Source organism: Ixodes scapularis, unplaced genomic scaffold (genome assembly GCF_016920785.2).
Source record: "Ixodes scapularis isolate PalLabHiFi unplaced genomic scaffold, ASM1692078v2 PGA_scaffold4__175_contigs__length_147842914, whole genome shotgun sequence".
Classification (NCBI taxonomy): domain Eukaryota; kingdom Metazoa; phylum Arthropoda; class Arachnida; order Ixodida; family Ixodidae; genus Ixodes; species Ixodes scapularis.
In genome coordinates, this window is record NW_024609879.1 from 21,848,144 (window position 1) to 21,920,232 (window position 72,089).

Genomic DNA, 72,089 nt, shown 5'->3' on the forward strand with positions numbered 1-72,089 from the left:
GCGTCTTGTGGATGGCTGCGTTCCGTCGGGAAGAACTTCGTAGTTGAGATCTCCGAGGCGTCGAATGGTCTTGTAGGGTTCGAAGTATCGCTTGAGCAGTTTCTCGCTGAGGCTGCGGCTACGAATTAATGTCCACATCCACACTCTGTCTCTGGGCGTGAAATGGACGTTGCGTGCTGAAGGTTTTTGACCAGCGAGTGTTGACACGCACTAGTGTTCGGGTCGACAAAGTGCAGATCTGGTTGACGGTGAAGGGCGTGAAGCGAGCATCATCTGCAAGCTTGTGATAGCCAGCTCACCAGTCTGTGATAATTCTTGTTCCAGGGGGGTCCACCTGACCATTAGCCCTTGCAGGGTTTTAGTGTCATGGGTCTCCCCAAGTACAAAAAGTTGTGCCGCTGCCACGCTCCACAAAATCCACTGCGCAGGCTTTTTTCAGAGGCTTTGTCAGGCACCACCCTTTTTCTCTGCCCACCGTGCAACAAACCTGCGAAACAAATAAAGAAAAAAAAACTTGCTATAGTACTTAATGTTGCCCGAACACACACTCGTCTAGTTCTACAGTCACACCTCCACCGCCAATCATATCTGAATGCATTAAGGCGGCATTTACCACAACCTCCCGACAAAGGCTCGTCCACTCAGTTATTGTCTTGCTTGTGACATCAGTCTCCCACTGAATGATGACGCACGGCAGGTTCTTGAACCAGAGGTGGATGATTTTCATGAGTTGGGGAAGCGTCAAATGTGATCCTTGAAAACGGAACCTCTCCATACCGAGACCTCGCCCCTGCACTGAACCTTCAACGGCTACCTCTTGGGCACCTCACTAGTCATAGATACACTGCACCTCCATGCATAGCCATCGACAGATCTAGCCCGAACTTGCAGAGTCATCGCAGCTTTGCACTCTGAACACTCACAAGAACCCAGGAGAAGGTCCATATCCTGAAGCAAATTAATCGCTTCAAGAGGGTCTTTTACGCATCATGTAGACGGCACAGGTTAGTCGCCATGGCACTGCGATGCTGGCCACTGGAAGAATAAAGTGGCAAGGAGGTGAGCGAGCAAAGCTGCATGCTCCTTTGTATTTATTTTTTATTTGATCCGCTGTTTTATACCTTGTGAGTTGATTCTAACAAACTCATCGGTTAATTGGTTGGACCACACCATCGCGAGACAAAACAAACGCCAATCGTATGACCACAACAGTTGCAACGGCATCGTTACAAAGAAGAGCGCAATCAAACCCAACAACAAAATAAAGTAACAAAGTGAAAAAAAAAAAAAAAGAACAAAGAAGGGAGCTGTTGAATGCTCCGACAGCGTGTTCGTTGCTAAGAGGAGCGGCCGAGGCGCTTGCAATGTTACTTGTTTGTTTTCTTTTTTGGTTTTTACCCTAGAGGATGCCACAACGTCTTCAACCCTTATTTGAAGTTGATTTGCTAATTTAATAACAAACAACACATTGGAATGGAGGAGGGAGGGAGTCTTGGCTTCAGAATTTAGCGTGGTTGAAAAAATAAAAAAAAAGATTGAATGCAAAATGTATACGGCAGAAGACACGGGGAATTGTACCCCCTTGTCCTTCGAGGTGCTCGATTAGTGCGAGGAGCTCAGGATTCTCATCTCTTTGGCACAGTGCCATGTCGTTTGTGTTCACTGCGCCTAGGAAGCACTCGTCATTTTCGTTGCTGCCTGGAGGTGTCTCGACAGAAGCTTTGGACTGGAAGTCGACATCGCTCTGCTTTTGGCCTGACTTGTAGACCACAGTCATGTTGAACTCCTGCAGTCGAAGACTATAGAGCGAGGTGACCTGAAGGGTCCTTGAGGTTCGCAAGCCAGGAGAGTGAGTGGTGGTCCGTGACTGCGGAAATGGCTCCCTTACAAGTACGGACGAAACTTCGTAATTGCTCAGACGGCCACAAGACATTCTTTTTCAGTCGTGGAGTAATTTCTTTCTGCTTTGGACAGTGTCCGACTTGCGTAGGCGATGACTCGCTCGGTGCCTTCTTGCGCTTGAACCACTATTGCTCCAAGTCCTGCGTTACTAGCGTCCGTGTGAATCTTAGTTTCCGCATCCTGATCGAAGTGTCCAAAAACAGGAGGAGTCTGGAGTCTTCGATTCATCTTGTTGAATACCTGCTGCTGCACCTCAGCCCATTTGAACTCCTCGGCGTCCTTTGTGAGGTTTGTGAGCGCTGCAGAAATCCTTGCGAAATCCCACTCTTCAGGTCTATCAACGAAAAGTATCGAGAGTGGCGCAGCCGGTCTAGCGTGTTGTCTATGCGGGGGAGTGGGTAGACGTTTTCCTTTGTCACCGCGTTGTGTCCTTCTTAACCAGTATGACTGGAGAGGCCCACGGACTGCTTGAAGGCTGGATTATGTCTTGTCCAGCATCTTTTGAACTTACTACACAATTACTTTCCTATTTTTATGGAGACTCGGTATGGCAATCGATGCACAAAGAGCTCTCGCACCTTCGATGACTTCGCAAAGCACTCGCTGTATTTGGCGACGAGGTTAATCAGCTGCCGTCGTTTCAGGCCCGGAAGCTTAGGGTCAGTGGCGGGCTGCGCTGGCGACGTACTGTATTGCTGAGGTGGCGAAGATTCTTCAGTAATCGCGGTGATTTTAGCGGAGTTAGTTCCTTGACATGGCCCAGAGCTGCACCTTTTGTGAGGTGTTGTGTTTCTTGTCGAAATTTCGTCACGAGGACCGCAGTGCACCCATTCTGAAGTTTAGCTATTCCTCTTTTAATGGCAATTCCTCTTCCGAGGTGCAGTTGACGGTTGCCTTCTAAAACAACTTTGCCGCAGGTAGCTGCATTGGTCACGACGGTTACGACAACACTTGATTGCAGTGGCACGTTGTGAGTCGCTACCCAATCGGCGTCCGATCGGGACGTGCTTTGCTCGCTCCCTGAGAAGTCAATCACACAGTGTGCAATTCTCAAAACAGTTTAGTGAAACTCACAAGGTTTCTGCCGAAAGTCCTTTGTCCCCCACGCACCATGCACTAACGCTTGTTTGTCCGGGAGATCGGGGAATGGGGGCCAGGAAGAACGGCCGAGGGGGCGAGGGGGAGCCGGGAAGACGGGGACCAAGGTTGCGGCTGCGGGAAGGGACCTCACGCCTCCCCTTCCTCAAAGCTCGGACTTCGGGGGGTTTGAGTTGGGGGAGGGCGGAAGGTCCCCAGCGAGGAACTCCTCCAGCTCCACCATCACTGTGTCCTCAGCAGGCAGAGGCGGCAGTGGGGTGGCAAGGGGCTCGGCCGGGCAGGGGAACGGCATCAGCGGGGGCGGCAGCAGGTCCGTGATGGTCCTAGCGTTCGAGGCCGCAGCGGCTGCGGGGTTGGCCCACTAGTCAGGAAGCTTCTAAGCTGCCTGGACAAGAAGGTCGGGCCGGTCTTTTTGGAGCAGCCGCAGTGCCACCTCGACGCAGGTAGGAAGCTCACCGCCCTGAGCATTTCCTGGTGGCACAGGCTCGCCTTGCGCGTCTCCCGGTGTACCACCGGCACCTGGCACAGCCAGCATGTCTGGGGTAAGCCCGAAGGGGGCAGCGTATGACCCCGGAAGGGCGGCGGGACTTCGACACAGGGCGCATCGTGGGCTGGTCTCGGCTGGTCCCGCCAATATTGGTGGGACGGGAAATGGAAGTCCCGTTGCCTGTCCCACGTCGTCCAGGTCGCTACTGTGTGGCACGGCTGCCAGCTCCAGGCCTGTCCCTTCTGCAAGAAGGATCCTTCCCCGTTCTTTTGGTCATTCGGCTTTTGGGCATTCGGCGCTGCTTGGGAAGGGGGCCTGCTTGCAGCTGGTCCCCCCTGCGCATACGGTCCTGAACCGTTTTGCGGCGAATGTACACGAGCGCTCGTGCTCACGGGGTTCGGGGAACCCGCTGAGCCCGTCTGGCGCTGCCTGGCTTTGCCGTCCGGTGTTCGATCCTGGGGCTGCCTGCAGGGTTGCCGACCCCGGAAGTCGGGCTGCCTCAACCCAGAATGCCCACCCCGGGTACTAGGGGGATCGTTAGCGCCCCGTTCTGCCCGGTCAAGCCCCCTGGAAGGACACTCGCATCCTTACCTCTTAGGGCCCATTCCACTTCGAAGGCAGCGATGCTGCAAAACCGCAAGCTGCATTACTCGGTGGGCGCATTCTCCCCAGAACCAGGTCTCTGACATTGTATTCTAGGTGGCGATGGCACTTATCGTACTGCGCCGTTTGCTCGATCCTTGCGGCATCAGGGTTTCCTCTAGCATCGTGCAATGCGCCCGTCAAGCGACTTTTGAGCCCGGCCGCATACTTCGTCGCTTTTTCTTAACCCATTCTCCAGTGGAGACTGCAGCTCTTTACCCAGGTTCAGGAACGCTGGTGTGAACACGGTTGATCGGTTCAGTGTCGTTCAAATGGCAAAACCCATCTCAACGATGTGTTTGTCCCAGTCCCGATGTCTCTCCGTGAGCGCAATTGGCATGCTCTTCAGGTTGCGATTTATTCTCAGTGATATTGGCCTGAGGATAATACGGTGTTGTCCTTTTGTGTTTGATATTGAGGGCGAAGCGGGAGTCCACGAAGACATTACTAGTGAAATAACTAGCATTATCGCTGATGAGACACTTGGGCATGCTGAAACGCAGGAAAGTGCCCAACAACTTTTTCAGATTTGCTCCGAGGCCACTTTTCTTGAGGGGTTGTGGTCGGTTTGCCTTGCTGCATACCTGATTCGGAGGTATCACACGGAGCCAACGGTTTCAACAACAAGAAACTATATTTAATGGGACATGGACGAGACGATTAACATCGTTACCACTGGTGCCTGAGTCCGGGCAGCGACTCTCCGTGCGCTGCCTCTGATGCACCTTATCAAGGCGGCGCACGCGATGTGCGCGTGGCTGGCGTGACGTCACCGCCACGCGGGAAAAGTTTGGCACCTTTGCCTCGCAGTCGGGCAACTGGGCTGGGAAGCCGCCAGGGTGCCCACACTTCCCCCCGCAAGCTTCGTCCGGCAGTCGATGACGGAGACGTTGTGGGCGTCGAGGTGGATGGCGCTGTTGGGCAAATTGACGTTGTCAGTCCGTCCGGCACCTGCTGGACGAGCGCGGCGGCTGCTGACGAGCGCGGCGGCTCGGTGAGCTCCAGCTTGTCGCTTGAGCTTGCTCTGGATCAGGGCTCCACCTTGTTGCTCTGGACAGCCTCCAGCAGGTGGCTGCTCTGCACGTGGTCCTTGATCCGAGCCAGCTGCAGCTCCATCCTGTGGAAGGTGGCGGCGGTCCATGGTTCCCTGGGCCGCCCCTGGCGCGCCGACGTCCTTTGTGGCCCGGTCCACCATGAGACCGGCTGCCTTGTCGTTCCGATGGCCGCTGTGGTGACGGCGTTGTCCATGAGCCAGCTTCGTAAAAAAACAAGGAAGCAGACGACATGGGGCTCAGTTGAGGGTTGAGCCTGACATTATCTTCGCATGCACCCCTTCCAGAAAGTTTGAAATAACGGATCTGAGGTGGGTATACAATCTTCACCCCCCCTCTTGAAAAGGGGGCAGATCCGTGGAAGTAGAAAACTACCCCCAAAATGCGAGAGAGGCAAAGCCAAGGAGACAAAAAAAAAAAAAAAAAGTTCCTCTCTTTGGTGTCACCGATGTCGCAGGTTATACCGCCGTCTTGGTGGAGACAAGGGGGTTTCCGGAACGGGACTGCCGTCAGTGTCGTTCCGGTCCTGCAAAGAATCTTTGTCTTCTGCTTGAAAAAATCGTTTAAGGTCGGTAACATGAACAGGTTCGGTTTCCTCACTAGACTCACAGTGAACTAGTTTGTAAGTGAGCGGTCAGCACTTTTGATGCATGCGAAACGGACCTTCCCACCTGTTGGCGAGGGAGGCTGCGAAGCCTCGAGCGGCGTCACTCAGTGGGTGAGTATGCCGGAGTACAAAATCTCCCACCTTGAACTGCAAGTCACGTCGCCCCTGGTTGTACTGTTCTGCCTGCTGTACTCGGGCGACGTCGAGATTTTCTCGGGCCTCTCGAAGGTTATCGGAGAGCGCTTTCGCAGGTCCGCTGCGAACTTCACGTAGGGGCGAAGCCTTCCCCCCGACTCTGTAGAAAGGAGACTGTTAAAAAGCGGGAACGCTAGCTGGGGTGCCCGAGAGAGTGCGTCCGCAACCTTGTTGTTGAGCACTTTCGGTACTCTAGTGGGTGAAACAAGGAGACGGTAGGCTCTTTAAATCGACCGGAAAATTCGGTTTCTTAACCTATCGCGCTACGACTTTGTGCAGCGTTGCCCACAGATGGTGCATTTTTTTTGTAAAATTTGCAAAGATCGAACTTACCTAAGGAAAAAGTAAAGAAAGAAAAAGGCTTAGCTCCTATGGAAACTCAGCGACGCCACCGGTTTTCAAACAACACGGCGCCATTTCGCACGGGGCATAAGAGATGGCGCAACGAACGCCGCCAACGAACGAGCATACGGCGCTGAGAGCCGGCGTATTTAGCAGACAAGGAACTGCAGTTTCTCGTTGTTACCGCGCCTGTTTTTGTTTCTGCGACTGTCGCCGCCTGCGGAACGCGCGTCGCTTTTGAGTCGAAAAGATTGTGCTCTGCCGAACTCGCCGCTTCAGCTGCCGGCAGTATTTGTAGGAGACGATGCCTTTCCACTGGCTGAGCACCTTATGAAGCCTCATTCAAAAAGCAACCTAACGGACGAAGAGGCCACCTTCAATGAACGCCTCTTAAAGGGCAACTCCGCTCAATTTTGAAAATTTGGAGTTAGTGGATGATGTTACCTTGCAAAGCACTCATAAACGACCCTGCATACTCTTTTCCCCGACAAGTAAATTAATTTCCGAGTAATCTCGAAAGAAGCAAAATCGCAAAACGAAACCGAAACTTTGACAAGGATGGGCAACACTATCGTCAGCGTCTACGGTCGACGTCGAGAGCATGCACACACCACGTAGAATGCAAAGGGTCACGTGGCCTTCCGCACGGACACGCGCTGCACACACGTCGTCTGCATCGCATCGGCTGCACAGGATGGCTCCCGCTTCATTTCCGTTCTGAACCGAAACACACGAGGTAAGTTCTTGCCAAGGTATATTTTGTACGCAATTGTAGTAGATGCAAGCTGGGCCTGTAGCCGCCGTCATATCTTATTTTATGCGGGGAAGCAAGTGCAATCACAAGCTTGTCAACGCTATGTTCTCGTGCACGCTGCACGTGCTTGCAGGCTGGGAGAGCTGTATTTCTAACCCGAACGGGTCTGACGAAGGACTGTTGCAACGTGGTCAGCATGTGTGGCTTCTGTTCGTTGTTCTAATAACTTGTGTGGTGCGACCGTTCGTTGTTCTAAATTACGATAACGTAGTTCCAATAGCCCTCGTGTATATGAACCCATGCAACCCTCCGATAGAAACGACTGCGTTGTTGCGTATGAGCGACTGCCAGTCTGTCAGGAGACAGTGAACGTACGCATCGTGCATCGTGTTAACATTGCCCCGCGAGAAAGATACTGTCACGATCTTTCTCGAACGTGGACGAAGGGGGCCGAAGCACCCGCCGAGGAGAGACGACACGCAGCCTGGTTGAGGGTGGACGATGTCTGACCGGAGCACGTGCGCTCAACGGCGTTTATTGTGTCGTGAACAATGTTGCCCGCCGAGCCTGGCGGCCGCAGACGGGCGGACTGGAGGGGGGCGCTACATACTTGTCACATCCCTCCCCCCCAGTTTGTTTTTTCTGAAACAAAATAAATGAAATAACGCACACAACCGACACCACATGGCGTCTGTGGCGTCTGGTCGTGCCAAGTCCTGGCCGGTCGATGGCGAAGATCACCCCGGCGAGTACCGGTCAGGTGGCCTTCGCTGCCGCGTACTCCGCCTGGGCCCTGGAGTCGACGGGCCAGGTGTGGCAACGCCGGGCGCTGCCTGTACAGGTCGCGCTCCCCCCAGTGGAGCCGCAGGGACTGGATTTGGGTGTGGCACCGGTCCAGCTGGTGCCACAGGACTGGCGACACTTGTCGCCTCCGGGGTGGATGGCGCTCCGCCGGCCGCTACTGGTGCTGTTGTTGGGCCCCCTGCAGGCTGGTCCTCTGAAGCGACGGCCGAGGGTGGAAGCCAGGTCCCAAGGCGAGGCCTGACATGGTCGGCGTGCCGGTGCCAGGTGGTCCCGTCGGGCATGCGGACGAGCAGCGACGAGGCACTCGCTGGTGAAACCACACGCCCGGCAGACCAGGGTGGGCCAGGACGGAAGTTCCTGGCGTACACCGACGCTCTCGGCTCCGGCAAAGGCCCGGGACGGCACCCTCGGTCAGCAGCCAGCTTCTGCTTCAGCTGCTTCAGGAGCGCCGTGGACCGGAGGTCTGGATGCAAGACGTCCAGGGGGGTCTTGACCATCCGGCCCAGCAGAAGCTCGCAGGGGGCACGGCCAGTGACCTCATGCGGTGTGGTCCGGTACTGAAACAGTACCCGGGCCACCTGCGTCCGGAAATCCCCGGGCTGGCTCCTCTTCAGCTTGTTCTTGAGGGTCTGTACCACCCGCTCTGCTGCACCATTGGAAGCGGGGTGGTACGGCTGAACCAGCATCCGGCGGATCCCATTCCTCTGCAGCCAGTCCAGGTACTCGGCGCTGGCGAAAGCGGGACCATTATCAGACACGATAATGTCCGGCAATCCCTGCGCCGCGAAGACCTGCCGCAGAGCCGCAATGGTCGCGCTTGCCGAGGGACTGGTGACTGGCAGTGCCTCCACCCACTTGGAGAAGGCGTCCACTACCACCAGGAAGTAGTGGCCCTTGAAGGGTCCCGCATAGTCCACATGCAAGCGGGACCACGGCCTCTGTGGGAACGGCCAGGGGATGATTTCCACGTGGCGCGAGGCTCGCTGGTTCTCCTGGCAGACTTGGCAGCCTTGCACCTGGTGCACGATGTCCTGGTCCAAGCCAGGCCACCAAACGTGCGACCGTGCCACCATTTTGGTCTTTTCTATGCCAGGATGCCCCGCGTGCAGCAGCTGCAGCACCTTGGCCCGCAGACTTTGTGGAATCACCACCCTGGAACCCCACAGGAGGCAGCCTTGCTCCAAGCTCAGCTCGGCGGTCTTGTGGCTGTATGCCTGGTGACGCAGCTCCTCCCCTCGGGAAACCGCCTTGACCACCTGAGACAGGACCGGGTCCCGGCTGGTCGCCTGCGCCACCGCAGTCCTGGTGAGCACCCCCGGGTAGGCCCGCTCCAGCAGGAACACGTCAGCTGGCTCTAGAACGGCAGCAGGCACCTCCGGCAGGGGCAGGCGGCTCAGGGCGTCTGCAGGTCCCAGGTCCTTCCCAGGGCGGTAGACCAGCTTGTACCTGTAGGCTGCCAGCGTCAAGGCCCAGCGTACCACACGAGGCGATGCTTGCACTGGGACCGCCTTGTCAGGTCCCAGCAGCCCCAGCAGCGGCTTGTGGTCCGTGACTGCCTCGAACTGCCGGCCCCACAGGTACTGATGGAAGCGCTGGACCCCGAAGAGGAGGGCCAAGCCTTCCTTGTCGAGCTGGCTGTAGCGTTGCTCCGCCGCATGTAGTCGACGAGAAGCAAACGCCACAGGGCGTTCCTGACCATCCTGACCCCGGTGCGACAGGACGGCTCTTACCCCGTACGGCGACGCATCCACAGTGAGGACTACAGGCTTGGCCGGATCGAAGTGCGCCAGCACTGGAGCCTTAACAACGAGCTCCTTGCTGCGCTGGAAGGCCAAGTCCTGCTCCTTCTTCCAGGCCCACTGCTGCCCGTCACGAAGCAGGCGATGCAGCGGCTCCAGATGCGTCGACAGGTTGGGCAGGAACCTCCTGTAGAAGTTGATGAGGCCGAGGTAGCTCTGAAGCCCCTTCTTGCTCTTGGGCTTCGGCGCCTTGAGCACGGCCTCAATCTTGCGAGGTGCCGGGGCCAGGCCAGCCTGGGAGATGATGTGTCCCAGGTACTCCACGCTGGGGGTCAGGAACACGCACTTGTCCAGCCTCAGCTTGAGACCGGCGTCCTGTAGTAGTGTCAGGACTTTGCGCAGGTTCTGCAGGTGGTCCCCGTCGTCGGTACCGGTAACCAGGATGTCGTCCAAGTACACCGCCACGTGCCTCATGCCCCTGAAGAGGTTGTCCATCTCTCTCTGGAAGATGGCTGGGGCTGAGGTCACGCCGAACGGTAGGCGCGTGCACTGGAAGAGTCCCATGGTTGTCGAAATGGTGACATACTTCCGGGCGGCATCCTGGAGCACTAGCTGCTGGTAGGCATCTCGAAGGTCGAGCTTGGAGAACTTCTGTCCCCCGGACAGAGCTGACCAGAGATTTTCTACCCGAGGCAGCGGGTACTTCTCGACGGTAGCGACGGGGTTGATTGTGACCTTGAAGTCCCCGCAGATCCTGACGCGGCCGTCTCGCTTGAGGACTGGGACAATTGGTGCAGCCCACTCGGAAGTCTTGACGGGCACCAGGATACCCTCTCGCTGCAGCCGTTGCAGCTCCTGGGTGACCCCGTCCTTCAGGGCAAACGGCAGCGGACGCGGCTTGAAGAATCGAGGCCGGGTTCCCTCGGGTATGTGGATGCCGACCGTCGTGCCGGCGAAGGTGCCCACCCCCGGCTGGAACAGGAACTGGAAGTCGGTCAGGAGGCTCGGGACGTCTTGCACCACGTGCAGCGCAGCTTCTTGGTACTCCGGCAGCCGAACACCCAGCGAGTGAATCCAGTTTCGGCCCAGCAGCGTCGGCGACGACCCCTTGGTTAAGTAAAGGGGAAGGATTGCCTCCCTGTCGCCAAGGCGAACGCTGACTTGGGCCCGACCCTGGACCTGGGAAAGCTGCCCGGAGTAGCTGCGCAGCATGACGTCAGACGCCTCGATGGACACGCCGGGGAAGGTCTGCTTGAACAGCTTCCCGGGCATGACCGACACGCTGGCCCCCGTGTCCAGCTCCATGGTGATGGGGTGGCCGCAGATTTCGACAGACACCATGTATGGTGGCACAGACGATGAAATTCCCCTGGTGTGCCACACGTCGAAAATCTGCGGGTCCTCGGCCACGACGTGGACCCTGGCTGACGACGAACCCGGGCCTGGTGCCGCTCGTCCCCGCCGCGTTCTCTTGCGACGACCACCCTGGCCGCGGGCTTGGCTGGAACCCGGGCTTGAACCAGGCTGCTGCTGCTGCTGCTGGCCGCCGCTCGTCCTCTCCCCTCGGCAGACACGTGCGAGGTGCCCAGTTCTCCCGCACGTGAAACATTGTGCGTGGACGAACTGGCACTGTGAGGGGGAGTGGGCAGCACCGCAGCGGCTGCAGGCACCGCTCCTTGTCGCCATCTTGTTCACCGCCGTTTCCGTCGACGGCGAGCCGGCCGCACGCGCAATCTCGCTGGCGTCGTTTGCTGCGGCTTCCATCGCCAGCGCTGCCTTCACCGCGTCGTCCAGCGAGGGGTCGGGGAGCTCCAGGAGTCTCGTCTGCATGGCGGAGTTGTTGATGCCGCAGACGAACCGGTCCCGGAGTAGCGAGTCCAACTGGTCGCCGAAGGCGCAGGTGCTCGCTAACCCTCGTAGCGCAGCGACGAACTGCCCGAGGGTCTCCCCGTCCTGGCGGCTCCGGTTGTTGAAGCGGAACCGTTCCATAAGCGTGGACGGCGCCGGGCTGAAGTGCGAGCGCAGCGTGGCGAGCAGCTCACCCAGCGTTTTGGCGTGCGGCGTGGCCGGCTTGAGGAGGTCGAGCAGGAGGCTGAAGACTCTGGTCCCGCAGCTGGCCAGGAAGATGTCCCGTTGTTTCGCCTCGGGCGTGTCGTTCGCCCGGAAGAACACGTGGACCTGTTCTTCGTAGACCGGCCAGGCGGACCCATCTCCCTGGAACGGCTCGAGCCTCCCGTAGAGCGGCATGGCGACAGGAGCGGGCGGCGGTGTTGCGACTCTCTCGGCGGCGTGGGCCGAACCGTGCACGTTGGTGGCCTCCAGTGCCACGGTTCCTCGTCGCCAGTGTCACGATCTTTCTCGAACGTGGACGAAGGGGGCCGAAGCACCCGCCGAGGAGAGACGACACGCAGCCTGGTTGAGGGTGGACGATGTCTGACCGGAGCACGTGCGCTCAACGGCGTTTATTGTGTCGTGAACAATGTTGCCCGCCGAGCCTGGCGGCCGCAGACGGGCGGACTGGAGGGGGGCGCTACATACTTGTCACAGATACATCTCGAAAGCCCACGATCGCGTAGTGAAAACGTGTTCTGGTTGCATGAGCAATCGCTCAACACTCGTCTATGCCAAAGCAATGTGCTGGAGTAATATTTGATTGCATATGTTGCCGACGTAAAATCGCGTTAGCCACTCAATTTCCTGCCTGTCGAGATCTGAACATGATGGAGCCACCGCTGAGCCGTCTGCTGTCGGGGAAGCTGTGCCGCGTGCCCTTTCAACGAATAAGCTTTCAACCAGTTGACCTGGATTTGGACCACATATAGCATTAAAAAGTATTCATATGAAAGGTGGATTGTACCTCTTGCACTCCCAGTACGTGTCCTTGGGGTGGTGGCGGACACTTGTGCTCAAGAAACGAGAGCGCGCTAAAAAACTTCCACTTTCCAACGTAGGTGGGGGCAGTTTGACCACTTTTGACAAAGGTTTTTCTTTTTTTCGTCCTGGTATTGACGTCTCTTGTTGTTGAAGTGTCTTTTTATTTCATCTAAAAGGAGAAAAACAAACTAGTACGGTAAGCTCGAAACGGTAATGACATGTCTTGAGATTGCAATGGGCTTGATAGCATGACTTGACAGACTGTAGTCTCGGAAATCATTTGACGAAAAACTGGACTCCGCTGCACCACATGCATGCTCTCAAGATGGGACTGATAGTTGATTATAATTTAAGTTCATTCATGCCGAAACGGTTGCACTTTTAACATGAATGGGTGACTTCCAAAGTAATCAGCGTGTGAATTAGTAACATATACCCACGTTGTAAGCTTTGGTCCTTCACACTAATTCGAAGATTTAAAGGACTTGGTCAGAAGTTGGTATCCCACGCGAGCGTGGACACCTGCGAGCGACGCAGGAGTACAGTCCTCGAAGTCGTACTACGAGGGCTCGCTCTCATAGTACGGCTGCGAGAACCCTACTCCTGCGTCGCTCGCACCTCGACAACAAACGCCGATGATAACAAGATCACCGTTCGGAGGCGAACCTTTGCGGAGACTAAAGCGGTTTGCTGCAAACTTTTCAGAAATACTACAAAAGGTAACGCGCACTGACGGTTCGAGCAATAGCGGGCTGTTACAGATGAGTGAGCTGCATTGAAGCAATAGAATATTGCCGTTGTGCACGGCCGATACATTTTAAATAAAAGTTAATGCATATTCAGAGAGCGACAGCCGTGATGTTCGTGCGGAAACGAGCGTTTACATGTGGTTCTATTCTACGTACCTGGTTTCAGGGCATTCAGGTTCGGAAACCTTTTCTGCAGCCGTCTGCATATCTCCTTCTAAATACGGTCTTTGTTGTGGACGCTCTTATACCCCTCATGGTCGATTCTCCGCAAGCATTCATTCTCTTCGACCACCAAAAATAATGTAAGAAATGCCTCCTCGGAGAGCGCAGTGTCGGCAACTTGACCGTTGGTCGCCATCTTTCTCCGCACTTCATACGACGGGGCCAACGGGGCTTTTGTTAGCCGCCGACAGCCTCTCCGGGGCGATCGCGGCAGTGCCGCAAAGGCAGGCAGCGCGTCACGTAGAACACGTGACCTCAACTTCTAATGATGTATACGCTTCGCCGCAAGTTATTCGCGAGAAAAGTTCTGTCCTGTGAGTACACTATAAAAGTCAGCCACACATACCTGCGCTTCAACCGTAAACATAATGGTCGCTTATTTGCTGTGGTCAACTGATAGTGGAACATTAATGGGATTATAATGGCTATAAGCATAACGATTGTAAGTATGATAGCATCTTAGTGGAATCTCTATGGTTGCATTTTATAAGCATGATGGCAGAATACAGGAATCCTTGTTGCTGCATGTATAGCAATTTTAAGCATGACCTCAAGAAACAGGAATTGTGTTGGTTGCAAGTGGGACGATGAGATTATATGTTGGATCTTTATGGAAGCATATAAGCTTCTTGTTTGTTTCTGCTAACTTTTCCAATAGGGTAGTGACTGTACAGTGACTTTTTACTAGAACAAATAATAATATTAGATACTAGCAGGAGCAATTATCCTATCACGCAGTTTCTCTAAGCATGCCTAATGTGAAACGTGTCGAACTCGCACCCTATCCCTTTTCGGATATAGCCCCAGCCTTCAACGTCTGTGAAATAAATGAGATCACCTCAAAAGTTGAGGGGTTGGCACTGCTTTTCATTTGTCGCCTCCCCAATCAAGCTCCCTGGGCTTTCACTTGACGATTTTTAGGTTTGTTTGCTCCACCTGGAGCCTAACGCGGTGTTTTGCAACCTTCATTTTGTGCTCCTCATTGAGGAGTTTGATGCGGATGGCAGACTTGTCCCTCTGCAGAGAGATTCATACATCATTCTTTGCTGAGAGAGTCTGCTCTAGGAGCACCATCCTCCCTCTGCAGAGAGATTCATACATCATTCTTTGCTGAGTCTGCTATAGGAGCACCATCCTCCCTCTACAAAGAGATTCATACATCATTCTTTGCTGAGAGAGTCTGCTCTAGGAGCACCATCCTCCCTCTGCAGAGAGATTCATACATCATTCTTTGCTGAGAGAGTCTGCTCTAGGAGCACCATCCTCCACCTGCAGAGAGATTCATACATCATTCTTTGCTGAGAGAGTCTGCTCTAGGAGCACCATCCTCCCTCTGCAGAGAGATTCATACATCATTTGCTGAGAGAGTCTGCTCTGGGAGCACCATTCTCCCTCTGCAGAGAGATTCATACATCATTCTTTGCTGAGAGAGTCTGCTCTAGGAGCACCATCCTCCCTCTGCAGAGAGATTCATACATCATTCTTTGCTGAGAGAGTCTGCTCTAGGAGCACCATCCTCCCTCTGCAGAGAGATTCATACATCATTCTTTGCTGAGAGAGCCTGCTCTAGGAGCACCATCCTCCCTCTGCAGAGAGATTCATACATCATTCTTTGCTGAGAGAGTCTGCTCTAGGAGCACCATCCTCCCTCTGCAGAGAGATTCATACATCATTCTTTGCTGAGAGAGCCTGCTCTAGGAGCATCATCCTCAATCTGCAGAGAGATTCATACATCATTCTTTGCTGAGAGAGTCTGCTATAGGAGCACCATCCTCCCTCTGCAGAGAGATTCATACATCATTCTTTGCTGAGAGAGTCTGCTCTAGGAGCACCATCCTCCCTCTGCAGAGAGATTCATACACCATTCTTTGCTGAGAGAGCCTGCTCTAGGAGCACCATCCTCCCTCTGCAGAGAGATTCATACATCATTCTTTACTGAGAGAGCCTGCTCTAGGAGCATCATCCTCCCTCTGCAGAGAGATTCATACATCATTCTTTGCTGAGTCTGCTCTAGGAGCACCATCCTCCCTCTGCAGAGATTCATACATCATTCTTTGCTGAGAGAGTCTGCTCTAGGAGCACCATCTTCCCTCTGCAGAGAGATTCATACATCATTCTTTGCTGAGAGAGCCTGCTCTAGGAGCACCATCCTCCCTCTGCAGAGAGATTCATACATCATTCTTTGCTGAGAGAGCCTGCTCTAGGAGCATCATCCTCCCTCTGCAGAGAGATTCATACATCATTCGTTGCTGAGAGAGTCTGCTCTAGGAGCACCATCCTCCCTCTGCAGAGAGATTCATACATCATTCTTTGCTGAGAGAGTCTGCTCTAGGAGCACCATCCTCCCTCTGCAGAGAGATTCATACACCATTCTTTGCTGAGAGAGTCTGCTCTAGGAGCACCATCCTCCCTCTGCAGAGAGATTCATACATCATTCTTTGCTGAGAGAGTCTGCTCTAGGAGCACCATCCTCCCTCTGCAGAGAGATTCATACATCATTCTTTGCTGAGAGAGTCTGCTCTAGGAGCACCATCCTCCCTCTGCAGAGAGATTCATACATCATTCTTTGCTGAGAGAGTCTGCTCTAGGAGCACCATCCTCCCTCTGCAGAGAGATTCATACATCATTCTTTGCTGAGAGAGTCTGCTCTAGGAGCACCATCCTCCCTCTGCAGAGAGATTCATACATCATTCTTTGCTGAGAGAGCCTGCTCTAGGAGCACCATCCTCCCTCTGCAGAGAGATTCATACATCATTCTTTGCTGAGAGAGCCTGCTCTAGGAGCACCATCCTCCCTCTGCAGAGAGATTCATACATCATTCTTTGCTGAGAGAGTCTGCTCTAGGAGCGCCATCCTCCCTCTGCAGAGAGATTCATACATCATTCTTTGCTGAGAGAGTCTGCTCTATGAGCACCATCCTCCCTCTGCAGAGAGATTCATACATCATTTTTTGCTGAGAGAGTCTGCTCTAGGAGCACCATCCTCCCTCTGCAGAGAGATTCATACATCATTCTTTGCTGAGAGAGTGCTCTAGGAGCACCATCCTCCCTCTGCAGAGAGATTCATACATCATTCTTTGCTGAGAGAGTCTGCTCTAGGAGCACCATCCTCCCTCTGCAGAGAGATTCATACATCATTCTTTGCTGAGAGAGTCTGCTCTAGGAGCACCATCCTCCCTCTGCAGAGAGATTCATACATCATTCTTTGCTGAGAGAGTCTGCTCTAGGGGCACCATCCTCCCTCTGCAGAGAGATTCATACATCATTCTTTGCTGAGAGAGTCTGCTCTAGGAGCTCCATCCTCCCTCTGCAGAGAGATTCATACATCATTCTTTGCTGAGAGAGTCTGCTCTAGGAGCACCATCCTCCCTCTGCAGAGAGATTCATACATCATTCCTTGCTGAGAGAGTCTGCTCTAGGAGCACCATCCTCCCTCTGCAGAGAGATTCATACATCATTCTTTGCTGAGAGAGTCTGCTCTAGGAGCACCATCCTCCCTCTGCAGAGAGATTCATACATCATTCTTTGCTGAGAGTCTGCTCTAGGAGCACCATCCTCCCTCTGCAGAGAGATTCATACATCATTCTTTGCTGAGAGAGCCTGCTCTAGGAGCATCATCCTTCCTCTGGGCAGCCTGGCTTCGGGATCCGGGGCTGCTCCTGTAGCTACTGTGGCAATGGTACTTGCCTTGGGCTCTGCTACTTCTGTGGAGGGGCTCCCAAGTAGGTAGTGGTCCCCTGCCACAAGATGGGAACACCCATATCTGGATTACAAGTCTATACGCCTCGCAAGTGGGCTCATTTTCGTCTTCTGCGCATGAGAAAGAAAGTAGCAGTGACGTCAGAACGCCGAGCCCTGATTGGCTGATCGCGACCCCCTATCTCAGCGTCGTCTGCTCCTTTGCAACGTCGTCTGCTCGCAACGTCGTCTGCGTCTGTCTTACCTTTCCTGCGACTTTCGCAAGTCGAGCGAGCTCGACTTCGCCTTTCAGAGAGGGCAGACGAATTAACTCGAGCGATACACAACTAGCAGACGCGCATCAAGGAGGGAAGTCAAAGGACTCACTGGCGAGGTGTCCAGAGGCGCCGAGGATTGTTTGCTAAGAACCGAGAGTGAGCGTGTTAGTGTCCGCAAGTTCCCTCCCAAATACTTTTTCCCTCCATTCGTGTGCGGCGAGACCCCTCACTCTTTGACGGCGTCGGCGGGTTGGCGCAGTTAACGTCGTCTGCTTTACGTCTGCTAGTCAAAGCGATGGCTGCTTTACCTTTCCTGCGTCTGTCGGAGATTCACCGCTTTTTCACCGGCGAGAGTCACCGTTCCCTCGGGAAGCAAGGAAATAACAAGAGGAAGAAATTGACCTCTTAATCTAAAATTGTGGTCAGCGATCAAAGTATAATACAGGAAGGGTTCACAAGGGTCGCGCGGGCATATTCCATTCAGCACGCCAGCCGGTCGTGGGCAGACGGTCGCCGAGTCGCGTAGTGGCTGCTAGGCCTAACTGCCCAGCTCGTTTGGTCGCGTTCGGTGGAATCGTGGCCGTTGGAGCTTTTCCCGGGTGTTTGTGGATCCTGTGTTGTTGTTCGTCGTGGTCCGTTTCAAGTACTTAATTTTTTCTTGCTGCTTGAAGTCGGGACGCGTCAGAAGCGCAGGTAGAAAAATAAACGTCCGTGGGTCGTCGGGACCGCGACGCTGTCGGCCATGCTGATTTGATCGTAAGAAGTGCTTAAGAGAGCTTCGGAGCTGCCATAGGATTTCGTCGTAACCTGCGCAAAACTTACGAAAATTTCGTTTCGTGAATACGAATTTGTTCTTAAGTTTTGTCTTACGTACATGTTTGGCGTAAGATCGTTTCGTGAATCTGGCCTCTGCACTTCCGAAAGTCGCAGGAAAGTTAAGACAGACGCGGACGACGTTGCGAGCAGACGACGTTGCAAAGGAGCAGACGACGCTCAGATAGGGGGTCGCGATCAGCCAACCAGGGCTCGGCGTTCTGACGTCACCGCTACCCCCTGCGCAAGAAGCAGACGAACTTGCACTCCGCTTAGCACAAGGCACAGTGTTTATAAATTGCACGGCATGAAATGAGCTCTATCCCAACTAGACTGGTACAACTGCAGAAAAAATTGGAGATGGGCACTTGTTAGGTTACAGTGCAGCGAAGGCTACAGTACAAAATCACGGCTTTGAGACATTATTTTATAGAACTAGTGGCTAGGAAGGGACTTCTCGAAGCAAAGAGCTCATTCTACCTTGCACTTGTAGACTGTGTTGCAGTGTCACATTACAGGTGAACTTCAAGTGAAGGCATGTTTTGGGAGTATTTAGTTTTTAAGTGATGCAGTAATTCCTGTGTCATCAATGTGGGGTGGCAAGCCCCTGTATCTATTTCTGCTTTCTTTTTATTGCATGTTTGATAGAGGACAGAGGCACTGAACTGGAAAAGTGTACTCTACGATTGATGCATCGTAATTTACTGTCTAGTCTTGTGCGTCTGTTCCATTATGGCACAACACTGGCAACATATGTACAAAAAGAACTACTTAACCTGCTTAAAAAAACAAAAACCTTGGGGCACATCTGGTTGTAGGGTAGGGATCTTTTTTTTTTTTTTAATGGGGATGTATTGTATGGCATAGCAAACAGGTGAATTTGGGAATATACATGCTAAACCAAAGAAGTGCATCTGGCAAGTCCCGAAGGCCTGAGGATTTTCGACCACCTGGGCCTGTCTACTCGTCAGCCGGTCAACTTTAAAGGGACCATGAAATGACCTTTTTACTTTTTCCAGATAACTTTTACATTAAACCGTCAATGTTCACTGAATGCCGAACAGGCATCCGTTTTCGTCTCGGTTTATTAACTTTTACACAAAAAATTATTGAAATATCGACTTTTTCATTCTCTCCAACTGACCGCAAAAGAAGCCGTGACGTAGACCGTTTCCGGAACCGGAAGTTCTCTCGGCAGTAGGAGAATGGGAGTGTTAGCGGCAACGAGTTGGGGTGCGCCGGTAGGTTTTACTGCGCTGATGTCACCGACGTATTTCCTGAATCGGCGCCTCTCATCGCCGCATCGCAGCTGAGCGAAATTCAATGAGATATGTTGCGCTACAGCGACAGCATGGGACTAGTCCCATACGCCGGTATGCCTGTTGGGAAGTGCAGCGAGTCTTGTCACCACCCCGTCATTGTTGGCAGAAGGGCCGGCCCGTGTCAGTCGTTTGCAAAGCGACGTAGATGGCGTTTTTCGTGGCCTCGGAGATGCAGGAGCGAGCCGACGTTAAAAAAGATACGTTTGAACTACGAGTGTCAGCAAGAGCCACGTAAATATCTGCTTACACTCGGAGCGGACGCGCGCGCTTGATGGAAGTCTTGTATTCGCGCTGTTGGTAAGCGCTTCGGGACCGTTCTTTTACGATTGCAACTCGATACTGACGCGACACTCGGCAAAGAAAGGTTGGACCGGGGTCGACAGTGACGTGCAGTCTGTCAGAATAAAAATGGCATACCAATAACAAAGTGTACATACCGTGTTACGAAGGCAATCCATACGGCGTTTATTTCAGCTCTATATCACACAAAACAAGAAGATAGAATCGACGAGAGTCCCTTTTCGACGAGTGTTCGTCAACACTGCCTCGGAAAACAAGGGGAAGAGATTGACCTCCTCACCTCTTAATCTAGAATTGAGGTCAGTGATCAAACTATAATACGGGAAGGGTCCACAAGGGTCGCGCGGGCATATTCCATTTAGCACGCCAGCCGGTCGTAGGCAGACGGTCTTGCGACGAAGCAACGCAGCGCCGAGTCGGAATGCCTGCTAGGCCTATACGCTTCGTCGGAGTCGGTGAATCCAGCGTTCTTGTTCGTCGTGGTCTGTTTTAAGTACTGTTTTCTTGCTGCTTGAAGTCGGCACGCGCGGGAAGAACACGTAGAAAAATAAACGTTCAGTCAGTCAGAGTTTTGAGAGGAAGGAAAACAAAGAAAATAAATGTTCGTCGGTCGCCGTCACCCAAGTAACTGGCGGCCCTGCCCTACTGCGCACGCGCAGTAGTTGCTTCGTTTACCACACGATAGATGGCGCTTGGCTCTCAGCATTATCAAATTTGGCAATTTTCGCCACACATCTCTAATTATGCTACAAAATGTGGATCTGAATATTATTTAACAAAACTTTTAGGAAACATTCGCCGGCTATTTATTGTTTACGATCGCGGTGCTGGTGAGGTAGGCTCTTACCCAATAGGCGATGTGGATTCGGCTGACGTGCACCGATTCTGCGTATGCATCGTAGTGAACAGGCGAAGGAAGGAAGGCGCAAAAGAGTCCAGTTTTCTTTTAAAAGTTCAATAGCAAATAATTTTTTTGGGCTCCCTATTTTTGTGTTTTTGTGTTTCTTTTCACACCTTTTACGACGTGCGGTGGATGAAACTCGATTTTAAAATCATTTCATGGTCCCTTTAACTGTGGCAAAAAGTTAAGCACCCTTGTCTACTAGGTGCAAGTACCTAGCCAAGTTTGATGAGGGTTGGATGCCCAACAGCTCTGTGTTATTATGTAATGATAGCTTGTGTCACATACTGTTTGAAGTGAATATAAGTGCCTTTCGTGGAACACTTTCTGATGAAAAGGGTCCAAATATGCGCAATACCAGATTTTTGCAACTCGGCATTCGTTTGAGCTCAAGAAACACTTGTCGTTGCTCATGGTACAAATAGGCAAGGTAAAACCAAATCAACCCATGTTTGGAAATTTATTTAATGTTCGCAGAGTGCTCACTCCCCGCCCCGCAACATCACCATGACTTTGAGTGAACCGGTTCGCTAACCGTCGAGCGGTTATTACGAAAGTCTTGAGGATGTAAACGAGCATGTTACAAGCAGGCCACAGCTGCTGTATTATATTAAGTATTGAGTGGTGCCATCTCACCAAAGTCTATGAAAGGGTTCACTCCCCACTTTTTTCGCTGTTGGCCGGGGACTGACAAGCCTGACCTTCAACGCTAAGCCGGTTTCCCCAATGTGCCCTCATGGTACGTCATAAGCGAGCAATCCCAAAAGTAGTGTACAGTCAAGGACTGTCGTAGTTACTTCACCGAACTCTGAAAATTATTTCATGACCCCTTTAAAGACCAGTTTTGTTACGCACAAGCAATCGAAAGGATACAAATGCTTAGATATGCTCAACCGCCTCGCATGACAGTGGGTCCAGGAGCTGTCACTGAGAGCAGAATGGTCGTCATCCCGCAGGCGAGTTAGGCTTGATGTTTACAAGATCACGGCCGTCAATCCGCTTTTGGTGGCATGTCATCATATATAAAATTTTGCGCTGCACACACGACCGATTGGATTTTTTCATCACTACAGAGTGCTGCTCGTTAGAGAAATGGAATGGCTCTTCTTAGTGCTTATACAACTCACCTCAGGCAGACTAACTTTACCCTGCCTAAACATCCATGAAACCAATATGACAGTTTTTTTTTGCGTTAGTAAACCAACACACCAGCCTGACAGGATTTCACAAGGGACAATAGTCTGGCTCCTCTACGAGATGGCGATCATTCTTTTCGTGCTCGCGACATTCAGTGGTGGCTAGTTGTACGCACTCAAAGATCTGTACACCTTTGATGATTCACATGTAACGAAACTGGTCTTAAAGATTGTAGATCAGGTGGTCGTGGATGTCCGTCAACTCGCAAGCACAGCTCACTGTCACGACTCCCACGCAGACCTCCAACAACATTCTAATTCTCCCTGCAACGGTAGTGCATACTCCAGCATAAGCACACCGGACGAGCACTTTCAAGCGCAGCACCTTCCACAGGGATATAAGGAAGGTACACAACGAAACAGAGCAACAGAGCACCTTGGCGATGGTTACATACTAAGGATGCCGCAAACTTTTTTCGAATCGATGTTTCAATGATCGAATCAAGTGGTTAGAAAGGTTCGAAAGATTTCGAATTTTCTAACTTTCCATATCGACAAATTCGACGGAAGTCGAATTTTCGAACTTGTTAGACTAAGAAGTTCGATGCTTTTCGAAATTTCGAACTTATTACGCTGCAAAATTCGATGCTTGTCGAACTTTCGAACTTGATAGACTAAAAAATGAGATGATTTTCGAACTTTCGAATTTCTTGCACTAAAAAGTTTGAAGCTTTTCGAACTTCCTACGCAAAAAAATTAGATAACTTTCGAACTTTCAAACTCCTTAACCTAAAGAATTCGAAAATTGTCCAACTTCCGATTCCTGAAAAGTCAAAGGTTCGACGAACTTGAATTTTTAGAGTAAAAGTTAAAAGTTCGTCGAACTTCGAAGGACGGGTGGGTGGTTTCATTTACATTCGTAATTTTTTTTCTCACATTTTTACGTGTGGTGCCGCATTCTTTGCGAAAGACAATGCAGTTTATTTCAATCATCTGGCATGCTTGGTTTTATAAAAATAGATTCCCGAAGGAGCAAGGAAGGACGATGGGTTTTTGACAATTGTCGTTTGTGCCATATTTGAAGCCCGCTATAGCCGAAGGTAATTATGGTAGAGATGTTCAACTTTTTAAGAATAATCTATATATAGCCTAGGTGAGTGTCGTCTTAAGATATGATTATTGTTGTTCAAGATGAGTTTCGAATAAATATCCAAATATGTATCTACGAGCAATTATGCCCTAAACTTTGTAATTTTTTTCGTCGAAATTGTTTGAGGTATTGCATTTAAATTGACACCGCAGACAGTACATATTACTATCTGCAGAATACAAATTAATGTATATATTGTTCTTTTCATGTTGAGAAATAAATTAACTCAGGGAAAAAGATTTCTAATATTGTTCAAATTCAGCACGTCATGATAAACAGAAAAAAAAAACATTTCTTTTTTATTTTACTTTTTTCGGACATGTTTCTTTTAGCCTGTACACATTTTGGTAGGAGAAATTTGTTTCGTAGTTCTGGGCCTCTGAATATGCAAGAATACCACACTTCCGGCGGATTCTTGATAGTTTTTTTTTTCTCCAGCTTCTTTATTTTTTGCATTTATTGTTATGTCTATTTCTTTCTTATTTTTTACCAATGGCACAGTTATTTAGGTCGAAAAGACATAGCTTTGAACTTTCGAGATACCGAGCATGTGACAAGTAGTGCCTTCTGACAACGAGTTTCTAACAATGACCAACTACGCGATCTTTTATGCAGCGAAGAGCGACAGTAGCTATAGATATGCATAAATGATTTCAGAGTAAAATAAGCTCAACCATGCCCTCTTTCCCCGTATTGTTTTCTTTAACAGTCCGAAATGTCTGGGGGGGGGGGGGGGGGGGGGGGAGAGGCTGGAGCCCCCCCCCCCCCCCCCTCCCCCATTCTTCCTCTTCCGAAGCTGCTGGTATGGTAGAACGCTCCTCGACCTCAAGTTGTGTCGGCTTCTGTGCTTTTTGCTCGGCGTTTCTTCCGTCTCCGGAAAAAAACCTCCAAAACAATTACAAACTAAAAAATTGTCAAGGTGCAGGCGAGCTGGTGTATGTTGATCATGATGCAAAATCTTGAGACTGGGAATGAAATTTGAAAAAAAAAAATAGTGTAAGAAGAAAGAAAAAAGGGGACAGGACAAAGTCTTAAACTCAGTTGAGTTGAGTTTGAGACATTATTTTTGAGCTGAGTTTTCAGCCGAGTGGAGTTTGAGATGTTGTCCTGTCCCCTTTTTTCTGTCTTCTTACACTTTTTCTTTCAAATTTCATTCCCAGTCTCAGGATTTTGCATCATGTAGAAACTAAACTTACTAAGTGCCAGCGTCACTCGGGCGGTGTTCGAGCGGATTACTACCAGCGTGCAAGGGGGTGGGGAGGCAGCTTGCCAGATCACTTCAAGGTTTTTCTGAGCCTCAAGTGACCCTCAACCAACCTGCCTGCCCCTGGCCGTTTCGAACTGGATGAGTATCGTTAAACAGTGCGTTAGTGTGATCACTACTGCGTGATGCACGTTAAAGACACCCCCCCCCCCCCCCGGGCTGGCAACCCAATTACTGATCTGCACACGTCACTCTGCACTGGCAAATAATCCAGCACATCCAGGACACTCGTCGTCTCATTTAATTGCCTAACCAACTTCGCGCAATCTGAATATTACACCCGAACATTTCTAAACCTGATTTCGTAAAAACCAGTGAGGCGTGAAAACGTTATTTGAAACTGAAAATGTGGCGGAACATGAAAACCGGACTTCAAACTTTTCGCACTTGGACTTTAAAGAAATTCGAAACCTAAGTTTCTTTTTCGAATTTAGCGATAAGAGATAATCAAAACCTTTGAACTTTTCGAACTTTATGTAGAAAGAAATTCGAAATCTTCGAATTTATCGAATTTAATGTCTATAAAAATTCGAAACGTTCAATATTTTTCGAATTTCAGATCCAAAGAAATTCAAAACATTCAAATCTCTCGAATTTTAAGTTAGGAAAGTTCGAAATCTTTGAATTTCTTGAACCTCAAGTAAGAAAATATTCGAAAAAATCGAACCCAAACTTTTAGAAACCGTGAAAGCTTTGAACTTTTCGAATTCGAAACTTAACGATTTTTGAAAGTTGCGAAATTTTCGAATTCGAATCTCCGTATGGTCGAAAATATGGAAACCTTTCGAATTCGAACATCAGTTTGGTTCGAAAATATAGAAATCTTTCGAAATCGAACCTAGGGTGGTTCACGGCATCCCTACTACGTACCCTTCCTCGAAGAAACAGATTATTTGCAGGCAGTATGACATGCACGCCCGTAAGAGACCATGTTGGAATCTAGGCTTCATCACTTTGCTTAGTTTTAGAATTCAGAAAATGAACTAATGTAGACAGATGCAAAGTTTTCTTTTGCTCTTTGTATTTCCTTCAAGTCCTCATGGCTAGGAACCGTTGTGAAGAGACAGAAAAGAAGATAAAATTAGACGCAGGGTAATATGCAGCCTCTTATCTTCAATGATATTCGTCGTTCCGCTCTCTCTCCTCAAAAGATTGCCGGCAGCTTCCCCGGAGGCGACACTGACGCTTTCTAGACATGCGAGAAGTAAAACGTGATCAAAGCAGGGCTCTTTGACAAGGCTGAGTCACATGTTTCTTGCGAAAGGAACTTCACTTTCTGACGACTTTTTCGAATGCCGACGTCAGAGCGCTTTCAAAGCAACAAACTCACACCTTTTGTGGTGTTCTGCGGACAGCACAAACCCGTGCTGCCTCAACAAGCCGCCTGGACAACGCAAAAGTCTGTTTCGTTGTGGGATACGACTACAGATTTCATAAAAACATACCTCCCCTGGCACAATTTCAGCTACAGCTACAAATTGTGCCTGGTGTGCAGAGAAAGAAACTAACGAGAAGACGTTTCGAGCTAGAGTTTTTTTAAGAAAGCAATTGATATTTCTGCATCCTTAGATACTTATTACCGTATTTGCACGAATATAACGCGACCACGAATATAACGCGAGGGCAGTTTTTGATGCCCCCAAAAAGAAAAAAAATATTATTACTATTATAACGCGAACCGATGCCCCATCAATTTCTCGCACTCTGCGGCATAGCAGAAGTGAAAAGTCAATGGAAATAGAAGAAATATCAGTTATGTTTTGACTGCACTCATCCTCACTGCTCAGGTCCTTCCGTTCACAATCCACTTGGCGACTACGCAGGTATGCAGCAGCACGGCACCTGCTTGTCTGGTAGTTCTTTTTTCTTCAGTGGGAGCTCCTCGGCAGACCACAATCCAAACAAGGCGCGGAAGCAGAAGCACCAACACACAAACACCAGACCACTCTGGAGCAGAAACTAAACAATGCGCAGGCAGAAAAAAGACGGCTGAACCCGATACACGATCACACTTCTTGTTCTGATCCCTCTTCGTAAACAAATGCCTCGTGTTGCACGATTGCGTAAACGCGGTCGGTGGTCTTGGCTTGGCTTGTGTTGACTTGACTCGGCCCGGCTTGGCTTGGCTCGAATTGGCCAGTGCCCGCATTCCCGCATGACGCGCGCGCGCGCCGAGTTTCTGCGGCGTGCGCGCGTTGTACAAACACAAAAGCGATAAAAATGCTTTTTTATGTTTTCTATTCTCCCCTTCACGTGGCCCAATAGCTAATAAATTCTCTTCCACACCCCCACTTCTTTTCCCACCGGATATTTTGCATTGAGCCGGAGGGATGTCTTTCTCCTCTGGCTTTCTCCAGACTCGCGCGCCTCGTGGCTGAACTCGATTCCGAATATAACGCGAGGTGCGTTTTGGAGCACGTAATTTCGAAAAAAAACTCGCGTTATATTCGTGCAAATACGGTACTGTACTAATATAGAGATTGCCTGGAAATGCTTGAAAGTTAATCATGGAAGTGAAAAGTGATCATGCCGACTCATCTCGCGAAACAAAAGTCCCACCTTGAGATTTGGATTTGGATTGGATCGATGGATGGATGCTAATGGCTGGTGACCAGTGTTGCTAAGATGCTCGCTTCCTCTTTTTTTTTCTGATTGCAATCAAATTTAACTTTTTTTTTCAAGATTTTCTAGATTCGGCCGGGGAATATTCTTATCTTACCGGTAGCCTGTCCAAAACGTGTTCAAATTTTCTGCGAAAATTTAAGTGAAAAGTAAACCAGATCATGGCTAAATAACACCTTGCTTACATTTAGGATTTTTGTCCTTGTGGTCTGGAGTTTTTTTTTTTTCAATTTACTCAGATTAACAAATAATCTAATGTCCTTGTTTTCCCGATACGTCGTAAAAATCCCTGGCCCAGGGATTTGGGAGATTCGTTAGGCCTAAGGATTGTTGGCCGTCGGTCATTGGGATAAACGCTTATAAGCCATATCTGCGGTGTCACCACGCTTTCTGTTGGGGTAGGCGGCTAAAGCCAAGGTGCCATGCTGGTTGCCGTACCGCGGCATTCAGGCAGTTGTAGAGTACGGGAGAATGAATGACGAGCGTTCGTGTTTGTTTCATCGATACGTCTTCCCACTCTTTGGGGACATTTCCTTTGTTGCAACGTTGCCATGAATATGCATGGCACTTTTGGTTTGAGATAAATAGGTCTGGTTGCAACATGTACGCCGCTACGTTCAGGTAGTTTAGTGACACTGGGTTCGGCGTACTGCAAAGATTTGTCTTGGTGACTCTCGTTGCTTTCTGTCCAATCACCCTGATCCAACGCAACATGGTGTCTGAGCTAGCCTTAAGTGGCTCATGTATTTGATTTTGTTTTGTCATAGCCAAACAACCTTCACCAGCAAGCTCACTGGAGCGAAGGTTACGGGCGCGAGATTGCGGCTTTCGAACTGCTTTTGCAGAACAAGCGCTCGCGCTAGATATTGATGTTCGATCCTATCCGGTATTCAGTAAATAAGTAGCAGCCACAAACAGAAGTCGATTATACTTTGTATGTGATTTATTTCTTCCGCCATGTATACAGAGCGAATAATAATCACATCAAATCGTAGGTGGGCTGTGTGTAGATGGATGCCCGCGTATATGCCGCACAGTGCAAAGTTCTGGTGGTATCCGCGTTTTATAACTTCACGTTTTTATTTTCCTTAAATTACTCTATGTCGTTAACATTGTGTGTTTTCGTAGAGGTAAATAAAAAGATTGTCGATATTTTTTTCTTATTTTTATATTTCATGGTGTTTCAGCTAATAATGAAGCAATAAATATCAGTCAATGTTTTGACCGGATCGCTGAAAGTTAAAGCAGCCTCGTTTTATTGAAGACTTTTCGCATGAGAGTGCTAATATCACAGAAGTGAATTCAACAGTGAACATGGCGTGGGCTCGTGCATACTGGCTTTCAAGAAGTTTTTTATTAGATCACCTGGTTTTATTCGAAGTAAAGGATGAACTCAATGAAGCGAGTATATGGAAAAATACCGACCGGTTTTTTATTAGATAATTTATTTGCAGTAAAGGCTGAAAGATCACTGATCGTTTTCACCTTATTCCTTTTGTTTTTATTACTTCAGTTCATTTCAGTTTTACCAATGAGGTCGTTACTATGAGAATTTTCTCCCGATGGCACGTGTGCTAGTTCTGCGGGCGGCTGAGCAGCCGACGTTTTCGACGCCACATGCAGAGCAAACCCCGCTGACCAAATTTCGTCGTTTTTTTTCACTTAATGGAGTTCAGCAGTATTATACACGATTGCAAGCAGGGCATTGGGTGCTGACATATCTCTGCTCGTGCGAGCTAGCACGAGTACTTGCAAGCCTGCCAATCTTGCCCTTATGCGCCTGCACGGCTTTCACGGATGGGGCATCAAAGACGACACAACTTTCTGTGGCGATGCAGTCAAAGGTAGGAGAGCATGCGCTCCCGCACCTTGAGCGCCGTTAAGCACTAGTGCACGCGGCTCCTCGAGGAGCGCACGTGTACAGCTTCATTCCGTACTCAAGAAGTGTGGGCGCACGCGCTACCTTTCACTGCACTGCCGCAGAAAGTTGACCTTGAGCATAGCTTTACGCCGTCCACGGTTCGGTAGGAAGCAAAGTGTGCGTTTGTAAAGCAAAGAAAAAAAAATAAAACCGAATGTCTGCACATTGCATGAGCTCAAGCGGATCGGAAAAAAAATAAGAGACAGTTCGTAGATAATCTCGAATTTGGTTCATAAAAGTGTATGTAGCCGATTACGTACCATTTTATCAACCCAATTCAGTTGCGGGCACGGCCGGGGCCATGTCCACAACACTTCCACGAAATATAACACTAATCTATAGTGCTACACAATGAAATCTTAATTACTTGTGACGGAGCATTTTGTGTACCAGCAAAAGTGAAAATGTCACATTGTGATTTGACCGGGCAGAGTCACGACCATGAGCGCTCAGCGAGCGTTGGCCGACCAAAACCGAGCAGACGACGTGAGCACGCAAGGGATTGCCTGCTCTCTGGCATGGCCGCCTCGGTGGCTCCGAGGCGAGAGCGCCAGCCTACGGATCCCCAGGTGGCGGGTTCGAATCCTGACTGAGGTGCCCGCAATATGACGGAGGCTTATTGCGGAGAAGGCGCCGTGTAACCGAGCTTTCGGTTGCACGTCAAAAGATCCCCAGGGGGTCGAAATTAATCCTCAGTCCTCCGCTGGGGCGTGCCAGATGCCCGTCGTAGTTTTGGCACGTAAAACCCCCAAATTTGACTTTTTGCTCTCTGGCGTGTATTCAGGCATTGTCCTTAGGACGCATGGTACATCCTTGAGGACGGGTCGGAAAACCCGGTCCTATTGGTCAGTGACAATGGCTTCAAGTAAATAACCCCTCTGAGGACAATTCTTTGAGCTCGTTAAAACTGTGATTTTCCGTACGCGATACAAAAGAAACAAGGGATTGCACAAGAATTGCCTTCCCTGTAAGTGTCCATTTCCACGTGACCTGTATAAGACGTGAGCCCTGGACTAAAGCGAACCCACCCGACTTCGTGGAACATTGGCTCGTTCTTCAACCTGCTAAGTCTATTTTGATTTCCTTCTACATCTCTCGCTTTTTATTTCCAGCTACCTCACTCGAAACATTTCTCACTTTCTTTAAAGTAATATTCCTGGCTTTTTTTCCCTTTGTTTTGCCTTGTGCTGCTTTTGCTTTATTATTATTATTATTTTTGTTACCCCTTCATGCGTTTAGAGCGATTGCATTTGTCTTATAGGCAGCATATTGTGTTTTGCAGAGCAGACTTTTTTTTACTTTCTTCATTGTCATCTTCTATGTAAAATATAAGAATGTACTTCCATAGCTGAATATTCCCTTTCATTTGCCTATTATCCTAGCTTGCTTGTTGCTATGCCTGCCTTTAATTTCAAGAAGTTGTACCAGATAACAGGTGCCGGAGAGGAGGCTGTAATAGCATGGTGCCAGGATAAGTCTCTTGCCTCGACACATGCCATGTGACGAGTGTGTAGAAAACTGTACGCTCGCTTTTCGAAGTGAGGGTAAGCCTTTTTGGAGATGTCAGCGAGGCGGCCACGACTTGAAGCAGAGCGTCGCCAGAGGTACCTTTTTGGGGGGTGTCGCCTCTTGCTCGGACAGGTGCTCGGGAGTACTGTTTGTCATTACTGGTGGGGGAGCCACTATGTCTTCTGTCAAGAGACTTGCCTCTCAGGCCAGCAACACTCTCCAACAACACCATTGTGGTCTGAGCATGGTATTTCAGAGACACCTGCTTCAGGTGGATTGACGAAATATTAACAACATTGAGACCGCGTAGTGGTGGTGCCGGCAGGGTTGCTGAGGTTGATGAGGCCTTGGTTGGCAAGCGCAAGTTTCACCGGGGACGACTCGTTCCAGGCCAATGAATCCTAGGGATGGTAGAATTGCAGACTGGGCATGCGGGAGACCGTCACCTTGTTGGGCCTTTGCGCTTGGAGACAATCCCTAACTGTCGCCATGCTGCAACTCTTATCCCACTGATCCAGAGGCATGTGGCACCTGGCACCACCATTATGAGTGACCAGTGGGCAGCATACAACAGCCTTCATGCTCATCAGTTTAACCATCTAACAGTGAATCACTCCTTATACTTCGTGGATCCTCAAACCCGCAAACCTGGGCAAACGCTCAGACCATCGAGTCCCAGTGGCAAGCATTTAAGAGCCACCACTCTCAAGGAGGAGGAAACCCGCACAAAGCAATTGGAATGCACCTCTGCGAGTTCATGTGGGGGAGAGAAATGGACTTGAGAGGGAAGGACCCATTCCTGGGGTTCTTGGAGATTGCTGTGGCTGTTTACCCCACGGGACCTGCCAGAATTGGACAGCTGCAGCCGAGACCACAGGGCAGTGGTGCTTTCCGGAGGACCGTGCTGCATCAACAGCAGCAGCTGAGCCAGCCAGGTATACCCTGGAACAACTTTCTCCATGCCACTGCAGCCCAGACCACCCTTCTGCAACCTCAAACCCCAGAGCCCAGCCCACCATAGCCCCGCCCACCACGCTACAACCTTAAGCGGCCAGAGCCCAGCCCACGGTAGCCCTGCCAACCCCATCGCAACCTTAAGCCCCTAGAGCCCAGCCCGTAGCAGCCCCACTCACCCCGCTACCTCAAGTCCCCAGAGCCCAGCTCGTGGCAGCCTCGCCCACCCTACTACTTCAACCCCCTTTCCCCACCCCTCTACCTCAAGCCCGCAGAGCCCAGCCCGTGGCAGCCCCTTCCACCCCGCTCCCTCAAGTCCCCAGAGCCCAGCCCGTGGCAGCCTCCCCCCCCCCCCCTCCCCACGTGCTCCCTCCAGTTCCCAGAGCCCAGCTCCGTGGCAGCCCCACCCACCCCACTACCTCAAGCTGCCAGAGCCCGACCCACTGCAGCCCAAACTAGAGCACTGCACGGGCCGCTTTTGTCAGCCCGGGCCCGGCCCGGGCCCGGCATCATGGTAAGCTACCCGCCCGAGCCCGGCCCGAGGGTTTCCAAGCGGGGCCCAGGCCCGGCCCGGGCCCCGAGCATTATCTATGTTACCCGGCCCGGCCCGGCCCGCCCATGTTATAACAAGCCCGGGCCCGGCCCAGGCCCGAAATTTAGTAAAGTGCGAATTTACTGAGCAAGGCGTTTGCATTTCAGTACCGGATGGCTCTACGAATAACCCGCGTAAATTATTAAAATCGTGACACCAGAGTGTGACATCGGCCTAACATATATGGAGATAACAAAGGCGACAGGCCTATATTGCAAAATCCCTAATATTTGCGAGCCCCTGCTTTTCAATTAAAAGTTCACGAAACATAAGAACGCGCGAAAGTGTCCGTCTTCAAGAGGTCAAAATCGTGACCTTCTAGAATTCGTTCAATGAACGCGCATATGTCCCTTGTACTGCCTGATATGCGAAAATTTGAGGCTGCGTAAATAAAGGTTTTTACAGTAGATGACTTGACCGCCATCGACTCAATCAACAGACACAACCTGGACCTCGTTTTTTTTTATTATTCACAAGAAAAATGAACGGCAATAACAAAGGTGTGATGAACTATTTGTACACTGAAGTTGTTAGCGTACATGCACTACATGTTTTTGTGCAAGAACAGGAGGTTATCTAATGTGTCTGGTTTTAAGCACGTTCTCCTCTCTTGGATAATGTATCCCGCGGCGCTGAAATTTCGTTCACTAGTAGCACTCGTTGCAGGAATACAGAGAATCTTCCTTGCAAGGAAAGAAAGACGTGGATATTTCTTGCATTGGGACTTCCACCATTTCAGGAGGCCATCGATGCCCTCGCACGAACCTCTGGCATGGAGGTAGCTGTCTAGTTCATCGTCGTCAATGTCCGTCTCGGCGTGGTCGTGCCAGTCTTGAAACTCATCAAGGAGTCTCCGTTTTGGTGGCTTTGTACTGGTGCATTCTTCACCGGTCTCCTGTTCAGAAGGAACCTCCGGAACACCGAGCATCATTTGTCGCACCGTGCTGAAAACAGCGGTTCTGTCCGCTTCTTTCAGGGCCCGCAACTGGCGGAAGGGGGGCCATAACAGTGTGGCAACGTAGTGTATCTCTTCAAGCTGCAGCTTAGCTTCCAGGAACTGTGCCGCACGTTTCTTGAGCTGGGAAATAGTCCTTGTGTCTGCAGCCACTGGGGTCAGATGTCCTTTGAGCTTCCGCTGGTATTGCAATACCAGGGGCAGCGTTGGTTGCTTGTCTTGCTCAAGCTTCTCGCTGGCCTCCTTGAATGGCTCCAAAAAGTTGACGACGTCCTTTAGAGCTGCTTTGTTAAGATCCTCCATCAAGGTATTGCCCCTGCTGTCAAGAAGAGATTCAATGTCTTCATACTGTGTGACCAGAGACTTTATCATAGCCACCTTGGAATTCCATCTAGTGCTTACCTCTTGACACACACCATGGGGCAGCTGATTGCACAGTCCGCTTTGCTTTAGAAATGTGACAATGGCTTTTACCTTCTTCAGGCTCTTCTGCAATTCAGGCAGCTGCTCGGCGAGGTACTCATCGTCGAAAGTATGCCGGAGAACAGTATTCAATATATGGGCAGTGCAGCTCATTCTGGTGTAAGGACGAAGTGCGTTAATAATGTTCGCACCTTGGTCCGTCACAAATACTACATTTTCCAAGATGGCCTCCTTGTAGCCCAACTTCGCGCACCTACGCACAAGCTCTTTCCTTATGTTATCTCCAGTTTTCTTCTCGGGAGGAAAATCACATGTAAATAGGACCAAGCTGACTAGTTCCCACTCGTCGTTCACGTAGTGAGCAGTGGCAGTTATGTACGCCACTTTCTTGTAGTCGTCAGTCCACATGTCCACAGTGAAAGCGCAACGGCCCTCCTCTATAGCTTGCCGAACCGCTGGTTTTATCGCTTCTCGGAGTTCTTCAGCTACCTTGCGAGATAGTGTCGTGGGGTGTGGAAGAACATCTTTTGCGGCTATGATTCCGTGCCGCGCCCCAATAGAAATTAGCTCATCGGCTAACTTCAAAAACCCTTCGTCACATACGACGTCAAATGGCCTCATATCCTTGGCGCACCAACGAACGCAGGCCGTCGTCACATTCTGCTTGACGCTTGCAGTTATACTAGGTTTCTTCTCGCTAAAGAAGGACGTTATAGGAGTGCATTCGGCCGGCACCTTGCATTTGTGGCGATTCAAGTGAGATGTTCCTGTTTTCCCACCATCGTAGCTTAGAAAGCCTTTGCAGTCTTTGCACTGCACGTACCCTGCCGGCGACAAAGTATTGGCGTCAACAAGTTGAAGAAATTTTTTCCAGACTTCACTCTTCTGGGCCACCCTCGGGATGAGTTTGAGTTTTCCGGAAGCAAGGTCGGTTTTTAGGCGTAGATTCTACAGAGCTCATTTCAGCAAAGGGCAAAAAATAAACGGTAGCTAAGACGTGAAATAGCACTAATGTAGCTCTACACCATGTAGCTTCGTGGGCAAAGTATATCTCTTGTGCAACCCACCTGCAGTTTGATCCGCTGAATGTGAAGTCTCATTCCGGCAAAAATGAAATGCAGTCTCGATTAAGCAAAACGTGAACAATCCGCATACAGAACTAGGCAAGATACAAATTTGACAAAACGCGCACGGGCAATGCTGGCAACGTAGCAAAAGTCCCAAACAAAAGGAAACAAATTCTCAAAAGTAAAGCTTCTACCTAAGTAGCCATGCAGTGTCATATAATATTCACCGGTGCTTAGTGGCAGTCCGTTAACCACGACGCAAAGTTGCGGCAACTCTCGAAGGTAAGTTCTTCCGGAGAAGCAGGCGTCCAAGTGTCCCGATCGACCTTCAACGCGACGACAGCGGCAGCAAAAGCATGCTCCCGGGAATCGCACGGCAGTCAGACTGAAGACGCGACAGTCTACATTCCCTTGAAAATACAACCTCCAACACTAACTAACCGGAGCGCGACGCGGTTTTCTATACCGAGCGCAGCGGCGTCTGTCTGTACTTTCCGCCTGCAAAGCGGTAAAGAACAACAAAATAGACACCTCCCGCACGGGCGAAGCCGCGGCCGCTCATCGATGCTTCTCTCCTCCCCCGCCGCTGTCTGCTCAGGGCGCCAGACGCCAAGGCGCCAGAGGCCAGGGCATGGCTACAGTAGCTCAGGAGTCGGGAGCTCTCTCGTTGTGCTCGTTACTTCCCGATCTTTATGTTCTAGTAGGTTCTATCCTAGTTGAGAGGGTTGGCTCTCGCCTCGTTGCTCGCTCGGGATAAACGCGCGTCAATCGTGGCTTCGCGGGTGCGTTCGTTTCCGCGCCGCTTTTTGAGACATCTTGTATTTTCCGAGCGAGTCGTGGCCGCTCACAGTTACGTGCAGATAAAGGGATAAAAAAATTTAAGACGCTCTGCCAACTGTACGCTAAGCGGGATGAAACTTTGAACGGCTGCGTGCTCGCCTTACCGCCTGCCCATGTTGCTGGGATCACCGAGCGCAGAATTCAACGGACGCCGTCGGCATCACTGACACGTACAGCGGGCCCGAGCCCGAACTAGGCCCGAGCAGGTGCTGACCCGAGCCCGGCCCGGGCCCGCCGTCAAAAGCCCGGGCCCGGCCCGAGCCCGCCAGAAAACCGCCTTACCCCGCCCGGCCCGTCCCGCGGGCCGGGCCGGGCCCGGGCTTTCGGGTAGGCCCGAGCCCGTGCAGTGCTCTAGCCCAAACTACCCCACTACAACCTAAAGCACCCACTGCCCAGCCCATGGCAGCCAAGCTCACTGCAGTCCAGCCCACCCTGCTACATCCTCACGTCCTCCCAACCCTGGGTGGTATGGCCCAGACATTTTCATTTCAGCAGGCAAACACTGTGTACCAGGTACCTATGGGGGCATGCAGCCTTCCTGTGCCTGCTATGGGTGCACCAGCTATGGGGGCATGGGGCCTTCCTGTGCCTGCTATAAACTTCTCTCCAAACCAAGTGACAGGAATGCAGTGTTCCATCATCACTCCGTCCCACCAAGCCTTGATGTTGTCACATGGAGCCCAGACCACAGTTTTCCAGTAGCCTGCTCTCATTCAGAACAGTGCATCGTGGCAACCAGTGCCTGGGGTTCAATTCGTGCCACAGCAGCCAGCTGGATCACAATTTATGATGGTGACAACCCTGCCCTGGACGTTGATTTAGCCGACATTCGAGACAAGTTCGGCGAAGACCGTTAGCCTGTAGGACTCTCTGGGAGTTTTTATGCATGTACAGTGCTTACAAAACTTTCATGGGACAAATGCTGAAGCTACTCTTTGATATACTTTTCTGTGTGCCCATGCATACTTTGGTGCAAGTGCCAGTACATTTTTTTTTGTGTCTCATATGGTCCATCCTATACCTTAAAGGGACACTGACGCCCCCCAAAATTTTTTTTCCATTTTTTGCCAGACGCTTTATTATGGTGTCGGAGGACTACCTAATTAATATTTTGCAACAGAGTAGCGTATTTTTTAATAAAGCCAAAAGACGCAACTGCTCGAAACCGAAACCGAAATCCGACGGAGGTCGGAGAAGTGGAGAGAAGGGAGTGAGTGGCGGAAGTCACGTGGCTATACCCGACCGTGTTTTTTTTTGTTTTTTTTTCTCCTCTCCGTAGCAGACGACACGACATGCGGCGTGCGATGCGGCGTGCGGGAACTGCTTGCCGTGCGATTCTTTTGCAGTTATGTTTGTTCCGCTCGTTGTTCTGTACTCCAAGATGAGTTGTTTTGTACATTGAGGAGTTGGAAGATGAGTAGTAAGTGCCCGTGGTGAATTTCCATGATCGGCTCCGAAAAGAATACACCCAAGATGTTGCGTGAAGAGCTGGCTCACACGTCCTGCGTCTGAAAAAAAAGGGGCATTCTCCGACAGAGTTTCCGAAAGATCAACGGGATCGGGACCAACGGCTGGCTGCAATTCCTGTAGAACATATACGGGCACCTCGGAGAGCGGACGCTACCTGATTTATATGCTCCTTGCATTTTGTGGAAAGTGATTACATTGAGTTTGCAGGTGTCGAAAAGGAAATCCCATACCATTTAATTCAGCGAAGTGTCGTCCACAACATTTGTTTGTTCTTTTTTTTTTTGTGAGTTTCTTCAGTGATAATTGTAAAAAAAAAGATATGTAAACATCAAAAAATGTTTGAAAAAAAAAAAAAAAGTTTTACGGGCGATTGAACCCGTTCTTCCGCGTTTGAAGCGGACGTCTTTCCCACTGAGCTACTGGGGCATCTCTATGTTGGTGGATCTCTTTCCTTAGTAATAATTCAGCCAATAAACTAAGTTGGAAAGTTTGCTGCCGATTTTCCTCTAGCAAAAGCACTCCCGGGTCTAAGTCGGGAAGCACCACGCATTGGCGACATTCGCACCTAGTAAAGAAATCGTACGCGTGCATATTCAACTCGAAGTAGACACGTCGTGCTTGACGTTTGCGCGAGCGATGTCTTCAGCCACGAGAAGGGAGCGACGGCTCGGCGACGCCTTCGTGCAAATCGGCTTGGTGGTCGGGCGTGTCGTACCGGATGAATACCAATTATTTTGATCAGTCTCAAATTTCTCTTTTAAAGGTGGACAGAATTCGCCGGTACCGGGAACGACAGTTCTGAAATAGAGGTCCCACGCCCGTCGTCCGCTGCCATCGCCGTCCCCGCGAGTCCCACGACACGCAAAACGACGAACGCACAGAATGCTTCTGGTTGTCTGTGGAACTTTTTTTTTCAATCAATGTATTTGCAGCTTTTTAGAAGCCACAAAAAATGGGTTTCATATTTTTTTCTATTTTTAATACTGAGTGTGTGCCTTCAGTGACCCACGACTTTGATTAAATTTGGTGGTCGCATCGATACCTTAGAAAACGGCCGTGACCACGGAAAAGAGAGTGAGCGAGACTCGAACCGGCCAGTTCTTGATAGGCGGTTTTCGGGCGGAAAGAAACCGAATTTCGAGCCGCAAATTCTGTTCTGGGTAGTTGAGCTTTCATATGTCACGTACAACTAAAAACCTCGACGAGCATAAATACCCTGTCAGTGTCCCTTTAAGTAAACTCACATAAATAGGCACCTGTGCTATCATACTTTCTTTTTTTCTTTCATTAACATTTATGCATATGGTCCATATAAGTTTAGTGAGCACCCTACATTGATTGTCTGTGAAGCACAATCTAGAGGAAATGCCACAGACATGCAGCTGTCTAAACCTACCACGTATCACAAGACACCTGTGTTGCACAGGGCCTTGCAGCTGAGGAGCACAGCAAAGGGCTGGAGAGCACATGCATTAGAAGGCCAGAGGTGCATTCATGTCGCGCTGTCGCTCCAAGGCCTTAGGAAACTTTACTATGGAGTGTCCCCCTGTAGAGAACCTTCTCCAGGAGTTTTCACACATGTACCAAAGCAACATTGTTAGCTGGAACAAGCAATAGCCGGTTTTTCTCTTTAACTGAAAGGCTTTCATCAAAACCGCTGGTGTGGGTAAAAGTGCTTACCTGGGAACTCAGCTTAAGTTTTAATGTTTGATCCCCACCAAAACTACTTCTAAGCAAAAAATGAGAGTGCCAATGACCTGTTTGTGCTAACAGTGTCATGCAGTGTACATGTCACATCAGCGTGGCCCGTCCACTGGTTAACTGTGCAGCGTATCGCAGAGGAAGCTGCAGCTTTCCAAACCTGGCACATCGTAAGGCGCCTGTGTTCCCCACCGGGCCTTGCAGCTGAGGAGGGTAGGAGAGGGCTGGAGAGCACATGCATTAGAATGACAGAGGTGCATTTACGTCCCGCTCTCGCTGAGGCCTTACGAGACATTGTCATGTAGTGTCACCTGTAGAGCGCCATCTCCGGGAGTTTTCATGGATGTACAGCAATTGTCCGCTCAATCTGAAAAAAAAAAAAAAAATGCAACCTCTGCCCTTCCTCTCCAATGTTTTCCATTTCTATGTGATGCAGTGATGGTCATTTTGCTTTACTTCTCTCAGGTCCCCCCGCAGGGGGCACCTGTGAAAGCAGGTGTTTGGAGAGTGGCGTCTCCACGGACCCCGAGCTCCGCAGGGGGCGCCTGCACCTTAGGTGCTAGGTGCTTGGTGAGTAGCGTCACCACGGACCCCAGCCACGTGGGCCACCATACCCGCACGCAGGGGGCACCTACTTTTGTAGGTGCTTGGTGAGTGGCGTCACTACGAACCCCGAGCCATGTGGGTTCGCCCACCCACGTCTGGCTGTGCGTGGCGTACCCGTGTCCGGGGAAAAGGGGACCCTGGTGGTTGAGCTGAGCCCGGGGTATGTTTGGACCCTTCGGGGCCCCCCGGGCGAGGCAATACACCGCTTCGGCCTCTACTTCTCGTAGACGGGTGTCCTGGCTTGGCCCGACCAGGATGATTCAGTCAGTCGCCTCTTCTACTATCCCCTCCCTACTTTCACCTTTGTCTTCCCCTCCTTTTCACTCTTCTCATTTCTCTTCTTTCCTTTTTTAACTTCTTTGGCGGCAAGGGCTAACCTTGGGTGGTGACAGACCCCTTGTCCAGAACCACACTTGGTCATAGTTCCTGGGCAGTGCTAATAGCATAACGTCTCCAGCAAAGCCCTTTTTGTTATGGTGCGTTATCTATTCCCTTGTTGGGCTCCGTGGTGGGCGGCACACCACAGGTTCCGAACAAACTTCGCCTCTTATGGCTGCCTCCTCTTCTAAACCCAACACGGTGCGCCCCCCTAAAAGGGGTTGCTCCGTACTTACTTTTGAAAAAGCATCTGAATCACCAAAGTTTCCAAGATTTTTTGTCCTTCAAGCCCTTGATGAAGAAAAGCCACTGGCTAAGCTCTCGCCTTTCCTTGTATCTAAATGCCTTGATGCCATCATTGGCAAAGCTTTCAAGGCGAAAAAGCTTTCTGGCAATCTTCTCGTAGAAGTAGAAACTGAAGTTCAAAGCAGGACACTTCTAAAACAGACATGTCTAGGAGAACACAAGATAAAGGTCAGCCCACACCGGACACTGAACAGTGTCCGAGGTGTCATCTCCGAGGCTGATCTCATTGACTGCAGTGAGGACGAAATTCTGGCTGGACTCCAGAAACAGGCTGTGGTGGCCGTCAAGCGAATCACCATCCGCAAGGACGGGCAGGAGCAGCCAACCAAGCATCTGATACTGAGCTTTGAGCTGCATACACTTCCTACGACCGTTAAAGCTGGTTATTTGCACTGCAAAGTCCGGCCTTTCATTCCCAATCCACAAAGATGTTTCCGATGTCAGCGCTTCAGGCATGGCTCGCGGAACTGTCGGGGCCGTGAAACTTGCGCAAAGTGTGGCAGCAACGACCATGTTGCTGACATTTGTGAGAATACTCTCAAATGTGTCAACTGCCAAGGACCCCGCAGGGGGCACCTGTAAAAGCAGGTGTTTGGAGAGTGGCGTCTCCACGGACCCCGAGCCATGCGGGTTTGCCCGCCCACGTCTGGCTGTGCGTGGCTTTCCCGTGTCCGGGGAAAAGGGCATCCTGGTGGTTGAGTCGAACCCGGGGTAGGTTTGGACCCTTCGGGGCCCCCCGGGTGAGGCAATACACCACTTCGGCCCCCGCTTCCCGTAGACGGGTGTCCTGGCTTGGCCCGACCAGGATGATTCAGTCAGTCGCCACTTCTACTATCCCCTCCCTTCTTTTACCTTTGTCTTCTCCTTCTTTTCACTCTTCTCATTTCTCTTCTTTCCTTTTTCAACTCCTTTGGCGGCAAGGGCTAACCTTGGGTGGCGACAGACCCCTTGTCCAAAACCACACTTGGTTATAGTACCTGGGCAGTGCTAATAGTCTAACGGTTCCAGCAAAGCCCTTTTTGTTATGGTCCGTTAACTATTCCCTCGTTGGGCTCCATGGTGGGCGGCACACCACAGGTTCTGAACACTCTTTGCCCTCCTATGGCGCCCCCCTCTTCCAAACCCCGTTCAGGGCAAGCCTTTAAAAGGCGTTGTCTTGAACCCAAGACCATCGACAAAGATTCTGAAGGAGAAACATTTACAAAGTTTTTTGTTGTTCATGCACTTGATGAACAAAAACCTGTTTCAAAGCTGTCGCCCTTTGTTGTTGCGAAGGTACTAGAAAACCTTGTCGGATTTTCCTACAAAGCTAAAAAGCAGCACTCCGGAGACCTCCTAGTGGAGGTAACCAACAAAAAACAGAGTGAAGCGATCCTTAAACTGACTAGTTTTCGCGATGTTAAAGTGTCGGTTAGCCCTCACCGCAGGCTCAACACCATCCGTGGGGTCCTCTCCGAGGACGACTTCTTACACACTAGTGAGGAAGAACTTCTCGAGGGACTCCAAGGTGTTGGCGTTGTTGCCGTTAAGCGCATCATGTTCCGTAAAAATGGTGAGGAAATTCCTTCGAAACACGTAATCCTTACTTTTGAAAGAAACACACTGCCAGAAACCATCAAGGCAGGATACCTTAACTGCCGCGTCCGCCCATATGTCCCCAACCCCCAGCGGTGCTTCCGTTGCCAGCGTTATGGCCACGGATCACGCAGCTGTCGAGGGAAGGAGACGTGTGCAAAGTGCAGTAGCCACGACCATCTAGCCGACAACTGTGAAGCGGCAGCTTTCTGTGCCAACTGCAAGGGTCCTCACCCTGCGTACTCTCGTTCTTGCCCCTCCTGGCGACAGGAAAAGGAAATCCTCACCTTAAGAGCAAAAGAAAACTTATCTTATCCGGAAGCAAAGCAAAGGTTCTCCTTTCTTTCGAAAGGCACGTACTCCGATGCGGTGCGCAGGGGCCCTCCGCTGCGAACGGAATCGAAGGCCACCCAGGTCTCGCCTGAAGCCCTGGCAGTGGCCTTTCGGGCCCCATCCCCCCCGCAGGGGCAGCAGCTTCCCCCACCTTCTGGAGGGAGCACATCAGCAGCCCCCAAGTCTCAGGACAGGCAGGCAACGCCAATGCCCGTCCTGACCGCGACGCCTTCCACCAGTGGAAAGGAGCGACACTCTCGTTCCAACTCACTGGAGAGAGCCTCCTCCAAAGAGTGGCACAACTCTCGTGCTGCTCTCCCTGTACTCAAGGGGCCGGAGCAGGCAGAGTTGAAAGACACTCTGCCTAGCACCTCCGCTGCCTCTTCGGCTGGTCGCGGCCGGGGCCTGGCTCCCCGTGATCCAAGCCGGAAGAAAACGCTGGCCAACACCAGCGACACGACTCAAGAGGCAGACCTGTCCATGGAGTTGGACGACTCGGCTGCTCCCGCTTCTGACCCGGATAGCATGGAGTGGCAGACGCAGACCCGTGCAGGGAAGAACAAAAAACCGGTTACTGCGCCGAAGTAATCCAAGTGGTCTCCCTCCCGAGTTTTAATCTTTTTATTACCGAGTTTTATTGATTTACACTTTCCGATATAAACAAATTTTATAAATGTCAAAAGTGAATTTTATGCAATGGAATTGTCGCGGCCTTTTAAGAAATATTGATGATATAAATCATTTCATGGATGAGCTTCGGCCGATAGCTCTTGCTCTCCAGGAAACTCATCTTCATGATCGCTCTCCTCATATTTTAAGACGTCACCGGGTCTTTAGAAAAGACCGTCTTAGTGATACTCCCTCTGGTGGCGTGGCAGTGGTTGTACAAGGTGGGGTCGCCTGCTCTGAGGTCCCGCTTTGCACACCACTTGAAGCCGTGGCAGTGCGCCTTCTTTTAGACCGCCTCATAACTGTAGTATCACTTTATTTACCACCTAACACTCCATTACATCTTAGTGAATTGCAGGGTCTTGTGGGTCAGCTCCCACAACCCTTTATGATTCTAGGCGATTTTAATGCCCATCATCCCCTCTGGGGTAGTATTCGTCAAGACTCTTGTGGAGGTGTAGTTGAACGTTTTTTATTGGCATCTGGACTATGCCTTCTTAATGGCAGAGAGCCAACATTTTTTAGTGCAGCTCACACCACATTTACATCCATAGATCTGTCGATTTCATCCCCCTCATTGTGTTCTTGCTTTACATGGAATGTTCTCAACAACCCTTTTGGCAGTGATCACTTTCCGATTGTTTTAGAGAGTGTTGTTCAGTTGCCCTCACTTTTAAAACGTATCCCTAGGTGGAAGTTAGATAAAGCTGACTGGTCACTTTTTGGGTTACATTCCACCTTGGACCCTTCTCTGCTTTCCTCTATGTCACCTGAAGATGCTACACTGTATATTACTGAGCAGATACTAAATGCTGCTGAGGTGTCTATTCCACGAACCTCTGGTAATGTGCCAAAATGCAAACCATGGTGGAACAAGGAGTGTGCCACAACCTTAGCGGATCAAAACAGGGCTTGGGGCAAACTTCGCAGATACCCCACATCATGTAATCTCGCAGAGTTCAGGCAGCGGAAAGCTAAAGCCCGTTGGACCAGGAAGCAGTCAAAATGGAAATCCTGGATAAAGTATGTCTCTTCTATAAATAGTTTTGTGCCAGCCAAGGAGGTTTGGGATAGATACAGGAAAATAAATGGAGACTATAGGTGCTTTGCAATTCCTACTTTTGATGCCCCTTCTTCATCTTTAGTTGACATCGCCAACATCCTTGGTAAACATTTTTATAGCACATCCAGCTCGGCGAACTACAGTGATTCGTTCAGTAGATTTAAATCTCGTGCAGAGCGGCAAAATATCTCCATGTCTGGAGGAGACTCTGAGCCTTATAACCAGCTTTTTACGCAGTGTGAGCTTGAAATGGCACTTGACACAACGAGGGTCTCTGCTCCAGGGCTCGACGCAGTTCATTATGAAATGCTTCGTCGCCTTTCTCCTGAGTCCCTGAAAAGTCTTCTCTTGTTTTTCAATTTATTGTGGGAAAAAGCCTGCTTTCCCCATGCCTGGAAGCATGCTCATGTCATCCCGCTCCTAAAGCCGCAGAAAGACCCTTCACTACCATCAAGTTACCGTCGCATTGCTCTGACGAGCTGTGTTGGGAAAACATTTGAAAGGCTTATAAATAGGCGGTTAGTATACACATTAGAAAGGCAAAAGGTCCTTGACAGAAATCAGTGCGGGTTTCGCCGAGGTCGATCTACTCTCGATAATTTGGTTCACCTGGAAACCATTATACGCGAGGCATTTGTGAACAAGCAGCACTGTGTTGCTGTGTTTTTTGACTTAGACAAGGCGTATGATACCACTTGGAGATATGGTATCCTGAAAGACTTGTATGATTGCAATATCCGTGGTAGGATGTTGCAATGCATTAACAACTTTCTAACAAACAGAACCTTTCAAGTCCGGCTTGGCAGCACCCTCTCTAAACCTTTTGTTCAAGAAAACGGAGTCCCACAGGGAGGCATTTTGAGCGTCACTTTGTTTGTACTGAAAATGAATTCTCTCACACGACTGCTACCTGGCATCAACAACTCCGCCATGCAGACGAGACTCCTGGAGCTCCCCGACCCCTCGCTGGACGACGCGGTGAAGGCAGCGCTGGCGATGGAAGCAGCAGCGAAAGACGCCAGCGAGATAGCGCGTGCGGCCGGCTCACCGTCGACGGAAGCGGCGGTGAACAAGATGGCGGCAAGGAGCGGTGCCTGCAGCCGCTGCGGTGCTGCCCACTCCCCCTCACAGTGCCAGTTCGTCCAAGCACAATGCTTTACGTGCGGGAGAACTGGGCACCTCGCACGTGTCTGCCGAGGGAGGAGGACGAGCGGCGGCCAGCAGCAGCAGCAGCAGCAGCAGCAGCCTGGTTCAAGCCCGGGTTCCAGTCAAGCCCGCGGCCAGGGTGGTCGTCGCAAGAGAACGCGGCGGGGACGAGCGGCACCAGGCCCGGGTTCGTCGTCAGCCAGGGTCCACGTCGTGGCCGAGGACCCGCAGATTTTCGACGTGTGGCACACCAGGGGAATTTCATCGTCTGTGCCACCATACATGGTGTCTGTCGAAATCTGCGGCCACCCCATCACCATGGAGCTGGACACAGGGGCCAGCGTGTCGGTCATGCCCGGGAAGCTGTTGAAGCGGACCTTTCCCGGCGTGTCCATCGAGGCATCTGACGTCATGCTGCGCAGCTACTCCGGGCAGCTTTCCCAGGTCCAGGGTCGGGCCCAAGTCAGCGTTCGCCTTGGCGACAGGGAGGCAATCCTTCCCCTTTACTTAACCAAGGGGTTGTCGCCGACGCTGCTGGGCCGGAACTGGATTCACTCGCTGGGTGTTCGGCTGCCGGAGTACCAAGAAGCTGCGCTGCACGTGGTGAAGGACGTCCCGAGCCTCCTGACCGACTTCCAGTCCCTGTTCCAGCCGGGGGTGGGCACCTTCGCCGGCACGACGGTCGGCATCCACGTTCCCGAGGGAGCCCGGCCTCGGTTCTTCAAGCCGCGTCCGCTGCCGTTCGCCCTGAAGGACGGGGTCACCCAGGAGCTGCAACGGCTGCAGCGAGAGGGAATCCTGGTGCCCGTCAAGTCTTCCGAGTGGGCTGCACCGATAGTTCCAGTCCTCAAGCGAGACGGCCGCGTCAGGATCTGCGGGTACTTCAAGGTCACCATCAACCCCGTCGCTACCGTCGAAAAGTACCCGCTGCCTCGGGTAGAAGATCTCTGGTCGGCTCTGTCCGGGGGACAGAAGTTCACCAAGCTCGACCTTCGAGATGCCTACCAGCAGCTGGTGCTCCAGGATGCCGCCCGGAAGTATGTCACCATTTCGACTACTATGGGACTCTTCCAGTACACGCGCCTACCGTTCGGCGTGGCCTCAGCCCCAGCCATCTTCCAGAGAGAGATGGACAACCTCTTCAGGGGCATGAGGCACGTGGCGGTGTACTTGGACGACATCCTGGTTACCGGTACCGACGACGGGGACCACCTGCAGAACCTGCGCAAAGTCCTGACACTTCTACAGGACGCCGGTCTCAAGCTGAGGCTGGACAAGTGCGTGTTCCTGACCCCCAGCGTGGAGTACCTGGGACACATCATCTCCCAGGCTGGCCTGGCCCCGGCACCCCGCAAGATTGAGGCCGTGCTCAAGGCGCCGAAGCCCAAGAGCAAGAAGGAGCTTCAGAGCTACCTCGGCCTCATCAACTTCTACAGGAGGTTCCTGCCCAACCTTTCGACGCATCTGGAGCCGCTGCATCGACTGCTTCGTGACGGTCAGCAGTGGGCCTGGAAGAAGGAGCAGGACTTGGCCTTCCAGCGCAGCAAGGAGCTGGTCATTAAGGCTCCAGTGCTGGTGCACTTCGACCCGGCCAAGCCTGTGGTCCTCACCGTGGATGCGTCGCCGTACGGGGTAGGAGCCGTCCTGTCGCACCGGGGTCAGGATGGTCAGGAACACCCTGTGGCGTTTGCTTCTCGTCGACTTCATGCGGCGGAGCAACGCTACAGCCAGCTCGACAAGGAAGGCTTGGCCCTCATCTTCGGGGTCCAGCGCTTCCACCAGTACCTGTGGGGCCGGCAGTTCGAGGCAGTCACGGACCACAAGCCGCTGCTGGGGCTGCTGGGACCTGACAAGGCGGTCCCAGTGCAAGCCTCGCCTCGTGTGGTACGCTGGGCCTTGACGCTGGCAGCCTACAGGTACAAGCTGGTCTACCGCCCTGGGAAGGACCTGGGACCTGCTGACGCCCTGAGCCGCCTGCCCCTGCCGGAGGTGCCTGCTGCCGTTCCAGAGCCAGCTGATGTGTTCCTGCTGGAGCGGGCCTACCCGGGGGTGCTCACCAGGACTGCGGTGGCGCAGGCGACCAGCCGGGACCCGGTGCTGTCCCAGGTGGTCAAGGCGGTTGCCCGAGGGAAGGAGCTGCGTCACCAGGCGTACAGCCACAAGACCGCCGAGCTGAGCTTGGAGCAAGGCTGCCTCCTGTGGGGTTCCAGGGTGGTGATTCCACAAAGTCTGCGGGCCAAGGTGCTGCAGCTGCTGCACGCGGGGCATCCTGGCATCGAAAAGACCAAGATGGTGGCACGGTCGCACGTTTGGTGGCCTGGCTTGGACCAGGACATCGTGCACCAGGTGCAAGGCTGCCAGGTCTGCCAGGAAAACCAGCGAGCCTCGCGCCGCGTGGAGATCACCCCCTGGCCGTTCCCACAGAGGCCGTGGTCCCGCTTGCACGTGGACTATGCGGGACCCTTCAAGGGCCACTACTTCCTGGTGGTAGTGGACGCCTTCTCCAAGTGGGTGGAGGCACTGCCAGTCACCAGTCCCTCGGCAAGCGCGACCATTGCGGCTCTGCGGCAGGTCTTCGCGGCGCAGGGATTGCCGGACATCATTGTGTCCGACAATGGTCCCGCTTTCGCTAGCGCCGAGTACCTGGACTGGCTGCAGCGGAATGGAATCCGCCGGATGCTGGTTCCGCCGTACCACCCCGCTTCCAATGGTGCAGCAGAGCGGGTGGTACAGACCCTCAAGAACAAGCTGAAGAGGAGCCAGCCCGGGGATTTCCGGACGCAGGTGGCCCGGGTACTGTTTCAGTACCGGACCACACCGCATGAGGTCACTGGCCGTGCCCCCTGCGAGCTTCTGCTGGGCCGGATGGTCAAGACCCCCCTGGACGTCTTGCATCCAGACCTCCGGTCCACGGCGCTCCTGAAGCAGTTGAAGCAGAAGCTGGCTGCTGACCGAGGGTGCCGTCCTGGGCCTTTGCCGGAGCCGGGAGCGTCGGTGTACGCCAGGAACTTCCGTCCTGGCCCACCCTGGTCTGCCGGACATGTGGTTTCACCAGCGAGCGCCTCATCGCTGCTCGTCCGCATGCCCGACGGGACCACCTGGCACCGGCACGCCGACCATGTCAGGCCTCGCCTCGGGACCTGGCTTCCACCCTCGGTCGTCGCTTCTGAGGACCAGCCTGCAGGGGGCCCAACAACAGCACCAGTAGCGGCCGGCGGAGCGCCATCCACCCCGGAGGCGACAAGCGTCGCCACTCCTCAGGCACCAGTTGGACCGGTGCCAATCCCTTATCCGGTCCCTGCAGCTCCACCGGGTGGAGCGCGACCAGTACAGGCAGCGCCCGGCGTTGTCCCACCTGGCCCATCGACTCCAGTGCCCAGGCGGAGTACGCGGCAGCGAAGGCCACCTGACCGCTACTCGCCTGGGTGATCTTCACCATCGACCGGCCAGGACTTTGCACGACCAGACGCCGAGTTGGTGTCGGCCGTGCGCGTCGTGTATTTAGTTATTTTGTTTTAGAAAAAACAAACTGGGGGGGAGGAGTGTGACAAGTTAGTGGCGCCCCCCTCCAGTCCGCCCGTCTGCGGCCGCCTGGCTCGGCGGGCAACATTGATCACCTCGCCCAATAAACGCCGTAGAGCGCACGCCGCTCCGGTCAGTCATCGTCCACCCTCAACCAGGCTGCGTGTCGTCTCTCCTCGGCGGGTGCTTCGGCCCCCTTCGTCCACGTTCGAGAAAGATCGTGACAGACAAGGCGTATGATACCACTTGGAGATATGGTATCCTGAAAGACTTGTATGATTGCAATATCCGTGGTAGGATGTTGCAATGCATTAACAACTTTCTAACAAACAGAACCTTTCAAGTCCGGCTTGGCAGCACCCTCTCTAAACCTTTTGTTCAAGAAAACGGAGTCCCACAGGGAGGCATTTTGAGCGTCACTTTGTTTGTACTGAAAATGAATTCTCTCACACGACTGCTACCTCGGTCTATTTCCTACTCTCTTTATGCTGACGATGTACAGATCTCCTCATCTTCTTGCAATCTTTCTAGTTGTGAGCGGCAGTTACAACTGGCTATAAACAAACTTTGTAAGTGGGCAGACGAAAATGGTTTCAAGTTCTCTGTTGCAAAGACAGTCTGTGTGCCTTTTTCCCTACGTCGTGGGCTCTCCTTAGACCCAGTTTTGAAACTAAACGGTACTCTAATTCCTGTTAGGAAGGAGCACAAGTTTCTTGGTGTCATATTTGACAAAAAACTTACCTTCATTCCCCACCTGAAATTTCTCAAAAGAAATTTGCCTTCGTTCCACAAACCTTCTGAAAGTTTTGGCTCATAAATCATGGGGGTCGGACCGAAAATGTCTGTTGCATTTGTACACTGCGCTTGTGCGATCTCGTCTTGATTATGGCGCCGTGGTGTACGGATCGGCTCGCCCATCTGCTCTCAAGATGTTGGATCCTGTACATCATCTTGGCTTGCGTTTGGCAACAGGTGCTTTTCGGACATCGCCTGTACTTAGTTTGTATGCGGAATCAAATGAGATGTCGCTGTGCAAAAGACGTCAATACCTCAGCCTAACCTACGCGTCTAGGATCCTAGCAAACCCTGATCACCCAACGTATCCTTCCATACAAAGGTCTCAATTCTACCGTCTCTTTGAAAATAAGCCAAGCATCGTCAGACCGTTAAGTTTTCGTATAGAGCAATTTTGTTCCTCACTTCAACTTCGTATGGACGAACTTAACCTAATTCAAAAGACAGTCTGCGTGGCGCCCTGGAATGTGGTACGTGTTTTTTGTGACTGGACTCTCACTAAGTTTAATAAAAATAGCATATCAGCTCTTGTGATTCAGCAGGAATTCCTTGACCTGGAAGAGAAATATAAAGATTATGCTCACTTTTACACGGACGGTGCCAAGACTTCATCGTTTGTCGGGTGTGCCGTGCATTCAGGTCGTTTTGTAAAAGTTACACGTCTAGAGGAATTTGCGAGTATATTTACTGCTGAAGTCTATGCTGTGTCTTTTGCATTGGATTATATCCTGAAAACTAAAACTAGACGGGCCGTAATATTTGTGGACTCTCAAAGTGCCATTACTGCAATATGCTCTCTAAAAGCCACTAAGAATATGCTTGTGGAACAGGTGCAAAGTAAACTTAACGGAGCTCTACGTAAAGGTCACAATATAAAATTCTGCTGGGTTCCGAGTCATGTGGGAATAAAGGGTAATGAGGAGGCAGACAGGCTCGCTGCATCTTCAGGTAACTGCTCTCGATATCAAGCTAGCTTTCCCTATCAGGATATCAAGTCATTAATTAAGTCGTCACTTTTTCGTCTATGGCAGGCAGAGTGGGCCATGGAGTCTAATAACAAGCTCCATGTAAGCAAACCAGTCCTTGGGTCTTGGGAGAGCTCCTCACTTAAGAACCGCCTTCACGAAGTTGTATTGTGCCGGCTTCGAATCGGGCACTCCTTCCTTACACACAGATATCTCCTTTATGGGGAGGATCCACCAGTTTGTGAGCACTGTGGAGACAATCTTACTATTCTTCATATTTTGTGGATCTGCCCGGAATTCGACACCGAACGTCGCGCTCATTTTCCTGAGTTTTTTAGATTTTGTATTCCATTTCATCCCGCTCTTTTGCTGGGAAAGCACCCTCTCGTTCCTCTTGATCGAGTTTTATCATATATTACTAGTACTGGCCTTATACACCAGATCTAGTCCCAGTTGTTTTCAGGATCATCTTTGTGTAATAAGGTAACCATAGGAGTTTCATTAGTTAATTTAGTCTGGCGCAGTATGGCCTCCGTTGCTGTTGCGCCAAAAAACCCGCAAACAACAACAACAACTGCCAAGGAAATCATGCTGCTCATGCCAGAACATGCCCGCAATGGAAACAAGAAAAAGAAATTCTAACCCTTAAAGCACAAAAGAACATTACCTACCAGGAGGCAAAACAACAGTATTCCTTTCTTGCAAAAGGAACTTTTGCCCAAGCGGTGCTAAGGGGACCAGCACCGCGAACAGAATCGAAGGCCACCCAGGTCTCGCCTGAGGTCCTGGCAGTGGCTCTTCAGTCCCCAACCCCCCAGCAGCGGCAGCAGCCTCCTCCGGTTTCTGGAGGGAGCCCGCCAGCTGCTTCCCGACCACGGGACAGGCAGGGAACCCCTCTGTCTGTCCCCACTCCGAGGGCCCCCGCCAGGGAGAAGGAGCGAGAGTCTCGCCCCAACTCACGGGAGAGGACCTCGTCCAAGGAGCGGCATCGCGCCGCTCCTTCAACAGCTGAGGGGCAGGGACAGATGGAGTTGGGCGACGCTCAGCCCAGCACCTCCACTACTGCTCCTTTGAGTGAGGGCGGTCGTGGCCGGGGAGTCCGGCCCCGTACCTCGACTTTGCCCAGACCTATACAACAAGCCTCGTCTCAAGAGGTGGAGGCGAAAGACGAGGCCACCGAGCTTTCCGCTCTTTCGTCCGACCAGGACGACATGGAGTGGGAGACAACCAAATCTAAGAAAAAAAAACAAAAAAGCCAGTAATTCCATTAAAGTAGTTTTTTGTGGGAACTACATTTTTGGATTGGATTTAATTGACTGTGTTCCATATACTTTCATCTACTTCTGATATTAATGCCTCCACTTCTCCTTCAATGGAACTGTCGAGGCTTACTTGCAAACTATGATGATGTTACTGACCTGCTAGAGGAGCACAGTCCTATTGCCTTCTGTTTGCAAGAGACTCACCTGAAGGAAAGTCACTCGAAAATCCTGAAGCATTTCCAGCTGTTTCGCAAGGATCGTCAACATTCGAGCCATTCGTCTGGAGGTTCTGCTGTTGTTTTACAACGCTCAGTCCCTTGCACTGAAGTTCCCTTACATCACTAGAGGCTGTTGCTGTTCGTATACTGATTGACCGTTTAATAACTATTTGTTCTGTATACATATCTCTAAATTATCACCTGGAGTATAAAGAGCTCGAAGCTCTTTGTGATCAGCTACTTCCTCCTGTTGTGCTCGTAGGCGATTTTAATGCTCATAACCCTCTGTGGGGAAGTGCACGAAGGGATACACGAGGAGCACTTATTGAACGTTTTTTGGTTTCAACAGGATTGTGTTTGCTCAACTCTAAAGAGGCTACACACTTTTCCTCAGCAACACATACATTCACATCAATCGACCTTTCACTTGTGCATCCGTCATTACTTCCACTGTTGTCATGGAAAGTCATCCCTAATCCCTACGGCAGCGATCATTTTCCCATTATTTTAGATTTCCAGAATCATCCTGTCACACTTCCAACACGGTCACCTCGGTGGAAGTTTGACAAAGCCAACTGGACACTTTTTAAGCAATCATCTCTTTTAGCTATTACATCCCTCCATCAGCTCTCTGTCGATGAGGCAACAGGTCATGTCACAAAACACATACTAGAAGCTGCTATGCTTGCAATACCAATGACGTCCACTCACCTCCCCAAACGGCCTAAGCCGTGGTAGAATCAGGACTGCAAAGAGGCAAAGAAGAAACAAAATAAAGCATGGGGCATATTTAGGCGATATCCAACGCCAAGTAATCTTATTTCGTTCAAAAAAATGAAGGCGCGTGCACGATTTGTCCGCAGGCGGTCAAAGAGGAATTGCTGGGAAAAGTATACATCTTCTGTGAACAGTCAGGCAACACCAAAGGAGGTTTGGGATCGAGTTCATAAAATTAATGGCTCGTATCATGCTTTTTCCGTTCCTCTTTTGACAAAAAATGGAATATGCCCTGAAAGCCTCGAGGAACAAGCAGATATTCTTGGAGAACATTTCGAATTTGTTTCTAGCTCAACAAACTACACACCTACATTTCTTAAACACAAAGCACAGATGGAAAAGAAGGCTGTTAACATTTCGAGTGGTTTTCAAGATCCCTACGATGCTTCACTCACAATGCGTGACCTTGAAATGCTTCTCCACTGTCCGAAACAGACTGCACCCGGTCCAGATGGAGTTCATTACATTATGCTCCAACATCTTCATCCTTCAACTCTTGAGCTGATCCTATACCTTTTCAATAAAATCTGGTCTGAAAGCCATTTTCCGTTCGCTTGGAGGGTTGCCTTCGTGGTTCCTTTGCTGAAGCCAGGAAAGAATCCTTCATGCACATCTAGCTACAGGCCTATAGCTTTGACAAGTTGTTTATCAAAGACTCTTGAAAGAATGATCAACAGAAGGCTCGTGCATTTTCTTGAAAATAACAACATTCTAGACAGATACCAGTGCGGCTTTTGATCTTCCCGATCCACAGTAGATCACTTGGTTCGTTTCGAGACAGCCGTGAGAGAGGCGTTTGTGAACAAACAACACTGCCTTTCCGTATTTTTTGATCTGGAGAAGGCGTATGATACTGCCTGGCGATTTGGAATACTGCAGGACCTAATCGGCATTGGTATCCGTGGGCACATGCTCGGCGCAATTAAAAGTTATCTAGAAAGTCGTTCATTTCGTGTAAAGCTGGGTACCACCTTCTCTCGAGATTTTTTGCAAGAGAATGGAGTTCCCCAGGGGGGTGTACTTAGCGTCACTCTATTTATTATAAAAATGAACTCCATTGCCCATGTAATACCTCGTTCAGTTCAGTATTCTATCTACGTTGATGACCTTCAGGTTTGAGTGTCATCATGCAATCTTTCCATCTGTGAGAGGAGGGTTCAAGTGGCAATCAATAATTTAACAAGCTGGGCTAATACAAATGGTTTTAGGTTTTCTACAGAAAAACTGTCTTTGTATGCTTTTCTCGCCGGCGAGGATTCTTTCTAGAACCCTCCTTAACCATCTATGGACTTCCTATCAAGGTGAAAAGTGAACACAAGTTTCTAGGTCTCCTCTTAGATTCAAAGTTAACGTTTGTTCCGCACATTAAGCAATTAAAGTCAAAATGCATCAAATCACTCAGCATTCTCAAAGTGTTGTCCCATCAATCTTGGGGTTCTGATCGACTCTGTCTCCTGCACATTTATCGTGCAATAATTCGCTCCCGACTCGATTATGGCAGTTTTGTGTATGGTTCAGCCAAAGCTTCAGCATTGAAAATGTTGGACCCCATTCATAATCAGTGGCTACGGCTAGCCACCGGTGCTTTCCGCACTTCTCCGATCGCCAGCCTCTATGCAGAGGCCAATGAATATTCTCTAGAGAAAAGACGTTTCGCTTTGGGGTTTATGTATTCACTCCGAGTAAGATCAGTCCCTCTCCATCCAGCTCTTGAATCGGTTGAAAAAATCAAGTTTGAGAGGACTTTTCAAAATAAGCCAAGTATCGTCCCTCCCTTTGCTCTGAGGCACGCTAAGGCAGCAGAGTACTTTGACCTTGACCCAAAGCCCCCTGTGACAAAGTACAGAAGCTCTGCAGCTCCTTGGGAGTATTCATTCATTAACTGTAATTTCACCTTGACAAATCACAGAAAGAAAGATACTCCCGATGAAGTGCTGAGGCAAGAATTTTCTGAAATACAAAGCCAGTACCAACATCACTTCAGCATTTACACAGGTGGCACTAAAACAGATTCTTTTGTTGGCTGCGCAATGGTTGGACCATCTGTTTGCCATGTAAAGAAACTTAACCCTTCTGCTACAATTTTAACAGCAGAGTTGCAGGGTTTATTACTTGCTGTGGAGTATACACTTAAGAAAAGGCTTCGTCGCTCTGTAGTCTACACGGACTCTCTAAGTGCATTAAAAGCCCATGTTTCACTAAATTTAGTCAAGAATCCTTTGGTTGCTCAGCTGCAAGATAAGATAATATCAGCCACCAAAACTGGGTACGAAGTTATTTTTTGCTGGGTGCCAAGTCACGTTGGCATCCCGGGTAACGAGGAGGCAGATCAGGCCGCTTGCTCTGCCGTCACACACTTTGTGGATACAAGAGAAATCCCTCCAAAAGATTACTGTAAGAAGGTGAAACGTTCCATAATGGAGAAATGGCAACATGAATGGGACCGCGAAGTAAACAACAAGTTACATGCGGTGACGCACATACTGAAGGAATGGGAGAGTGCCCGACATCGCGAACGTTTCTACGAGGTGGTTCTCTGCCGTCTAAGGATTGGCCATACACGACTAACGCACGAGCATCTTCTGCGTGGCGAAGATTCCCCGAAGTGTGAGCATTGCCATAGCCATCTAACCATACATCATATTTTACTTGAATGTAATGCGTATGACCCAGAACGCCTTGACCATTTTTCGCAGCTATACAAGGAGCATACCCCATTACATCTTATGATTTTACTTGGCGACGAACCTCTTACTCCACACTCTTGTGTTTTTAATTTCCTTAAAGCAATCGGCCTTCTACACCGACTGTGATTTTATTTTAAGTCCCTAAAGTCAGTTTCATACCTTTTACACTTATACACACCTCATGTTTATAGTTTGTAGGGTTCGGTGCTACTGCTCACCCGCAAGAAGGACCAACGAGGCAGATCTCATAGAACACACCTTTACTGTCTGGCGGCAGCCAACCGACTGCCCCGCCCCCCGAGCCTCGAGCGTGGCTCGCACGCACGTTGCGCGCCGGGCGCGGTGCACAGAATCTTTTGCCCGATGATGGGCCGCAAATCCCACAAACTTTCCCCCCCCCCCTCCCCCCTTCTCTGTCATCTGGGTCCGTGGCTGTTCTCTCTGGTTGTTGGTGGTAGAGGAGGAGGGGGTTGTCACGATGCAGGCGGCTGGATGCGGTCGCCTCCGAATTGGTGATGCGGTTGTTGCAGTTGCCCATGAAGTCCTGATCTGCATCATGACACAGCCGTTCTTGTTCTTTAGTGATCTTGACGACGTTGCCGTACAGGCAGAGCAGGTTAAAGAGCTTCTCGGCGTTCATCTTGTTAAAGTTGAGGCCGCACACAATCAGCAGAGACCCGTGGTGTGGGCCCGCCGCTTGGGGACGAGTGGGTACCCCCGGGCCGTGGCTGGCAACGTAACGGTCAGCAGGACCTTCGTTGCGGTCCTGGTCTCCGTTGGTCTGCGCCCCGTAGCCGTCGTTGTAGCCGCAGCCGGGGCTGCTGATCTTGCGGCGTAGCTAAGGCCGGTAGAGGGTCCTCGGCCGCCCACTGCGTTGCCGTAGTCCCCGAAACCACGTGGCTCATCGAAGGGGTTGAGAGAACCTCCCGCAACGGTTGGGGCAGTAGCGGGACATGTCGAAGGTTCAAAAAGAACAGAAAAAAAGAATCAACAGTTGTCTTCTGGAGAGGCTTCTACAAGAAATCGTTGGTAACGTTGGGCGCGGCAATGGACTAGCTAAATTTGCGAGCACACTGTCGGTGTATATCGCACAGAACTACGCGCACAATCTGTATGGTGCGGAAACTAGTTCTCGTCAAAGCCTATTGCAACGCGCATTTTCTAAGTCTTCGTCTTCGTCACCAACATCAAAAAGAGTCCTCGCAGAATTAAGTTTATTTTTAATTATAACCCGGATCGGCATCACTCTCCACCTGCGAGAGAACTTCGTCATCCGATTCATAATACCGTTTGAGGTTGGTGACATGAACGGGCCCAGCGAGTCGTCCAGACTCACAATGAACGAGCGTGTACGTGAGGCGTGAGACCTTGTCTCGCACTCGATACGGACCATCCCACCTGTTTGCCAGGGAAGCTGTGAAACCTCTGGAGGCGTCACTAAGTGGGTGTGTCCGCCGGAGTACAAGATCTCCAACTTCTAATTGCACGTCCCGGTGGCCACGGTTGTACTGCTCAGCCTGCTGAAGCCGTGCGGCGTCCAAGCTCTCCCGGGCATCACGAACGATGTCCCTGAGTCTGCGTCGTAGGCTTCCTGCAAACTGACCGTATGAGCGAGCAGCGCCACGGTTGTTGGTCGTGCAAGTGTTTTCCAGCGGGAAAGTCAGCTCTCTTCCGAAATTAAGGCAAGCTGGCGTAAAACCTGTCGACCGGTTAACGGTTGTGCGTGTTGCGAACGCGAGCTCTGAGAGCTTTGCGTCCCAGTCAGGGTGACGTTCGGTGTGAGCTATCAACATTGATTTCAGGTTTCGGTTCACCCGCTCTGTGATGTTTGCCTGTGGGTGATAGGGAGACGTCCGCTTGTGTTGTATGCCCAATGCGGCACATGAGTCTCGGAACACTTTGCTGGCAAAGTAAGTAGCGTTGTCGCTAATCAATTTCGCCGGAAATCCGAAGCGTGTGAACGTCTCCATCAGACACGACCAGATTCTTTTGGACGTCAGCGACCGTAATGCAAATGCTCCACCCACTTGCTAAAGTGATCTGTGACAACCAACAAGTACTGGTTGCCACGCGGACTGCGTGGGAAAGGGCCCATGACGTCGACAGCAACGCATTCCCATGGGGATCGACTCACGACTGGCTGCATGAGACCAGGGGGCTGACCACCGCGCGGTTTGGCTTTCTGACAAACCGGGCACGAACGAGCGTACCTCAGCACGTCCTGACGAATTCCTGGCCAAGTTGCAGTACGGCTTAACTTTTCGAAAGTCTTGCAGCCACTACTGTGACCAGCCAAAGCAGAGTCATGGTAGTATCTAATGAAGGACGTGCGAAGTCGGCGAGGTATCACGGCTTGAAATGGAGTGTCTGTGGAGCCACCCTCCTCGTCGTCGATCTGAGGTATGTACCGGAGGAGCAGACCGTCTTCGGCCAGCAAGTACGAGTCAAAACCCATGTCAGCGTCTCTGTTGCCACGTCGGTCACGTGAAGATAACCACTCAGAGACCCTGCGATAAAGTCCATCGTTCTGCTGTGCAGCACGAAGCTCATCTCGGCTAATCAAAGTACCCCAGCGCGAGCCAGCATCTATCGCAGCCACAACATTGGCATCCTCAGGCACGTGCTCTTCGCCGAGCGGAGCGCGCGACAAAGCGTCTGCAACTTTGTTTTGGGAGCCTGGCTTGTGCACAATGGTATAGTCATATTTCTAAAGCGTAAGTGCCCAGCGTGCTAATCGTCCTGCCGGATTTTCCAGCCGCTGAAGCCAAGACAAGGCGGCATTATCCGACTGGATCACAAAGCGCGCGCCATCAAGATACATGTTGAATTTCTGCAGGGCGAATATGATGGCTAGGCACTCAAGCTCGCAAACGTTGTAATTCCGCTGAGCTGCTGTCAACGTATGGCTAGCAAACGCTACGGGTCGTAAGACACCATCAAAGTCTTGAAGCAGCACAGCGTCTAAACCGTAGCCGCTCGCATCGGTTTGCAGCACAAACGGACGGTTGAGGTCTGGGAGCTTCAAAGATGCTGTCTCAGCAATAGCTCTGGACAGTTGAAGGAAAGCATTTTGCTGTGCCTCCGTCCAACGCCATTTGACGCCTTTGCGCAGCAGTTCGTTCAGAGGCCGTGTTATCTCTGCACAGTGGGGAATAAACTGGCGGTAAAATCCAACCATGCCAAGAAATCTCTGCAAACTCTTTGCATCATGTGGGGGAGGAAACTCAGTTATAGCCCTCAGCTTGTCCTCATTAGGGCGAAGCGATCCATCGTCGATTACAAAACCGAGCAGGTTAATCTTAGATGTTGCCAGTTGCATTTTTCCCGGGTGAACTGTCAAACCAGCATTCTGCATGCGTTCGAGAATAGTCCGAAGGTGCACAAGATGTTCTTCAAACGTGCGTGAAAAGACTACTACGTCATCCATATATGCCATGGCGTAGTTGTGCCGTGCGTCTCCAAGCACAATGTCCATAAGACGCTGGAATGTGGCAGGAGAGTTGCTCAAGCCGAAAGGCATGCGCACAAACTCGTACAACCCTCTGTAGCATGTGAATGCTGTTTTCTCAATGTCAGCGGGTTCGACCTCTATCTGGAGGAAACCGCGACTGCAGTCAAGAGTCGTGAAAAAACTCGCGTTTCCCAAGTTGTACATGATCGACTCAATCGAGGGGTACGGGTACGCGTCACGAACGGTTACCGCATTCAGGCGCCGATAGTCGACGCAAAGCCGAGCCGTTCCATCCTTCTTGGCCGGGGGCAAGGACGATCGGGAAGGCCCAAGGGCTCTGTGACTCACGTACTGCACCCGTGTCGATCATCTCTTGGAGCGCCTTGTCCAGCAGGGCTCGCTTGTGTACGCTGATAGGTCGAGGATTGCAGCGTAGAGGCCGTGTATTCCCGGTGTCAATTGAATGCTTTAAGACACCGGTTCTGCCGGGGTTCTCCGTGAACATCGTTGAAAACTCCTCAAGGAGTCTTTGGAGACGCCGCTTTTGCTGGTCCGTAGCAGGACACTTCTGCAAAGAATCGCTTACCGCACATGGGAGTCGCAAAGCAGGCGTTCTAACGCCACCGTTATCGACACTGACGATACAATCCTCTCGTCTGGTAAATGGAATCAGTTGCGCATCACTACCCAACCGGTAGCCTTTGTTCGGAAAGTCCAGAACCAGGTTCTCCCCGAAAATGAAATCTCGCCCCAAAATAATCGGTACCGTGAGACCAGGTAAGCAAACGAAGCGCTGACGCCGTTTTTTCTCGTTGAACCCGATCTGTAACCTCACGGCTTGACTCGCGAGCATTTCTGGTCCTGACGCTAGCTGTAAGCGCACGTTAGTCTCGCGCAGGTTGGCTTTCTGCTCTTTGCACCGTTCAATCAGGTAGTCCCCAATAAGCGACAGACTCGCACCGGTATCAATCAGCGCTGCCACAGCTATTCCGAGCACTGTAACTGTCATACGAGGCTCAATTAGCTCAAGGTCAGGCTGAATTCGACATACCGATGGAAGTTTTGCCGAGTTGTCCATGGTCATCGCGGCCGGCAGGCGTTCAGGGGTCAACGCCACCAGCCGTACTCGTTTCCCGAGGCTGCATTGCTGTTGCGCAGTAGGTCGGGGCAGTCACGCCGGAAGTGGCCATGGCGACCGCAGCCGAAGCACCGCACCGAGTTGCGCCGGTCAGGGCCGTGCGTCTGGCTTGCCTGCGCTTGTCGTTGCGGCCCTTCTTGGTGTCCCTCGTTGGACCAGCGATCGGCGCCCCGGTTGGCATTGCGGGGGAAGGACCTTAAACGGCTTTCACCCTGCCGTAGTCTCGATCCAGCCGGCCGGGCACGTAGCCGGGGGTCCGAACCATCGAGTGGTCTCCCGCGCTCCCATTGCCCGAAGGCGTAGGAGTTCAGCGCACGGGGGGGACAGACCGCGCCATCCAGGGTTTGGCGCTGAGTCGGACCTCTTCTGGGCCCGGGAGCTCGCCAGGCACAGGACGGCTGAAGAGCTTCTTCAGGCGGTGGCGGGGGCCGATACTGCAGCTCGGCCAGGAGCGTCTCTTGTATGCCGTGAGCGTCCCGGGCCAGTTGCTCCAGGGTGGAATACGTGCGGCCATGCAGGTAGGGCCGGAATCTTGGGTGGCTCTGCTGCATCACCCGAGCAACCCTGTCCGACTCCGACGTCGTTGGGCAGGCTCTTTCATAGAGCTCCTGCATCACCCGTACATATTCGACGAGGGTCTCGTCCGGGTGCTGGGTCCGGCGCTCCAGTTCTCGCTGGACTCGAGACTGGTACCCAGGTGGAAGAAACTCATCTTGAAACTTCCGCCGAAAGTCTTCCCAGGTGAGGAAGGGGGCCACGATGCGCCACCAGCGGGCGGCGCTAGCCTGGAACGCCACGGGCAGCACCCGCGCAAGGACGTACTCGTCCGAGGCTCCCGTGGCGAGCTTATAGGCCGCCAGCTCGGCCAGGAAGTCGGCCACGGACTTCCGGTCGTCGTAGCCCGTGTACAAGGGAACCGGCACTTGGGGTCGTGGCCCTTGCCCTTGGGGTCCGTGGTCAGCCAGGACCAGGCGTTGCGCGACGGTGTCGCACAGGTTGGCCACCCGAGCGAGCCATCAGGTCCATGGACGTCGGGTCAGGCCCCTCTCCTTTCTCGCCTTGGTCTGCGGCGGCTCTATGGCGGGTCTGCATCGCAGTAGCAACCGCAGAAAAACAAGCAAACAAAAAAAACAGAACAAAACGAAACACAAAAGAACGGAAAAACACGCAATATACTACAATATGCAGACTATTCACAACGGCCAAGCCCCGATGGCAAAGATGGCGTCCGGTGGCCGAAGCCTAGTCGAACGACCACGTAGGCCTATCGGGGATGGCGAAAGCGAGAAAACCGGGCGAACACGCCTAAAACGGGCTAAAAAAGCCTGCGGTCCAACCCGCGGGCGAGCAGTAGGCCTCGCGTGGAGCGCCAATGTTGTAGGGTTCGGTGCTACTGCTCACCCGCAAGAAGGACCAACGAGGCAGATCTCATAGAACACACCTTTACTGTCTGGCGGCAGCCAACCGACTGCCCCGCCCCCCGAGCCTCGAGCGTGGCTCGCGCGCACGTTGCGCGCCGGGCGCGGGGCACAGAATCTTTTGCCCGATGATGGGCCGCAAATCCCACAAGTTTTATCCCATCATCTGCTACTAGAGCTCTTTCTTCTCCCTAACCCTTTTCGGCAATAGTTTATGTACCTGGCGCATTATAGCCTTAGATGCTTTTGCGCCACAAAAACCCAATCCAATCCAAAATTCTCTCAGGTCCCTTATGCGGCAGACTTCGGGGAGATGCCCAGCAGACATATTCTTTGTCAAATAGTCGCCTCTAACATCTTTCCCAGAGCAAAGACTGACTCTGCCAGAATAATCAGATTTTTTTCTCGGCAGAACCTGCCTGCTACAGAGCGCGTATCCCAGGTGGCGAATAGGGATGCTTTTACCACAACAGAGACCTGCTCCTCTGTGATTTTAGTCACCTGTAAAAAGTTGTTGCTGAAAATCTAAACGGTATTAGCGCACACATAGAGAAAGATATAGGAAAGAGCGCTACTCACAACTATATTTAATCAGATAAAGAAAGAGAAGGCTCTTGTTTCTCTTCATCTCAGTAAATATAGTTGTGAGTAGCGCTCTTTTCAGTATCTTCTCTTTACATGTGTGCTAATATTGTTTAATGTTTAATTAACATCTAGTCCAATTATCAACCCTTTTACTTGTTGAAAAAATGTAATGCCAGCATAGCTAACTCCCATAAGTGACTAACAAAGGAGCACTGGAAGGCCTGTGTGATAAGAGTGATGCTTGCTCCCGTGGACCAATAGGAATCTAAATTTTGGCAGTATCTATCGCACCAGTTGATTCAACTACTATATCAAATCTGCAAAAATCGTTTTATTATAAATAAATAGTCTACCATTACTATGCTAAAGCAATGTTTCTGCCATTCATCTTGGGTCCAAGCATGTTGCTCCACTGAGCAACACGGTTAGAATGTTGCCAAGGTTACGGCCGTGTGTGAAAGCATGCACGTCTGCCAAAGGACTGGTGCAGCGTAACTGCCAAATTCAGTTTGTTTTACATTATTTAGACATAATTATTTTCAGTAATAATCACATGTCATACTGAAGGTGTTTACCGTGCCTAGGTTCGAAATGGGCAAAGGCAGAATAAATAATAAACCAGGAATTTTTTTCCCCTTTTCGTTCTGTTTGCCCGATCATTCCGTATTAGGACCCAGCTGGTTAATTTTTTAAGAAATTTGATTGGAATTAAAGCAAGCATCGGCTGATGTGAAGAGTCAATTAATTGCCCAGTTCTAATACATATTAAGAGAAGATATGGCTGAAGGTTATCTGAAAATCTAATGCCAGTAGAGCCCCCCCCCCCCCACCCTTTCCCGAGTAAGAGTGATTGCCGCAGCGGCTGTTGCCTCCTTTTACTGTATTGCTGCGTGTGGGTTGTTTGTTTGTAAAAGTCCCAAATTTTTTATTATATGTCCATAGCCAATATTTATTTAGCAAGGGGTTGAAAATATTCGCCTCTTGGCATACAAGTTCTGTCCTAAGTCATTAAAGGAGCCCTGTAAGGTCTTTTTCACTGGTTTTTAATTTGCACCAAACCTCAGCGCACTGAACGTAGTAACTCAATGAAACTTTACTTGAATTTCGCTTTATTTTAAAAGTTATGGGCAAACTAAAATTTTTCTTCATGACGTCCTTGGTCGCTTGAGTGGCCGTGAACTAGAGGAGGGGTAGTGAGCTCAGCGAGCGCTCACGGCTGTCCACTCAGTGTCGACGGCTCGAGAGGGCGCCACTAAAAGCATGTTCTAGATAGGCTGTATGCAGCGGGCAGCCAGGGCAGCTCGCATTGCGTTTGCTACGTGATTAAACACTAATTTGGCATGACACTTCATTGGCCACAAATGACAGCAAACACGGGGTAAATATCAGTTCAGAACGGGAGCCACTTCGCGCTGCCATACCGCGAAATGGCCAAACCGCAAGCCAAACCTCTCGCCGAAGGCCTTCGGAATGCTCGGAACCAGTTGGCTCCTAGAGCCCATATACGACCACAACGCCGCCGCGTACATCTGGGTCCTTTCTACGCTTGCCGCTTGTCGGTGTCTGATCCCATTACCCCTTTCTAGTATGCACCGCCTTTACCACCGCTTGGTGGCAGGTCTGTCGAAGGGTCACTTCTTGTTTCCATACTTTATAAACGGCATTTCTTTCTTTTTTCATCTAAAATACTGAACAAAAAAATTAAAGCCATTTGCAACTGCCTGTAACGCCAAATTAGAGCACAGCTCTTGAGGAGGAAGATGGAAGCGTGCTGAGGAGAGGGTATACCCCTCCTCCCTCCTCCTCACCTCGTCATCCTGCCTGCATGACCCCTTTGATCTCGGGGGGTCACGTGACTTCAGGGGGGGGGGGGGTCACATGACCTCGGGGGGTCACGTAACCTCACGGTTATGCCGACGGCGACACTGCTCAAGCCGGAATCTGGCGCCTAAGAGCTGCACTCTAAAACTACTTTCATAAATAATTGAAACAGTTTGCACCGCTTGTATTTTGTATTTCGACTAAAAAGAAGCTTTTAGCGACTCTGACCAGTAGTAAGCCCAGGACCAAAGACTTCACATATCGCGCGCTTTCCGCACCGCGTGTCGCGCCCGTAGGTGGAGGAGGTTTCCGCGTAGTCTGGCTTTATGACGCACTGATATTTGGTTACTCTCTTCTTGCCCGCTGGCTTGCCCGAACCCCAAGAGATGTGGAAATTTAAGCATCCACCAAAAAAATATGATTATAGGGCTCTTTAAAGGATAACCCGCACTATACTCTTCTACAGTTTTTGTGCGGAGCGTGCTAAGGCATGGGCGCGAGAGTGCAGCTCTGCGCAGTTTTTTTGTTTGTGCGAGCTCTAGAGCATAGATGGCATATTTGAAGGTCAGGTACTCGCTCACGCCTATGCGTCTGGTTCCACTGCACAGAAATTGTGAGAAGGAGCATAGCGGCAAGAGTTTCATACACGTGCACACAGCCGTGCTGCTTGTGCTGTTTTGATGTAGTCACAGCCTGTTTATCTGAAGTTAGTTTTACGGTTAGTTTCACTTTCCTCTGTCATCATTCATAGTTAATCGTATTCAACAGTGAAATGTACACAGCAAACCACTTTGTAATCCACCAGCTTCTTCATATATCAAAAGTGTTAAACAAAGCCATCCCCAGTGATGACATAGTAACACGTCATTGGCTGCAGCAGCAATGGCTCTCTGGCTTTTAAAAGCTATCTACTGGACATCCTGATAACCTTCTGCACTAACTTATCTTTCATAACATTTAGATGTGTTAAAGAAGCTACGGTGGCACAGCATCGCATTGGAAACAACGATGTCAACCCTGTTTTTTATTGTTAAAATGATGCCGACAGCTGCATATGCATCGACGTCGCCCGGTCATCTTCAAGGACGCTACCTCAACTGCTACGGCCTTTGGATGATCTCGCGGAGTGACTCGACAACCATCGCAGTGGTACCAACGATCAAGCCACCACACCTGTTTGAGAACGTCTATGACAGGGGTGGCCAAGCTGTGGCTCCCGATCCGCATGCGGCTTTTTGCGTGATGTGCGGCTCGCGGCTTCCCCCCTACCCGCCCCCCCCCCCCCCCCCCCACATACACACTTCCCCGCTTCCCTCCCGTTTACACGAGCACTTCCCCAAAAAGAGAAATGGAACGCATTTTAAATCGAAAAACTGGTTGTGGTTTTGTGGTCTTGTGCTACTACTACCTTACGTACAGTTGAACTGCTTTTTAACTCGGATAGATTGAAAGTAGTTTGTTTTGTTTGTTGCTCTAAACAAAAGTTTGCACCCCCCCCCACGGCTCTTGGATGTTTCGTGGTTTTGTTTGCGGCTCCTGGGCCAAGTCAGCCTGGGCACCCCTGGTCTATGGTGTCTGTCAGCCGAAAACGTCACCAAGCGACTATCGGGACACATGGCTACTTAAGCCCGCCAGTCAGCGGGGCCAGTTGGGGCATGGCATTACATTGGAAACAACGGTGTCAAATCCACTCTTCGTCGTTCAGCTGATGCTGACAGCTGCATATGCATCAACTTCGCCTGGTCATCTTTAAGGACGCTATCTCAACTGCGACGGCCTTTGGATCGTCTCGCCGAGTGACCCGACAACTATCCCAGTAGTCCCAACGATGAAGCCACTGCACTTGATTGAGAACATGTATAGTGTTTGACAACCTGGAACGTCACGATCGGCTATCTGGCAACATGGCTACTTAAAGGGACAATGGGAAAGATTTAAAAATTTCATTTGACGATTGAAATAGGTTTTAGGTGTGATCCAGGCAAAGTAGACCAAGTTTTAGCCCGAACCAACGCCTCCAAGTTGCCGAAATTAATTAAAGAGGTTTGAGAAAAATTGTACTGGGAGTGATGCCAGCGCAGCCCTGAGTGCTCGGAACAAACGAGATTAAAGGGACTTCCTAGCTTCTCGTTTAGCATGATGTAAGAGTATGACGTAAGGGTGTGACATCATGCGAGGTCTACCACTCTCACATGACATGACTCAAACGGTTTTTTCTATATTGCCAATTTATTAGCAGGTACAGAAATAAGCGTTGCAAGATTTTCCAACCCCCCGAGCGACATTTGTCTTCATTGTCCCTTTAAGCTTGCCAGTCAGCGGGGCCAGTTGGGTAACGTCATTGTATTGTACAAGTTCAGGTTCATTACGTTCCCAATTCTTGCTGCTACCTAAGTAATGACTCTTGTTTGATTGGGGTATGAAACAAAACGACGCTTTTGCGCGACGAGAGCTGGTTTGTAAGCTGAAACCCTGGTCGGCACGACGTCGGGTGTTGCCGTCCCCAAGTCGCTGCAGATATGGTGCTTTCTAAACTTGCTAATCGACATTCCTGTCCTTGTTTAAATCATACCCTACTACAAAAATCCCTCTTTAAAGGGATACTACAACGAAATTTCGGCTCCTATCTTTTGGTATACCGTAAAATCCTGAATTAACGCCCCCCTTTTCGCCGTAAATAATTGGCAAAAAAGTGGGGTGGGCGATCTTTCAGTATTTAATAACCAAAATCACAAACAAAAATCGAGTAACGCGTGCGCCAAAGCAGCGTGGGTTTTTATTTCCCTAGCTCTCATCGCTGAAACCGTCAAACGACACATCGCTTTCGCTATCGAAGATTAAATCGCCTCGTCATTGAGGCTCTCGGGATCCTTGGGTCCATTGGTTACCGAAGCCAAACGGTCGTTGAGCTCGCCGTCCTCGGAACCATCGAGCCTTGTGGATATTCCGCACCGTTTGAATGAACTTTGCACGGTATCCTCGGAGACGGAGGCCCACGCCTGAGCCACCAAGTCCACAACCTCTTGACGCGACGGCTTGTGAAGGTTGTTACCCTTTGGAGTCACCGAACCTTTCCGGAAGAACGATGCCCAAATTCCACGCGTCCTTGAAGGGCTTCATCCATGAGACGTCCGCGGGTTGCAAAATGGATGTGCAACTGCCCGGTATCAAGACGACGTCGGTGTCTTTTGCGTCGAGCGCTTCTCGGGCCGCCTCTGTCTTGTGTATGGGCGCTTGGTCCAGTATGAGCAGTCTCCTCACGTCGTCGGCGTTCGGGCCCCAAACTCTCCTAGTCCACTCCAGTAGGACGGGAGAGGTCATCCAACCGTTCTTGGAAGAAGTAACTCGCACATTTGCTGCAAGTACAACAAGTATAACATGAAATAACAGTTCGGGCCCCAAACGCACATTACACATGCTACGCCGATGAGTGAAGATATGCGAACTGCCCGATTTTATGGCCGAGCGCCGAAGCACGCGCAAGTGAGTAAGCTTCGGAAAGCCAGCAAGTCTCGCGCCAACTGCTCGTGCGCTCAAGATGGCGCCGGCCAGAACGGTTACGCCATCTTTCGGAAATGGGGCGATACAAAACAAAACAGGCTGTGGCGTTTTGTCAATGAATGAATGACACAACAGTCGCTCTATTTAAAAAAAAAAAAAAATGCTGTCGGCCTTATTTTTACGTATTTCTAAGGCTTTGTTTCGACATTTATACCCTGAATGGTGATTAATTACAACATACCTGGAATCCTTAGAGAAAAGAGTACTCTGGGGGGAATCCGGCCGGTTGGCTCCTTCACTACGATCAAAGCAGGTAGCTTGATGCCCGCTGCCGTCACGCACAAGGCCACCGTCATCCCTCGCCGAGCGCAGCCGGTGTTGGCGATGCGAATACTCGACTCGCCGACAGCATTGTTGGTTCTCGCAGCAGGGCAATCCATCCGGACCATAGTCTGATCCATGTTGGCTATGTTCTAGTCCGAGTAGTTGTGCTCCAGGCGCAGAGTTGACACAGCCTTTCGGAACACCGTATTTGCTTCCACGTAGTCGGCAGGCAGCTTCTGACTTTCGTTGGTCCCCACCAGCATAGACACATTAAATCGCTTCTTCCAGTTAGCTATGTACTGGCATGACGCTTGGAAGTTTCCTAGGCCCATCTGTTCTGCCAGTTTCCGCGCATGCTCTTGAAGCAGGCGATTGCTGACTGCTTGACCGGCGGATCTCTCAGTCTCCAGGAAGTCCATCAGTGCGTCGTCGATTTCTTCACTAAAAACGGGTCGTCCCCTACCTATTGCTCTCTTCAACTTGTTCGTTCCATGGCATTGTTGTAGAAGTAGTTGGTAGCTCGTATTTCATTCCCGTATACGCTTCCAGTCAACTTCGAAATGGCGCGCAGTCTTGCTCACGTTAGCTCCGTTCTTGCGGTGCCATTCCACGACTTCCACTTTCTTCTGGATGGTATAGCTGGACCTCATCCCGAGTATACACAAGAAACGTCTTCACAGTTTGCTGGTCGAAAGATTTTCTGGGGTTCTCGGGCGATCTGACGACAACCACTAAGTGACCTTCAACGCTTTCCTGATGTCATTCAATAAGTGACCTTGACCGCTTTCCGGGTTCCTTCCGTTATCTTATCTCCCTTATTGTGTGTGGCCTCTTCTTTTTGTGAAGGGAATCCTAGGCTTTCCAAACCTTCTCCCCTACCCTCCGGCACCTTTCTCAACCTTCGGGCATCGCTATTTTTGGAAGGTGGGCGACCTATCAGTATTCGAGGGAAACACGTGTTCGAACATAAAAGCGGAGTGGGCGATCTATCGAGTGTGGGTGCTATTTCAGGATTTTGCGGTACTCGTGTTCAAGGGAGCACTATCTCATCAGACGCATCAATCTCTTGCTGAAGAAGGCACGAAAACGAATCTTAAGATGAATTAAATGATTAGCAAAAAGCACCTGGAGGTTGTCGCTAACGCCTCGTTTGTAATGCCCGTCTTAGACAGGTAGTGACAGTAACTGTCTCGCCTACGAGCACTTGCCAGCGTGGGCCGTCAAAAAAAAGTCAAATTGGACGTTTGAGTGATTTATACAGCGTAAGGCTGGTCTGCCAGTAGGGGCGACACTGGTTTACACTGTAGATGAGCAATTTAGCCAGTGCAGTACAACCGCTAGCCTGGGGTCTTTAACGTGCACCACGCAGTAGTGATACACGACCGCACGCCGTTACGATGCTCATCCAGATCGAAACGGGCAGGGGTGGGGCTCGAACCCAGGATCCCTGGGTTCGGCAGCGCGAGCTTTCGCTCCACGCGCGTCGAGCTGGGTGTGCGCTTCAGCCCACTCGGCCACCAATCCCCCCAGCGTGGGCCGTGTATGACCAAAAATACAGCGATCAGGCTGAAAATACAAAAAAAAGCAATTATCATTTACAGATATTGTAGATGATATTCAACCTATTTCTGAACACGACGGGTGCTTTTCAAATTTTGTTGAAGTGTCCCTTTAATTCCAAGACTGCTTGTTGAAATAATGATTACCTAGGTTTCTCTCGCTGGGCTTTCTTTCGAGAGGGATCCCGGTATATGAAACATTTGCTACAAAAGAAAGTTGGTGAAAGGAAGTGAGCTAAAGCAAAGAAAACAATGTCTGCACGCTGAACCCGCACATCGCGCTTGTTTGTCTCGAGTTCGGTCGTTGCGCAAAGCGCCCCAATAAATGTTTGACCCTGGCCCGCAATGTTTTGCGTCGATGCGCTCAGGTTCTTTTTTCCCGTGCGCTCAGCTTGTACCTCACCTGCCGGTCTGACAAGCACGTGCCGCTGGAGTGTTGTTTTGATGTATTTTGGGAACCAGTTGACGACAGAGCGGAGTGGCATTGTTCCGATTTTGAGTGAACAGCCGTTGTCCCCACCTGCGTAACGAAGCACGTACCACTGCAAGCCTGCTGATGTTGCCCTCACGTGCATTTGAACATGACTGCACGACAGAGGCGCCAGCCGGGACTCTTGCAATTCATTTTTTAATGTTTGCTTACTTTTGACAAAAATCTGGTACGTCGGGAACCAGTAAAACGGTGGCAAGCGTTCTTTTCGGAATCGCTCGGCAACACCTACAACACTGTACACTTGTGGGATGTCTCAGCAGTAAAAACACAAAACGTGAGTTCTGTCATAACACAGCACAAAGTGCCCTTCGTTTGTCCGACATTTAAAACAACAATAAAAAATTTAAAGAACTTTTGTTTTAAAAGCCACTTTTGCTGCTCCAAAACACTGCTTTGGCTGCTCCAAGAGGTGCTCAAAAATGGCTTAGGTCAATCACATCACTGAACTTTGATAAGCTGCACATCAATGATAAGTGCTATCATTATGATGTTACCTCCAACTCCATTATGGAAGTCTCTAGATAACTGAGGATTCCTAACGTCGCACCCCTTCACCCAGCTGTGCAGGCACAGCAGTTTAAAATTTAAACTACACTGTTACATTTACTTACATACCCAGCCTTATGCCTAAGCGTGATGTATTAAGTGCATTAATTTGTGATAACTCTAGCACTGTTATTCTAAAGGAATCCTGGCTGAAACCCGAAATAAACAACAGTGAAATGTTCTCCCCTGAATAGCAGTTTATCGTTTATTGATGTAATAAAGAATTGCCTAATAATTTTGCGTTGAAACATGTCCTGACCTAGAGGTCGTGTTTACGTACGTAAGCACCAAAAAAAAAAAAAAAAACAACAGGACAAGAAAATAGACAAGAGTCCTTGTCTGTCTATTTTCTTGTCCCTGTTTTTTGGTGCTTATCTTTGTGATCATGAACCAACTGGCCCAAATTTCCACAATAAGGAGGTGTTCATTTGTGTTATGTCAGCATTTAGGGAAACCATAATTGGTGCATGTTATGGGGCACCAAGTCGGGGTTGTGATTATTAGGACAATCTGCACTACCACATTTTGCGCATGAAAACGGATAGCCTATGGAACATTCATATTTTTATTCATAATTGGATGATGTTAATAAACTAATAGAAATAAGAGAACATTCTCCAGGAAAAAATGAAAATCGGAAAAACAACAAGTATGAAACAGCATTGTAAAATAGGCCAATTTGTTCCTTGGGAACCACTGATCGCAAGTAACAACAAAAATAAAGTGTGTGAAATCTCCTATATTTAAACAAAATTGAAGATCACGAAAATGTCATGTTTAAAGGGCAGACATATTTTTTGCAGCCTGTATGACAACAGTCATATACATTGTAACAGAACCTTGACAGTTGAGTTCTGCACACCTCTGAGCATAAGCATGGCAAATTTTGGTTGGGATGGGACTACGCGAAGTACAGAAATTCTTGCACACAAACTTTGGAGATGACTCAAAACAACAAAAGGAGAAAAAAGCTTAAATGTTATCGTGGATGCACACTAGTAAAAGAGCAGCCTAGTTGACATTCAATTTTGACCACAATGCATGCCAGGGCTTTGCAGGACAGCACAGAAGTTTAGAATTGTTCCGCGTCATACGTGGCTCCTTCACGATCCATGCAAGCAGTGTTCCGAACACGAGCCCGCTTCACCATTCGGCAGCGATGGGATCTTGCTTCAGCAGTTTCTTTGGGGGTTATGCTGGCAATGCGTTCCTTGTCGCACCCACTGCTGAGCGCGATGAATTCCTGAGACAAAAGGATGCCAAGCTCCTGTAGCACCTGCTCGAAGTTTGCGTGTCGCTCGTTGAACCATAAGGGTTTAACAGCAATGGCCATCCCCTTGACAATGACCGAGGCAAATGTCGTCTTGGGGCACAGCATCCAGATTTTGCAATTGAGTGACTCGAGCAGCATTCTGAGTCTTTCCTTGCTAGCAGCGGGACAGCAGCTTTTCCTCATTCAGCCTTTTGTAGATGGAAAGTATGGCCTAGGCCTGCACAGTTGTGAGGATTAAAATGTGTGGCAGAGCTGGTTCACCCAAGGCTTGTGCTTCTTGTGCTTGCACCAATAAGGTTCCCTGTCTAGACAGAATGTGTGACTGCTGGCAAGACCAGTGGGGCAGGAGTGAAAATAAGATGCCCAGATAGCACAATACATTACCCAGACGACACTTCCTCTGTTACTGCTGGTGGTGATCTGGAGGTAGCTCTGTAGCTTCTGGATAGTTCCATCCTTGAGCTTTTGTCACCGTGGCAGTGGCGTTTTGAGCTTTCAGAGTCCAGTGCCCAATCGCTTTGCCACTTGGTTTGTCCAATCTTCTTTCACAATGGTGGCAGTCCCATAGAAGTTTGCCTCAGACGCAGCAGCATACGCCTTGCTGTCTTCGTCACTGAGCAATGTTGTGAATTTGAGAGGCATTGCATGTGACAAAGTTTTCTGCCAGATCCTCATTGCAGCTTGTTTCCACGGCATAGGATGAGCCATCAGTGTTTTTCTCACACACCAACTTGTGGAAGGCTTGTCAGACCTCCTCTTCTCCTTCATCTTCAAAAGCCTTGCGCCTGCTGCAGCTCAAACAGTAGTTCGAGAGAATTTCGGTGCCTAAGCAGAGTTTTGTGTCAACAGATATTGCTGTGTCAATGCCATTATGACTCTTAGGTCCTCTCTTTCGCCACATACCGTCAAACATAACGGCTAGCTGAGTAGCCTCCAACTCTTCTGCTGTCATCTTCCTGGTCAATTCCAGGTTCGCGGCAGCAGCTTTCATTGCGGCAAGGTGCATTTTTTTATCCCAGCAAAGGTTTTGTTATGCGTGGGCTTCGGCAGATCAAGGAGTACACAAAACCACAAAAGTTGTTCATGTTCAACTTCGATTGTGTGCGCAGCAACCACTGCGTTGACGTTCACGGTGTAACTGTCCCGGGAAATGTTTTTTCCGGTCTCGCCACGGCTCCATTCTCGGCCGCAGAGGCAGACCTTGAAGAATACGTCAACGAAAGCATGGACTTAGGGCACGTGTCATTCTGGCATCACAGCTCCAAAAGAGATGCCTGTCCTTTTCGCTTAGCGGCTGATCCCTGGACAGCGAGTTC